The following is a 72,089-nucleotide window of genomic DNA, read 5'->3' on the forward strand; positions in this document are numbered from 1 at the left end:
TATCACCAAGAATCCGGTTTCTGTTGGTCAAATCGTTGAGCAGGGCTTGCAGGTCAGATTTAATCCTCATGGATGCTTTGTTGAGGATATGAAAAATAAAGGTCGCTTGATAGCAAAAGGAAAGAAGAAGGGCAGCATGTTTACGTTGGATGCAAACATGTCTGAATTGAGTGCAGCAATGTTTGCACATGGGACCGGTGTAGTTGTAGATATTGATATCTGGCATAAACGCATTGGTCATGTTAATGTACAGCGACTTAAATCAATGCAGGCCCAAAATATTGTTGCAGGATTGCCTAAATTCAAGGTTGCAGAAATGCATAAGGTATGTGAAGCCTGCCAATTTGGAAAACAGGCAAGGAAACCATTTCCTAGACATGTTCAAGAGAGTAAGAAGCCATTGGAATTAATCCACTCTGATGTGTGGACTACTAAAGCTGCATCTCTTGGAGGCTATCATTATTTTGTCACTTTTATTGATGACTATAGCAGAAAAGTTTGGGTGTATTTTATGAAAAAGAAAAGTGAAGTTTTTGGGCATTTCAAAACTCTTAAAGCTATGGTTGAAAAAAAAACAGGCCTGCAAATAAAATGCCTAAGGTCAGATGGAGGGGGAGAGTACCTCTCAAATGAGTTTGCAAGGTTCTTGCAGGAGCATGGCATAAAGCAGCAATATTCATGCAGTCATACCCCACAACAAAATGGAATTGCAGAAAGAAAAAACAGGCATATTGGAGAGGTATCTCGTGCCATGCTCAATGAAAAAGGCCTGCCAGATTTTTATTGGGCTGAAGTAGTTGCTACAGCAGTCTACATAATGAACAGGACTCCCACTGCAGCAATACATGGAATGACTCCAGAGGAGAGGTATGCTGGTAGGAAACCAGATATTTCTCATTTGAAAATTTTTGGTTGCATTGCCTATGTACATGTGCTAGATGAGTTGAGATCCAAGTTGGATCCAAAAGCTGAGAAGTGCATCTTTATTGGTTATTCTCTGCAGCAAAAAGGGTATAGATGCTATAACCCTTCTACTCGTAAGTTTACAGTGAGCAGAGATGTTGTTTTTGATGAGATGAGTAGCTGGTATAAACCAGTAAATGTGATTGATAATATAGATGCATAAAATGGTAATGTTGCACAGAATTCATAGCAGCAGTCACAAGATATTAGTGGACCTGGAGCGTCCTCTAGCAGTGGTTCACATTCTTCGCCATGGACAGGCAGATTGAGATCAGGAGAATCTTCTAAAGGCAGTGCAAATAGTGGTATGCAGGTATCACGAAAAGGAAAAGAGAAGGTAGATCAGCCCATGTTTGATGTGAATGCAGGTCACTCTTATGTGGATGGTGAATCCAATGGCTCAGAACAGAGCATTGATGATGAGTTGGATATTCCTTCTATTGTTACACCTGGAGTAAGGAAGACCAGGGATGTTTTGAGAGCACCTGGGAGTGAACCTACTTTGCGCAGGTCTACAAGAGCTAGGTATCCTGTGGATAGGCTGAAATATGATGGATTTACATCCATTTACTATGCATATATGATCAAAGTGATACAGGAACCAGAACCCACTTCTTTTGAGCAAGCCATGGGAAAAGAAAAATGGGAGAAAGCCATGGATGAAGAAATGGATGCCTTGGAAGCAAATGCTACATGGAAATTGGTACCTTTGCCTAAAGGTAAGAATGCAATTGGCTGTAAGTGGGTTTATAAGGTAAAGCACAATGCAGATGGTTCTATGAACAGATACAAGGCAAGATTAGTAGTCAAGGGGTATGCACAAACATATGGCATTGACTATGAAGAAACATTCAGTACGGTTACAAGGATGGCAACCGTAAGAGCAGTCATTGCTATGGCTGCATCAAAGGAATGGTCTTTACATCAGATGGATGTAAAGAATGCCTTCTTGCATGGTGATTTGCAAGAAGAGGTCTATATGGAGCAGCCACCAGGTTATGTGCATGTTGTTCATCCTGAGTTTGTTTGCAGGTTGAAGAAAGCCTTGTATGGCTTGAAGCAAGCACCTAGAGCATGGTCTGACAAGATAGAACAGTATCTTGTCACTATTGGCTTTCAAATTTCCAAGGCAAATTTCTCACTTTATGTGAGAAAAACAGAGAAAGGTATTATGCTACTTGTCATTTATGTTGATGATTTGATTATGACAGGTGACAGTGATGAAGATATCCTTCATGTGAAAATGCTATTGAAGCAGAAGTTTGAGATGAAGGATTTGGGAGAGCTGCGTTATTTCTTGGGCATTGAGGTGATTAGATCACCAAGTGGGATACAGCTCTTGCAGAGGCAGTATGGATTGGACATGCTGTCCAAATATGGAATGATAGGCTGTAAGCCTATTTCAGTTCCTTTGGAGCAGAATGTGAAGCTGAGCGCAGATGCAGGTGAGCTTCTGGAAGACCCTACTATGTACAGATGCATAGTAGGAAGCTTGATTTATATGACTATTACCAGGCCAGATTTGAGCTATGCTGTTGGATTGGTAAGTCAGTTTATGCAGGCTCCAAGGAAATCACATTTGGATGCAGCTAGACACATACTCAGGTATGTGAAGTCCACATTGTAGTATGGACTATTTTATGAGACTGGGGTTTAGATACAGCTGCATGGATACACTGATGGTGATTGGGCTGGTAGTATTTCTGATAGACGATCTACCAGTGGATATGTGTTCTCTTTTGGGAGTGCTGCAGTCACTTGGAGCAGCCAGAAACAGCCTACAGTTGCCTTGTCGAGCACAGAGGCCGAGTACAGGGGTGCAACAATGGCTGCATGTGAGGTAGCTTGGTTGCATAAGCTACTTTATGATATGCATCAGCCTACAGATGGGCCAGTTGTCATTTATTGTGACAACATGAGTAGTATACACTTGGCAAATAACCCAGTCTATCATGCTAGAACAAAGCACATTGATGTGCATTATCACTATGTGCGAGAGAGGGTTTTACTAGGTCTTATTGATCTAGTTTATGTCAGCACAGAGGATCAGGTAGCTGACATATTCACGAAGGCATTGGGCGCAGAGAAGCTGCGCAAGTTCAGAGACCTGCTTGGTGTGCAGGAATTGGGATTGAGCTCGAGGGGGAGTGTTGAGATATCGAGCTCCTCTCGTGATATGCCAGGGTGACCGTTGTGCATTTATGTCACCGACGTATCAGTTGTGCAGATGCGGTTGGTACACCACCCATGAATAATAGCTAGATGACAGCTATCCTTATCTATTCTAGTTCGTGGCTCAGTTAGTATGCCACTTTAGTTAGTTGAGTTTGGTTTGAGACCCATATATAGGGTTCTTCTATTCTATGTACTAGAGTTCTTTTTGGCTTACACAACTAAGAAGAGGAAAACTGTTTTCAGCCTCCACCTCTGTGTGCATTCCCCCATTGTGCAAGCAAGAAAGCTACAAGTGAGACTCCTTCCTTCTCTCCCACAATCTTGACAAAGTCTACTCAAGCCGTTTGTAGATTTTTACTTGAAGAAGTATTTTGCAGGTATGGCTATGTTGCCAAAGTAACTGCTGATAGAGGAGAATTGGATGCCGATGAGGCTCGCCATTTCTTTGCTCAATTGGGAATCAAACTATATCTTACATCAGCCTACAACCCTGAAGGCAATGGTAAAAGTGAAAGAGTTCATCAACCAATTCTTAAAGCATTGGCGAAATCTTGCAAAGGAAAGATGAGGGAATGGCCTAGAATGCTATCATTCACATTATGGGCTGATAGAACTACCCATAGTGCAGTAACAGGTTATATGCCGGCTGAACTAATATATGGACAGCCACCTATTATGCCTATTGAGGAGTCTATTGTCACATGGAGTATCTTGCCTTGGGATGAAGGCATGAATAGAGAAGAGTTGCTGACTTTGCGCATAAGGCAACTTGAAAGAAGGCCAGAAGATGTCAAGATAGCCATTGAAAGGCTGAAGGCAGCAAGATTTAAAAATAAGAAGAGGTTTGACAAGCATCATCGACTCCGTCCGAGAGCTATTCAAGAGAATGATTGGGTACTTGTCTATGATAACAGCCTGGACAATCAATATAGTGCTCATAGGAAGCTAGCCAAGGATGGTTTGGTCCATATGTAGTGAAAGTATTACATGATAATGCTACTTATACTTTGGCTGAAATGGATGGAACCATGGTAAAAGTACCAATAGTCAGTAAACGTATCAAGCTCTTCAAACGGAGAGAATCTTCAACTTATGAGCTTGATGACTTGGATATGAGTCATGTACTTGAAGACAAGCAAGAAGAAGAAGACTTAGAGGATGAAGAGGAAGATATGTCAGAAGAAGACCCTCCTTAAACCTGTGATCTTGTGAAATGGCACATGCCGGAGGATGTGCAGGTTAGGAGGGGGTGAATGTCAAAGAGTTTATTGTTCATAATATAAATCATGGGATTCTTATGAACACAGAAGAACTTTACTAGGATTTATATGAGGAATTTTCATACATAACTCAGTCATTGTTAATCAACAACCAACCTAGATATCACTTAGTTACATAAGTTCTTTTGTATTTGGCATATAATTTTTACTTGTACCATGTATATTGATAATTAAAAAAAAGTCTATGGGAACCTACAACTTGATCAGCTGGAAGTAATTGACAGTTTGCAGGATAAACCACATTGATTCAAGTGGAAAATATGGTTAGAACTCAAGAAAAATGCCAAAAGTCCACTAGGTTCATGGGGGACTTGAAATAATGAACTTAAGTGACCTGTAAGTGACCTAAGTAGGTCAAAAAGATAAGTGGGAGCTGACAGGATGTAGCTCGCATTTTTCGGCGCAAAAAGGGGGACCTGCATACCTGTAGCAACTGGAGAAGAACTGTGAGCTATGGTGCATGCTCCAAAGCATGCAAACTGAGGCAAACTGGAGCTGAAGAAGGAGATACAAACAAGAAAGGTGAGAGCTCCTCTTAGCCGTCCATTTGGTATGACGAAAATGAATGGTATGACAGTCTATAAAAGGGGGAAACCTGAGAGAAAAGTATTCAGCCTGCTCTTATGTACGTCTTTTCTCATTTTTTTAACACTATTCATGGTCCAATGAAGCCCGTCTTGTACCCAAGTACTTGAGTGAGTTTGGGGCAAGCAAAGGGGGAGGATTTTGAAGGTGTATGGGTTGTTATGGGCTGAAAAAACTAGTTATAAACAACGCAGCCCACTGTTCTTATCCATTTTGATGAGCAAACAAGTGATCTATGTGGTTGTAATAGAGGAAATTGATCTCTTAACATCAGGGCTTTACTTATGAATGATTAGAGGAGCTTGTTCTTGAGTTTATGTACACTTTTGGAGCTTGATTATGGGCTGGAAATTTCTATTTTAAAACAAGGCTGAAGTTAAATTTAAGCTCAAACAATGCATTTCATGAGCTATTGATCTATGTCTTGAATGTACTTGAGTCTACCATCCAAATACTTGTTTCTTGGAGTTGTAATCCGTCCATGCACATGAAATAAAAACCATTTGAGCTTGCATTTGGTATATGCATTTGGATTAAATCTAAGATTATCCCTTATGTAATGGCTTATTTTTCCCAAATGCATTTGATGTGATCAAGACAAAGTCATTCATCCCATTCATGTATGCTAAATACACAAAAAAAGCTTGATATCTTCTTCTTCAACTAAGTCATTTCTAAAACCCGAATCTTGTCAAACCCCATTCTTTTCCCCTTCTCCAAACCTTGAATCCCACACTCTTCTTCTGCTCTAAGCCCCGGTGGTAGACCTTCAACCCCTAACACGACGACACCGTGCTTCTTAGTCATAGTAGTTCAAGAAGCTTGTGGACATTCGTATGAAGGAAGGCACCCCTATCTCTACTCATGTGAATGAGTTTCACTCTATTTGAAATTAGCTTATATCACATATGATCATATTTGATGATAACATTAAAGTATATGTTTTTGCTTGTCACTCTTCTTGAGTTATGGAATACACTTTGTAGTACCATTAGCGCTAATGCTCTTAAGGATGGTTTCAAATGCCCATATGTAGAGGGAGATTCACTCACTGAGGAAGTGAATAGGAAGAATGTTGATGTTGCCTCCCATTCTCTTACACTTAGGGATAGGAATGAAATTAGAGGTAGTTATCATCGTCATATTAGAGACCCATAATAGAATAGATCTAAGTTTAGATCTTATGGGTAGGGTTACAGCGAATCTCACAGCCCTAAGTCTTCTCTTACTTATCACTATTGTATCCAGTAGGGACATATACAACCACCACAATGCCATAAGATGCACTAGGATATGCATAAGAAAGGCAAAGGGAAAGTGCAAGATAATGCTATGGTATTTGATGATCAACGCATTGTTAAGTCCACTATTAAGATTGAACAGATTAATGCATTGAAGTATAGTTCAAATGACTATATTTTGGCTTCTTCTTCACTTGGTACCACACACTTGGCTGATGGTCAATCTTCATTCTCTTAGTACTAGTTACTTGATTCAAGGGCTCCCTCTCATATGACCTCTATCACAATTGGTTCTATACTTAGTGTACCATTTTTGGTTTAGTACGCTTGGGAGATGATCATGTATGTGATATTGGTGGCATTGGTGAACATATATTTGTAGTTCCTACTAGTACTTCTTTTGTTCTCCGTGATATATGTAATGTCCCGACTTTGATCAAAAGCCTTATCTCTACTTGTTGATTAATGATGTTGGTTATCATGTCTTTTTTGGTGATTTTGCATGGATAATCACTCGTGGTAACCTCCATTTTCGGTAGAGGTTCCAAATTTGATAGCCTTTATTCTTTGCTTATTTTTTATCCACTAATTGTGTATTGGTTGTTAATAACCTTTCTCATGTATCTTTGTGGCATCGTAACCCTAGGCACATATCACTCAAAGAAATGAAAGTTTTGACTTCCTTATAATATCTCTTACCCTTGGACTATTCATGTTTTGATTCTTGTGATCATTGTTTATATGGCAAGCAAACATGTAATACTCATTAGAAATCAGGTTCTATGCACATGGATAAGCCCTTGGCTCTTACTCAGTTGGATGTTTGTGGTCCCATGCCCTATTGGTCTTTGGGTGGTGCTAATTATTTTATCACTTTTATTGATGTGTTTTCATGTAATTTTTGGGCCTACCTATAAAACAAAAGTTAGAGGTTTAAACAAGATGACATGTGCATCCTCGCGCATGAATAACAGTAAATTAACACACACTTATGTGGACCACAAAAATCCAACACCACTTGTGCCACATGAATAGGAGCAATTAACCCACACTTATGTGGACCACAAAAAATGCTGCTTTGGTTGAGAACCAATCTAGGATAGGCTAAAATGTCTAAGATTTGATCATTGGGGGGAGTATGTCTCACGTGCTTTTAAGTAGTTTTGTGATGATTGAGGCATTAAGCATCAATTGACCACCCCTTATACCCCACCCTAGAATGGTGTTGTAGAGTGCATAAGAGGATTGATCAAAGGAGGGCGGTTTGGAAACACATTTACAGGAATTACGCCAACCACACTATGGCTTGGAACACCCACACTTTGGCTCGAAAAGTACATAAAGTCATTATTGCATATTGCATCCTAAGACACGAATTGATGAAACTCCTCAATGGAAGTGCTCTCTTGAGAATCCATTGAGCTCCACCTTACACATGAAAATTGATCCATCATTTACAATACATGGATGGACAAAAATGTTTATTGTTTAATAACTTTATTATATCTACAACTTTATTGTTCTTTACGTGGCTTTATGAGATAGTTTGTGTATGCATGATTGTTGAATATATAACTTTATGAGACAATGTCTTTATATGCACAACAAGTGCACACATAACTCTATGGGATAGTATATATACATAATCATTATATAGTTAGGGCCATTACACACTCGAATGTGGCCGCCCAAGTCCACCAACATGGGCCATCTACTTCTATTGCTTATGTCAAACAATTGTACCTAACTACTAAACTATGAACTATAAAGTTAAAATAACTTTAATGAAAACTAACTACAATATGTCAAAACTTGTTAAGCAACTAAAATCTACTTAGATTTTTACAAAAACGTAATTTACTTTGCAAATATGTAATATGAGCTTGGCTACCATGATGCCACCTATTTAATATTCTTGCATAACTTTACGAGACACATATTCTTGAAACAACTATGTACACATGCCTAAAGTTTCATCTATTGCTTATGTACCCAGATACAGAAAATTCAGCATAGGGATAGGACAGGTCTATCATGATTCAAAAAATTCTATGCATTATGCTTTATGCACATTCCATGCTGAAGTTTACATGTTATAGAGAGACCATTGATGCATGATGCATGTGCATGTGAGAGAGAGAGAGAGAGAGAGAGAGAGAGAGAGAGAGAGAGAGAGAGAGAGAGAGAGAGAGAGAGAGAGAGAGAGAGAGAGAGAGACATTGATGCATAGAATTATGATTATGACACGATTATTGTCACTTAGAGTCATCATTCGAAAAGGTTTCTCGTGGGTGCCATTTCCCTTAACCCATTATTTCCACCAAGGTTGCACCTCATGTGTGCTCACACACAAACACATGCTTAAATCACTTGGGTCACAACAATTTGTGTATCTTCATAGCATCCCCTTCAAATGCAAGTTTTTGATTTCTATTATCACTAGTAGAGTCTAGAGCAATCTTTAATGCATGCACTTAACGATTTAGATTTAGATTCCTAAGGGACATAATAGCACCTCTTTGCTTGACATATATGCCATGTTGTGCAATGCCTTCTAAAACATCTTTTATGTATAAAAGATAAGATTATTTATATTGCTTGACCTCAATTTAGAGCACTTACATAATGGCTAATGTTTTGAAACATCAATTTTTGCCTAGTTTAAATTCAAAACAAGAGCCAATGTTGTCATAGGCCCCACCAAAAAAGACTTCATGAAGTTGGAGTGGGTTCCTTTAATTAAGTAGAAGAAGACAATGATGTTGTGGCATGCGATACAATTTTGTATAGTGGTAGCAATGCTTAATCCTACAAAAATATGTTATTGTGATTGCCAATGTGTACCAACAAATTGAACTGTAAGTGATAATAAGTTCTATTGTGAGCTTCATGCACCAAATAATCATACATGGCTTAATGAGCTAACAACATTCTCATGAAAACCTTTCAAATAGGTTAAAGTTATAGAGTGGCATTGTATCAAGATCCAAAAACCCTTGATAGGTTACATTCCATTGATGAATGATGCATGATGCATTGCTCTCTTGTGCAAAAAAGAGAGAGAGACACCACTAATGCATGATGCATATTTCACAATTATGGCACGAGCAATGCATGTTTAATCATTCCAAAAATTCAAATGATCATCATTCCAGAATTTCAGAATATGATACATCATTCCAGAAATACAATCATGGCATGATTATCACGATGCATCATGGTGCAATTTTAATTGTTCCAGAAATTCAGAAGTTTACATATTACAAAGATTTAGAACATCATGCTCCTTATCATGATGCATCACGGTGCAGGTTTATAGGTTGCAGAAATTCATTCAGATTTATAGGTTACATTCCATTGATGAATGATGCATTGCTCTCTTGTGTAGAGAGAGAGAGAGAGAGAGAGAGAGAGAGAGAGAGAGAGAGAGAGAGAGAGAGAGAGAGAGAGAGACCATTGATGCATGATGCATATTTCATGATTATGGCGCAAGCAATACAGGTTTAATCATTCCTGAAATTCAAAACATGATGCATCATTCCAGAAATACAATTGTGGCATGATTATCATGATGCATCATGGTGCAAGTTTAATCGTTCTAGAAATTTAGAAGTTTACAGGTTACAGAGATTCAGAACATCATGCTCCTTATCATGATGCATCATGGTGCAGGTTTACAGGTTACATTCCATTGATGAATGATGCATGATGCATTGCTCTCTTGTGCAGAAGAGAGAGAGAGAGAGAGAGAGAGAGAGAGAGAGAGAGAGATACCATTGATACATGATGCATGATGCATGTGCAGGGGAGTCATACCTATGATCTCGCAGCAGGATGTCCATTCACAAACATGCATGGTGATCAACATTTATACATCAACCGCAGAGAGATCAACATCAGCCATCAACAACGGCTCTTGCAAGTTGCAACGGGTAAGAGAAGGACCAACGGCTCGTGTAGCATGATTGGTGAGCGCAGAGATGGAGGAGCCCACCATTTCACCTGCGGATGGGATCGGACGAGGGAGCTCCCCCGCCATATGGAACGCTGAAACAGGGCATGGGGAGCATTCAATACCCCCTGCGACTGCTGCTACAGGGTGCCCCCAATGTGTAAGGGGGGGTGCCCTTTTTTGCGTTTGGGCCCTTCCCATTGGCCATTTTGCGAAGCGTTCAGGTGTGTAACGGGCCTTAAAGCTCTCTAACTTTGCCTTCGTACGAGTGGGTACCCTCACGTTATTTGAATTTGTCACAAAGGCGAGGCTCCCAGCTCAAAGGCTCAGGTAATGGCATGCCATTCGAATATGCACAGAAAAGCTTGAAATCTGATCCTCATCATCAGGGGAGATGAATTTCGACGATGATGAAGATTGGGACATCGAGCTCCTGGACGACCTCGTCAGGAAAGAGGAGGAAGCCATTGCCGCCAAGCGAGCATCTCAACAACAGCAGCAGCAGGCCGCGCCCTCTCTTGCACCTCCAGGTCCTTCCATCCTCTCATTCGCAGGCCATTCCGTCTGCAGCAATGCAGCATCGGCGCTCTCACTCCCCCTTCCCCCCCGCAAGCCGCCACATTTCCATCAGAAGGCCTCATCTTCTGCCGCTGACTATTACCAATTTGTTTCTACCTGGAAGAACGACGATAACATCTCCAAATGCAAAGGTCAAGGAGAGGAAGAGGTCTCCGTTATCTCCCTGCCCTATCCGCCGCAGGATCTCACATCCGTGGTCACCCCCGACGTGCTGCCTGTGACTCAGACATTGGCAAACGATAAAGCCATAAGCCAATCCTTGCCCCGTCACAGTGGCGCTTCTTACGCTGGACAGCCACCACAAGCCAACAGACATCTTGTCAAGGATCACTCTCCACTTTCAAGGCCTCTCGAGGAGGGATTAGGTTTGGAGAATAATGGCAAAGGCGACAGGCCAACACGTGTAGGACGTCTAATGACAAGTGATCATGTGGATAGTGCCAAGCAAAGAGGTTTAGGGGCACCAGAGCAAAGGGAATACTCTATACAATCTCGAGCATGTCAGGTCTTGCATTTCTTTATGCTTATCTGATTGCTCGATGTCAAAATCTTTGTCTCTTTTTGTAGTGCAGTTACAAGCATTGCAATTTATTGTTGATAGGTTTCCCATACGTTTGGGCTTCATTTGGCTCCTTTGTTTGTCACATGCTTAATGGGTGTACCTAAGTGACAAGCTAAAGTTTCTCTGTGTGAAAGGCTTGAAGAGATTGAACACCTCAAAAACACATTTTGCTGATGTCCTGGAGTTGAGATTGTCAAGACATAGTTGAGTACTCCCTTCAAAGGCTGTGGCAATCACACTGGTCTCAACAACTTACCCTTTCCGAATGGACTTTTGACTCACCAGAATCCTTGTTTATAATGTCTTAAGACTTCACGTGTTAGCTCTATTTCTCAAGTTCAAATGTATTGATGACAAGGAACAAACATGCAGGTAAAGAAAATGCACCGTGTTGCAAGTTGTTTGGGCCAATTTGGATCCATTCATGCATGTTTGCAAACATTATATTGCAATTACATGTATGCGTATTTGTCTTGGCGCTATTCACAGTTTCTTATTTGTCAAAAGCTTAGGGTACAAGAGTTAATGGGTAAGCCAAATCTCTTCTATTAAACCTCAACTTTTTTGTGGTGCAAGTGGTTTGGCTTGAACATGAAGTATGGCAACAATTAGCAAGCCAAGGTTCTATGTTTTGCTGTTGTCCAGCCTACCTGACCTGCCTGGAATCATGCCCAAACTATTGGTGACTGCGAAACTGTTGCCTGACCTGCTCATGAACATGGTACAGCCCTAATCTGCCTTGTACATGCTTGTGCCTGTCCTAGAGGTGACCAAATCTCTAATAATAGCTTGGTCATTGACTATCCTTTTTCCCCTATCTTGATTATGACTCTCAAATTGATGCTATATCATTAGTATATTATGTGCATTTACCCTAAAATATCAACTCTATACCTACCCTAAAATGTAAACTCCAAAGATAGATACACAAAAGGCAGACAATTGTGAATAATGCTTTGAATTCTTCATATGTTTAAAAATTGAAACTTACATCCCTTTTGTTGTAGATACACTCAAATTACTCTCTTTTTATAGAGATAAAGAAGATTGCCATCTTGGACCATGACAAGGATAGAGGCTAATCAAGTATACATTGATTACTCAAAGTATGCATTGATTACCCAAAGTATGGATACAAGTGTATATATGTAATAACGGTTGATGAGTCCATCAAAAGATGATTGGAATCACTGATAGAAAAAGCAAGCTTGCTTTCTAATGTAGATGCAAAAAGCAAACCATAATTTTTTTCCATAAAGCTCCTCAAGGGATCTTGAGAAACTACCAGAGTCCCCTTTCAACCCCGATTAGGAAGGGTCTAACTCCAAATCTAAAAATTTGTTAGTGGATCTTTAGTGGAGCTTTCATTAGCCAATGATCATTTCTCTTTTCAGCAAAAGGGGCGGATAATCTAGTTGTGATGAGCTACGTGGGAGCAATGTTTACTCAATGTGAACATGTTTAGTTAGGATGCCACAATTTATGGTTTTGCCATTACTTGATGCCTTATGGCAGTTTTTAGGACTAGTTGCAAGTTGGTGGATTTGGGATGGAGGCAATAATGGCATGGTTTGATATAAGAAGGTAGTCCCTTTTTACCTACTTGGAGTTTTGGCACATAGTTATAAGTGGCAGTATTTTTTGGACTAGAGGGTTGCAAGGATGATAGCTTCTTTTCATTCCACGTCTCATTCCATGTGACTATATAGCCACAATTGACAAGAATTCCTCCTCGTCCCTTGTCACTTCTCGTTTTGCATCGCTTGTACATGTGTTTGTTGTTAGAATTTGCCAATTCCATGGGCAGTGCTCAATGCTTTAGTCTTTAGTTATTTTTTAGTTCTTAGTGTGAACTCAACTAAAGTTATAAGTTGTGTTATCACTATTAGAGAGTTAGAGTTAGTTAACTCTAGTTGAGGTAGAGCTAGGTCTATTTTAGATCTATCTTATGCCTTTCATTCTCATTCTTTCAGTTCAGCAAGTACACTCTACTCTTTTGCTTTAGCACACTCACATTGTCTCTCTTTTCTCTCCTCCATAGTTGGGTGTCATTTTCCAACATTTGGTATCAAAGCTGGTTCTACGTGCAGATTTAGCTCAGCCATCGTCAACTGGTGCTGCCCTGCCTAAGGTCTTGTTGCTGTTAGCTAACTCTTTGCTCAAGGAAGAGAATAATGAGTTGCTATTGTTTTCAGCTTGTTTGCAGCCCCATGCACAATCCTATGTGCAGTTCCGTACGTATCCTATACGTAGTCCGAGGAGCTATTGTTTTGGAGGAGTTGCTGGTGCTTTCATCTCTACTCCTTATTTTCTCACCTCTCCTTGTTATATTCTCAACCTTGTGTGCGATTTTCTGTAAACTCTAAAAACTGTAGAAGTCTTAATTTTCAGATTCGGGTTTTTTTTTGAAAATTTTGCAATTTCCTACCTATTTTGGTTGTCTCTTTTTGAATCTCAGCTTGTGCCACCCAAAATTTGGGGCTTTTGTCAAATTTCAATCCCAGAGTTCAAATCGATAGCCAATTCAAAGAAATTTTACAATTTCTTTAATATTCCTACTAGAAATTTTGGGGCTTTTGCTCGATTTGCAGTCCATGTATGAATCTTCATTAGAAATGCTGACGTTGGACAATTTCATCGACATTTGTGTAAGAAATTTTGGGGCTTTTAGTCTTAGAGGCTTTGGCATGCATTATAAGGCAGATTCTAGTTGTTATTCGCTGTTGGCATGCACTTGGAGGTGACATTATTGCAGAAATTCAAGTTGTAAGGTACAAATTTTTTCAATTTCTTTGAAATTTTAGAAAGAAATTGGGGCTTTTGCTTGATACGCATTTCAAGGAAGCAAATAAGTGGTACAATAGCATTTAATTGCTATTGCAATCAAATTGAGTAGAAAATTTTGGGAAAGTTTAGTAAATTTTGGTAAGAATTGGCATTAAGTTGTTGTAATTTGTACCTTTGAGAGCATGTATTACGAGACCACACATTACGAGGCAAGTGTGATACAATAGTGCATTGCTATTATTTCTTGACTGAGTGCTGATTTGGGTTAAATTGGGTACACTTTGGCATTTGTGTGATAGTTTGGTACTTGTTGCATAATCATGAGGGGATTTTTAGTACTCTGAGGAGTACAATCTATACTTCAGTAGAGAAGTATTGGCTATAGATTTTTGTTCATTATTGATAGCATGGCATGTCAAGGGACCAATGATCAGAGCAACATCCTTGGTGTTCTCACTCAGGACAAACTTGATGGATCAAGAACCCAAGGTGAATCTCTAGTTTTTGATGGATCAAGAACCAAAGGCGAATCTCTAGTACTTGTTGGATAATGAATTCTAAGATCAGAGATCCCTCTTAGGAATTGCAAAATCCTTATAACAGCCTTCCAATGTACCATCTTGGATTTACTCATAAACCTGATTAACAAACTTGCAAGAAAGCACCAATCAATTAGAGTATTAAGAAGCCAAATCAAGGTCCCAATCAATTGCATGTAGCAGGAAGTATGCTTTATTGGTGTATTTGTATGGGCCCTAGCCTTCCCGTTTGGATCCATAGGAGTAGAAATAGCCTTACATCCTTCCATCTCAAAGTTGGCCAAAAGCTCCTACTTGTTGTTAGAAGATGAAAATCCCTCTCGGAGTCTAATAAATCTCATGGTCCAAAAACAATTGGAGACGGCCCATATCCATAACCTTGAACACCTCGTGTAGTGCCTCCTTCGTCTCCTTGATCTTCTGGTCATGGGCAATTGTGAAAATAAGATCATCCACATAAAGCACGAATAACACGTGCTGTCTAGTTGAGGTGTGGACGTATAAGTGGGGATTGAAATAAGAATGCCGATACCCCAGCTTTCCTTGGAGAAACGAGTTTATTTTCTTGTTTCAAGTACGTGAAGCTTGTTCGGTTTTGTAAAGAGCTTAACTTGTACACATGTCCATTAGATGAGGAAAGGGCAAGAGGTCGCTCAACATAGATCTCCTTCTTCAAATCACCATTTAGGAAGGTAGACTTCTCATTAAGTTGATAAACCGGCCATCTTCTATGGTTGGCTAAGGTAAGAACGGCTCTCAGGTGCAAAGGTGTCATGGAAATCCACCCTTGGCCGTTGTGCGAACCCCTTTGCAATGAGGCACGCCTTGTGCTTACCTAGAGTACCATTTTTGTGGTATTTGGTTTTAAAGACCCATTTTACACCAATCACCTTTCTATAAACTTGCCTAGGCATAGATCCCAAGTGTCATTCTACTCAATAACATTTAACTCTTGCTACATAGCCTTCTTCCAAAATGCAATGACTACAAAGTCTCCTTCATAGAAGCAAGCTTCTTATCTTGCATGGCACCGGTCATCAAATAATAGTTAGTACAAACAAGCTTGGTGGTACTTGCCTGATTCCTTTGAGACCGTTGTAGATCATCATATGGCTGCCACTCCTTAGGGATTCCCTCAATCCTTGAATCATGGAGTGTGTTTTGAGCCCAACGAGGAGGTCGATACTCTCCTCGCCGCTCTCCATTTGCCAATGTCATTGAGAATAGAACCATGCACACCATCAAATGTCAAGTTGGGGTTATTGCTCAATGACACAACCAATGGTTCCTATGAATCGGGCAAGGTCATGAGCAAGAAGATAGCCCTTAATTTAGGATCAAAAGTTGGCAGACCTGCATCCTGTATAACTGACTCAAAATACCAGTGAAAGCATTCAAATGCTTTGAGGCAGCCTTGGACTCATCAAGCTTCAAGTTGACAAACTTTCGCATGAGATGTACTTGATTGACAGGAGTTGTATTCTCATAAGTAGCCTTGAGTTTCTCCCTAACTACATAGGCAGTATCAAGCCCCTTTATGTCAACCAAGATATCATCTGTGACGGCCATTTTAATATAAGTAATGGCCTTTTTATTCATTTTAGCCCAATCCTCATTTGACAAAGCAACAAGCTTATGTTTTGCTAAAGCATCATCACAATCCTTTAGAAAGAGTATACCTTGCATACGATCTTTCCAAAGATCAAAACCATTGCGATCAAATTTATGAATCTCAAAGAGATTCTTTGTGTCAGATGTAGATGCATTGCCAGCCATCTTTAGCAATACACAACTGCAATAAAGGGCTGAATGCTTTCAGCCAATGGCAAGGTTGCTGAATTATAACAGCAAGTACACACTCTTGTACTGTCAAGGTGTCCAAGAAGCAGATATTTAGCTGCAATTTCAGTCTCAAGTACTGATTATAGCATATACATGAATCAAAACTGATACATTTGCATTAAAGACAATGCCCACTTTAGTAATACATCACCAAAATTCCCAAATGCAATGACCCAAATCTTTACACCCAATAGGAGGCATCATGGGCTGTAGGACAATCTATAGCCTCGGTCATGTGTTCCACCAAACCATGAGACTCGAAGATGGCAAGCATCATTATGTGTTGAATGTAGTAATTCTCCCCATCAAGCTTTTAATCTGAAGGAAAAGCGAGCAACACAGAGACCTCATCGTTAAAATTTGCCAATTTTATGGCAGTGCCCAATGTTTTAGTCAGTCGGTTTGTAGTGTGAACACAGCTACATTAATAAGTTGTATCACAACTTTTAGAGTTAGTTCTAGAGTTAAATAAACTCTAGTTGAGTTAGGGATAGGTCTAACTTACTTAAGACCTATTGTACTTTCATTCTATCATTCTAGCACTTGCATCTTTTGAGTGTGAAACTGTAGACATTGTCCTATCTCCTTGATTTTTTGCCATGTTAGATGTATTATTTTCTGCATTTTTAATGCAATTGTAGTTGGCCAGCTGACAGCTGTTCGCTCAGCATTAGGTTGGCTAGTTTTGGTCATTCCTGTTGCAGGTTGCTCCTCTGACTGTAGTCACACACCTGTGTATTCGTTGTTGCTGTTGCCGTCATCATTTCGGGCCAAATCTGGTGCTCTTATTGGCATCTTGGGTTGTGTGTAGGGATTGATAAGTCCATTTGTTTGTATTCAGCATTTATTTCAGTCAATGCAGATTTCTTCCTTCTTTCATCTTCTCGTTGTCTTCTTTCTTTGTGTTCGAGTTCCTTCTTTTGTTGCGCACTCTCATATGGTATCATCGCCAGACGAGATCACTGAGGAGCTTTTCATTGTGGAGACCACCTCGAATTGCTTGGCACACTTCCCCGGATTTGCATTTGCTGCAAACATAAGCTTCTAGGGTTAGGTGATTGCTCTTCCTTGCTTCTAGACCACTCTGCTGTTCAAGCAATTGCCCTCCAAGACAGGCAACATCATCTGGCAGCAAAACGTAGATTTTTTAATCCTTTTGCCTTTGTGGTGATTGCTCCTGATTGTAGGCGATTGCTCTTGGACACAAGTGACACCATTTGGACACAGGCGGCACCATTTGGGTGTAGGCGATAGTTGACTTTTCCTGTTTTCTTGCTAGTTGCTCGTCAAATGCAGCTTTCGGGGTGCTTGTAGGTTCTTGAAGATGTCTCAACATGAGTTTTTCGGCTTTATTGACTTAGAGGACGTGGTTTCTTATCATTCTTATGAGTGACGATGAGATTATTGGAGGTTTGAGTCCCCTGTGTGGACTTCGTATTCAGAGCATCCCTCTCCTCCTCCCTTCCTTCATGTTTCCCATAAGGCATGTTCTATCGGTTTGAAGATGCCTTATATAGCACTTGCAGTATAGGTGCTTGAGCTTCCTTCTTTGCCCAAAGAAGGCAAGTTGGATGGTTTCAACTATTCTCTGTGGTCACTTAAGGTGGAGTGTATTCAAACCTTTGATCTTTGGGAGTTTATTTCTCTTCTTGTTTCCTAGCCTGTGGAGGCCGTTACCCATGGGTCATCGATGGGTCGTGCAACCCTTTGGGATTGGCTCAACTCCAGAGCCCAATCCTTTCTCTTTATGAGTTCATAGGATTGTGTCTTGGTTCATGCTCGTAGATTGAAGATTGCAACAGAGGTATGGAAGAAGCTTATGTCTCTTTACTATTAGAAGATGTTTGCCCATAGGAACTCTTGGAGAAGAAGCTTTTGAGTTGCTTGGTGTTGATGACTCTCCTTTCATGAAGTATCGCATCAACAAACTGCAAGATATGCTGGATGAGCTTGCATCCCTCGAGAGGATGATATCTTCGGATGATATGGCTATAATTCTATTAACAGCTACCATCTCTTAAGTATGATGTCTTCTATACCAGCTTTTTGACTTTAAGGATCCGAGATACTCTTCTTTGGGAGGAGCTTTAACTGCTTGTCTTGGAGCATGATGAGTGTCTTAGAGAGGTGGGGACTAGTGCATCCGGCTCCACGAAGACCTTTACTGCAAGTATTGGGGTAGGAAGAAGAAGGGAAAGCCTTAGGCTAAGAAACATGAGGATAAGAAGAATGATTCCTAGGATGAGAAGAAGAAGATGCCAGAGTGGAGTAGTGTGGAAGCGTATGACCAAGACAAAGAGTCAATAGAGAGAGAGAAAGAGACAGTGGAACACGAAAAATTTGCAGTGAAGAATGTTGTTTAAGGATGCATATATATACATAGTTGCAAAGAGAATGCAGTGAGGAACATAGTGAAGATTTGCACCTGCATGTGTAGGGAATGCCAATCTCTAAGATCCCCTCCCAGATGTTGGACACGATAGAATGCTAAGGGATCTAGAGTGCTGTCGATGTAAAGCTTGAGGAAGTGCCTTTGTAAACAAGTCTACAAGATTGTCCTCTATCTTGCAGTAGACTAGGGCAATAGTCTCATCCAGAATCTTCTTCCCAATGAAATGGTATTGGATCTTGATATGCTTCGTCCGAGCATGAAACAAGGGGTTCTTGGCGAAGGCAATACAACTCTCATTGTCGCATTGAAGAACAATAGGACTTGTCTGCGGGCAACCAAGCTCATCCAAGAGCTTGTGAAGCCACACTGTCTCACATGTGGTAGAAGACGTTGCCCGATACTCCATCTCAAACGAAGATAGGGAAATTGTGGGTTGCTTCTTATTGCTTCATGAAACAACACTGGTACCCAAGGTAAAGCAATAACTTGTCGTGGACCTCTTATGATCCACATCACCAGCCCAATCTGAATCACTCCATCCTGTAAGGACGAAGCTTGTAGCACTTGTACCTCCTGGATAATAGATCCCAAGATCGGGGGTCCCCCAAAGGAAACTCAAAATCCGTTGAGCAGCTTGCGAATGCACCATCTTGGATTCACTCATGAACTCGGCCATCACACCTACAACATAACATAAGTCAACATGAGTATTGAGAAGCCAGATCAAGGAGCCAACCAACTACCTATAACGGGTAGCATTCGCCAAAGGAGAATTGGAATGAGTTGTAGCCTTCCGATTCAAGTCCATAGGAGTCGTAAGAGACTTGTATTCGTCCATCTCACACGTAGTCTAGAGTTTCTATACATACCATTGTTGGGAAATAAATATCCCTCTTGGAGTTTGAATCCTGATGGATCTCATGATCTAGAAAGAAGTGAAGAAGTCCCATATTCGTCATCTTAAACTTCTCATGAAGTGTTGCCTTCGTCTGCTCGACCATGAGTATGGTCAACTGTCATAATTAAGTCATTCATATAAAGGACAAACAACGCACAACCTCCACTTGAGGTGTGAACATAAAGCTGGGGGTTGGCCTTGGAACGTTGATACCCCAATTTCTCTTGGAGGAACGAGTCAATCTTCTCATTACAAGCACAGGGAGCCTGCTTAAGGCCATAGAGAGCCTTCCTCAAACTATACACCTTACCATCAAAAGAATTGAAGCCTGGAGGTTGCTCAACATAGATCTCCTCCTTCAACTCTCCATTTAAGAAGGCAGACTTTACATCCAACTCATAGATCAACTATCTCCTATGACTAGCCAAGGTAAGAACTGTGCGAATAGTAGCCGTCCGAGCTGTAGGGGCAAAAGTATCATGGAAATCAATGCTTAGGCATTGTACAAAACCTTTAGTAACAAGGTGGGCCTTGTGCTTGTCCAATGTACCAAGTGCCATTCCTCTCATGAGGAGGCTTTGACACAAGGTACCAAGTGCCATTCCTCTTAATCGACTGCAGCTCATGCTCCATCGTTTGCCACCAATGATCATGCTGTAAGTCTCCTTGATGGAGGTGGGCTCTTGATCTTGCATGATGAGTCATCAAACAATAATTAGTATACACAAGCCTGGTGAGGTGTGTCTGGTTTCTCCAAGAACACCACGGGCCATCTTGTGATTGCCACTCCTCAGGGATCCCTTCAATCCCTGCATCATGAAGAGTGTCATGAGCTCAATGAGGAGGAGGCTGGATGTCGCCTTGTCGCTCACCATCTGTTGAAGTTTTGGGAAGGTCCACTGACGGCCAAGGTGCAATTGGTGAGTTCTGAGGTTGAGAATTGAACTCCTCATCCGAAGAAGAGTCCTCAAGAGGCATAGGCTCTTGAGGAATAATTGTTGGCGCCCAACTATCACTAGGATCTTCAAGAACAGGATGTTTCTCAACCCCCTTTAAAGCTAGAACTTTCATGAATTGAACATCACGTCTTGTGTAGATAACGGGATCATACAATTGGTAACCTTGAGACAGCGAGTTGTAGCCCACAAACACCTGTCTTTTGGAAGTTGCTTCAAATTTGTCACATTGTGTTTTCAAGATGTGAATATAGGTATTGCACCCAAAAACCCTGAAATAAGAAACATCTGGCTTAGATCCAAAGTATGCCCCATAAGGGGTCATATCAATAATAGCGGAAGTAGGGGATTGATTACGAATGTGAATTGCAGTAGCCACAGCCTCAACCCATAGACACTGAGGTGTCTAACAATGCTCCATTATGATACGGGCCATCTCAATCACATTGCAATTTTTCCGCTCGAATATGCCATTCTCTTGAGGGGTGTTTGTGTTGGCAAACTCTTGGTGGATACCACAATCTGCACCAAAATGAGCAAGCTCATTTGAAATAAATTCTTTGCCCTTATTCGATCGTAAGGCTTTTAGTTTTTGGCTCGATTGATTCACCTCAAAGAGCAACCAATCCGCAAAGTTGGAGAAAGCTTCCGACTTCAGCTTTAAAAAATAAGCCCATGTTATCTTGTTATAATCATTCACAATTAGCATGAAATACAAGCTCCCACAAAGGGACTCCGTCCTCATCGGTCCACAAAGATCGGTAGAAACAAGCTCCAAGGGTGTTAAAAACTACCTTGAAGCCTTGCTGGGAATAACATCATGAGTTTGCTTTCCACGAATACAGGATACACAAGGCTGTTGGCTCACCATAGTATACAATAAACCTCGAACAAGTTGTCCTTTAAACGCCTTCTGAAGGTAATCACAGTTGAGGTGGCCAAACCCAACATGCCAAAGCTCGGACTGAGTTTGAGAGGTAAGAAGAAGAGAAGTCAAAGCAGAAGAAGGCCACAACTTATAGGCTCCATTCTCCTCAACTTGAAGGAAGTACCTGTCTCGATCCACGATTAACAATCTAAAAAAAATCCACATCGAATTTGACCAAGAGGTCGAGGGTACAAATCTTGTGCGTCGCAAGTAGATGGTATCCCAAGGCCGGCACATAAAGCACCTCGGATGCATGGGCACCACCTTGCACATCTGGAATAAGATGCATGTCACCCTGTCCTTGAATAGGGATAGAAGAACTATCACCAATGAGAATTTGGCCATGCGAAGCTGCAAATGAGCAACACTTGCTGAAGGAGTCATGTGCCGTAAGGCATCATTGTCAACAATCCACTCCCGAGTATATGGGGCTGTCAATGCAACATCAGAAGCCTTCAAGGTCAATTCCTCAACCACCTCCAAGTAGAGGAAAGCAGCTGATGAGGGAGTAGCCACTGCTTAGGAATCCTTTGAAGATTTCTCCTCATCATTTTTCTTTCTCTCCTTGTCAGGGCAATCCTTCTTCTAGTGACTTGTCTTCCCATAGATGTGACAAGTAGACTCCTTTTCCTTGTTCTTTGATTTGCACTTCTTCTTTTCTTCTTTTGGTCCTTCCCCTTCTTCTAAGAAGACTAACCAACCAAGGCCTCAATTTTAGAAGCATTGGTCCCTTTCAACTGCTCCTCTTAGTCCAAGACCATAGGAACCAACTCCTCCCATTGAAGAGTCTTGGACCACTTGGAAGCAATCAAGGCGGAATAAAAGCCATTGAAACGGGGCGATAACTGTGAAAGAAGAGTTATCGCCATGTCTTTAGAAGTGATCACCTTCCTTGCATTTTGGACTTGCATTTGAAGCTACCTCAGCTTGTTAATATGCTCTTGTATAGAAGATGACTTGTTGACACTCATGATCCTCATTTGTACTTTCAAAGAAACTCATTTCATGATAGTCATACAATTATACATTTGATCAAGCTCTAGCTATATCTCCTAGGCCAACGTCAAACGCTCGATATGAGAGAACAACTGTGGTGCATGAGAGAAATAAAAACGAGTGGATGTGAGCATTGAGTTTATCCCAATGTGCTTGAGCCTTTGCCGACTCCAACTTATCATTGGAAGAGAGTCTGGACTTGTCTCACGAAGAAGCATGATGAATAGCCTTCGTAACAAGCTCTGCCAAATCATAGGACTCCAAAATGGCAAGCATCATAACCCGCCAGATGCGGTAGTTCTTGCCATGGAGCTTTCGATCTGATGGAAGAGTTGGTAACACGAGCACCTTCTGGTCCATGATCGCTTGAAATTTTGTCTTGGCCTCAAAAGACATCACCTACAATGCTTGCATAAAACACAAAAAGCAACCCCCTCTAACTTTGTGAATGCATTGTGCTAGGGCTCTTTGCCGCTCGTCTCGCTCCTTCTTTATCCGCTGGAGGCGATGAAAAGGTAAAACTTGCACTTGAAGGCCTAAACGCAGCCTTCTTCCTTCTCTAACAGCAGAAATTAGCAACAGCTTCAGTATATTTGCTCCTTTCTTGCACGCCCACTCTCGCCTTAGCCTTATTCTAATGTGCAGCTCTCTTGCTCGCCCTCTGCGCGAAAATCTCCTCTTCAGGTAGGTCCAGAATGAAGCAGTGTGGAAGCGTATGACCAAGACAAAGAGTCAATAGAGAAGAGAGAAAGAGACAATGGAATGCGGAAAATTTGCAGTGAAGAATGCTGTTTAAGGATGCAGATATATACATGGGTGCAGAGAGAATGTTTGTGTATGTCAGATTTTGACCTAGACTAATTTATTAGCAACTAATGTCAGTGGTGACATTAGAGACTACGCATTATTTAATTAGCTAATGCTAGTCCAAGGGTCAATAAGTGCTCATGGATACTTGGAAGACGAATTGGCTTGGCCAATTTAATTATTGGTTGGTGAAATTAATTTTTAGAGCACTAGAATAATTATTAAATTAATTTTTTGAATTAATATTCTAAAAAGCAATTTAATAAGTTGGATAATACTGAAAAATAAAATTGGAAGGCTACCACTTTGCAAAACTTACCCATGCAAGTGGGAAAAACATTTTAGGGGTTGATGGAAGTCTATTCCAACCATTATGAGAGAAAATGAGGCTGCTAGAGAGCAAGGTGTTGATGTGATTTGCAGCCACCAAGGATCAATCCTATAGCATGCGACAGTAATTTGGAGCCCTCCAAGAGCAGGTGACAATAGCCCAGGGTCCTTCTAGTGCAAGTGGCGGCAAATAAGAGGGGGCAACAATCTTTCTAGTGGTCCTAAGTTGTAGGTGACAACCTCCATGGTTGTTTGAGCAATGCAGTAGTAACTCCAAAATTTCTCTCTCTACAACATTCTCTCTATCTCCTAGCCATTTCTCAAGTTATCTCAACATTTTCCAGTAGTTTGAGTCATTAGACGAAGAGATTTCGGTCATTTTTTGTTGTAAACTCCAATTTACAACAAAAACAAGGATTTTGACAGTCGCCTCGAGATGCGTGCAAAAAAGGGGACCTAGGACTTGAATTTTAATAGTTGAAATTGAGGAATTTCAAGAAGATTCAAGAGGCCAGGCAACCAATATCAGATTTGGGACTAAATTTGTCTTTCAACGAGCAGGGTGGAGGCCAATCCCCAAGCAAACCAAGGGGCAAATTGGTTTTGAGGCTTGCTATTCAATTTTGACAGCAAGAGGTACTTGGATTAGTGGAGGAGATTACCGGATCTTAGTTGTAGTCATTCTATTTGTAATATAAGATAAATAAATATCGCAAGAAGCGCCAATTTTGGGACCAATTGAGTGTCCAATGTCCAAGATTAAAGTGGTAAAGTGTGCATTTTCAGTTTATGTAAATTATATGCTTGTTGTAATCAATCAGGTTATTTATCACCCTATCTAAAGAGGAAGGCTTGTTTTAGGGGATTTGTCACCATTGGTGACAATTCTTCAGTTCCCATGCGTGGAGTGGAGATCTTTCCTTTGTTGCTTGATGGATGTTTTTCTTTAGTCAAAGTTCTCTATATATCGGATTTGGGCTTTAACCTCTGTCAGTCTACGGTCTTACACATCTAGGTATTGGAGTCATCTTTACGTAGGATGTAGTTATGGTGGAGGATTCTTCTTCAAGGGCTGCTCTTTGGACAGGTACATAGGAGGGTGGACTCTACACACTCACATCCCTTGGTGCGCAATCTTTACACGAGCTTGGGCTACTTTGGTATGCTTGTTATGGGCATTTGAATCTTGATGCTATTTGGTGGGCCTCAAGGAAGAAGATGTTTGAGAGACTTTCAAGATTTTTCTCTTGTTCACACATTGTGCCCCAGTTACCTAAGGGGCAAGTAGCATAGGTGGCCACATGCACAGGTTGCTACTTGGAGGGCTTCTACACTCTTTAATTGGTTCACACTGACCTTTGCGAACTTATGGACACGCCTTCCTTGGGAAAGGCAATTACTTTATGTTGATTGTTGATGACTTTAGTTGTTATGCCTAGCTCTATTTCTTGGAGTACAAGAGCAAGGTGTACTTTCTTTTTTGAGAGTGGAAGGTATTTGCAGAGAATCAAACCTCCTTTAAAGTTTGCGACGTTCGAGCTGATCATGGCGGCGAACTTTTTTTCACTTGGTTAGCTTATTGCTAGAAGAATAGCAAACAAAGAAGAATAGTGATGCAGATATGGTAGCTTCTCAAAAAGCTTTGGTGGCAAAGCAAGAAGGTAAGGGCAATCAGCCCAAGAATGCTTCGCAGAGTTCTGGAAGTTCTAGAACTTCACAAAACAACAAGAAGCAGGGGGCAAACAAGCCAAGAAGGGCAAGTACCATTATTGTAAAAAGCCAGGTCATCTACCACATGACACCTCTAAAGGCACATCAAACTCCCAAGCTCATACGTCCATAACGGGCATGCCAAAGCTCCACCTTCTCCATAGTGCGTGTAAGACTAGTGACTCCCAGAGCATAATGAGATTGTCAGTCATAAGTGTCTAGCAAGAATAAAGCATTGTGCAACGTGCCGGACAGCCTAAGTGCATAGTCCATATCTCTATCTCAAATAACACATTTGTCATCCTCAAAGATGACCTGAACGCCGTGCTTATTAAAGGTAGAAATAGACAACAAGTTCTCTGTAATGCCAGGCACATACAATACATCTAGAAGCATTAAGCCTGAACCATCTACAACACGGAGCAAAAGTTTCCAGCCAAATATCTCGATACTGAAGTATAGTGTGTTCTGATGGGAATATTTCACCCAAATGCCCTGATCCTTGCAAAACTCAAAAAATAGGTTGACTATGGGCTACAACACAACACTTTGCAGAATAGAATATGAAGTGCAAAGTACAAAGTACAACCCTTAGACTTTAGGGTTGTGAAAATGACTTAAAGTGTGTTCACACACATATGTGTGTATTGTGCGATAAGTGACCAAAATGTGTAATGTAAATACACAAATAAAAGTAAAAGTGATTGGGGGGAAAAACCTCTCTTATGGAGAGTAAAAAGTGCCCCAGTGTTCTACATGCGGATCACTGACACTCCTATGTGAGTGTAGGCATGAGTAAAATCCAACAAGATGATGATGAGCCTACTTCCTTGGATGAAGCTCAACAAGATGTACATTGGACGCAGACCATGCAGGAGGAGTTAGACTCCATTCCCACGAACTCTACATGGGATCTTGTGGATCCACCACTTGGAAAGAAGGCCATTGATACAAAATGGGATTTTAAACTCAAACGCAAGGCTGATGGTACAATTGATAGGTACAAAGAACGGTTGGTAGCAAAAGGCTATGCATAGAAGAAGGGCATAGATTACGAAGAAACTTTTGCTTCTACGTCTCATATGAGTACGGTGAGATATGTGATTGCGATGGTTACAAATTATGGTTGGAAAGTACATTAGTTCGACATTAAAACAACATTCTTGAATGGGGATCTGTACAAGAATGTTTTATGTGCCACAACCTCCAAGGTTTGTGATTAAAAGAGAAAGAGCACAGGGCATGCAAGTTGCATAAAGCTCTTTATGATCTTAAACTGCTCTGTATGATAATAAAAAACTAATCTATATTTGGTCAACAAAGGTCAAAAATAGTTTAACTGCTCCTACTCCATACATTAAGAATAAAGGGGGGAACTTACTGATTATCATTCTTCATGTGGATGATATGTTACTTATTGGACCTACAAAGGAAAAAATTGCAGTTTTTAAGGCTAAATTACATCATGCATTTGCTATGTCAAACTTGGGCAGTCTACACTATTATTTGGGGATTCAATTCACCCAAAATTAGCATGGTATCATCATGTCACAATCATAGTATGTGGATAAGTTGTTTCAAAAGTTTAATATTCAAGATTGCAAACCTATGTGCACTCCTATGGAGCTAGGCTTAAAGTTGTCTATGCATGATGGTGAGGAGATGCATGATGTTGCAATTTTCATCAAGGCATTTGGTTGTCTCATTTACCTTTGCAACACACGTCTTGACATTTAGTAAGCACTTAGGTAAGCAGATATATGTTAGTCTACAAACTATACATTAGTAAGTTGTTAAGCAAATCTTTAGATACTTGCAAGGTACTCAATCACATGTATTATTATCTTCTAGGGGGAGATTTGCATTTACAAGCTTATAGTAATTTAGATTGGGCTGGTGATACAGACACTAGGCAGTCTACTAGTGGGCATTATTTCTTTTTAGGCCGCTCATACAGTTCATAGCTAAGCAAGAAACAGCCTATAGTGGCTACCTCATCTTGTGAGGTTGAGTATAGAACAGCCTTCACGGCAATAATGGAATGTGTATGGCTGCATAGATCGTTGGCTGATCTACAGATGTCTTTGGAGGGTCCTACACCCATTGTTTTTGATAGTCAGAGTGGCATTGCAGTGGCATGGAATCTTGTGTTTCATGCTCACACAAAACACATTGAGGTACATTATCTTTATGTCACAACGAGATGCTATGTAGGAGAGATTAGTTTGATGTATGTCTCTACACAGGAGAATGTTGCAGACATTTTCACCAAAGCATTTCCTCGTGAGAAGTTTGAGGCTTTTCGAAAGTCCTTAAACTTGCTACCCTTTGATGATTGATCTTCTTGTGCTTCTACCACATTGGCACTGCAAGGGGGTGTTAGAATTTGCCGATTCTATAGACGATGGCCGATGTTTTAGTTAGTTGGTTTGTAGTGTGAACACAGCTACATTAATAAGTTGTGTCACCACTTTTAGAGTTAATTTTAGAGTTGAATGAACTCTAGTTGAGTTAGGGATAGGTCTAACTTACTTAAGACTTGTTGTACTTTCATTCTATCATTCTAGCACTTGCATCTTTTGAGTGTGGAACTGTTTGCTACTCTTGCTCATTGTCTTGTGTTCACTCACACACACACGGACACACACACACACACTCTCTCTCTCTCTCTCTCTCTCTCTCTCTCTCCATTTCCAATAGATGGTCCATAATAGTTTGAAACAGTACGTCAATTTCAGTTGACATTGTAAATGGAAACACCTGCACAAAAACAAGGGTAGCCCCCTTTGGCTTTGTGCACAGTGGCAATGCTTGCTAGGGTTTCCTCTACTTGTCTTGAATGAGTTTCACCCGCTGGAGGCAATGAAACCTCAAAATCTGCTGCAAAAGGTTGAAAATGCAGCCTTTCCTCTTGCACAAACAGCAAATTCTTGCAAGAAACAGCAACTTCGCTCCTTCTCCACATTGCACCTGTTCACTTGAGCGTCCATAGGTTGTAAATGCAAACTTTTGTTGTGAAGAATCCTCCTGATTAGGTTGGCTCACCACCAATCAGCCCTTCTACATTGCTTTGATACCATGAGTGTAGTGAATGCGGAAGTGTATGGACAAGGCTGAAAGACAATGAACTTGAAACAAAGGGAGAGAAAAGAGACAGAAGAACATGAGAGAAAGGGAGAGAAAAGAGATAGAAGAACAAGAAATCTGCTGTCAACAAATGCTGAAATGAACAGGGCAGATGTACAAGGGCTGTCAAATTTCTCCCACCAACACTTAAAAACCAAGTGAGGAGGGCAGGCTGCAAAATGCCTATAAATAGCACAAAAAGGAGCAAAAAATATGCAGGTCCACTTGCAAAACTGGCCGACCAGTAGTAGGCAACCACAATAAATGCAGCCGATTGGCTGCACGCAGCCCCAAAAAACTGCGATATGGCCATAGCCTCTCCGTGGCACTGCTTTCGCCCGTAATCCAATGTCCATACATTGCGACTATTGGAAATGCTCAAATAATTGACAAGAAATGCGTAAGCCCCTCTGAGAGAACTGACTGCACCAGTTATATCTTGAAAAATGCTAGTGCAGGGGATGACTAATCCCTGACATTTACAAGAAATGACAATAGAGAGATGGTAGCAAACAAGGGCAGCAGATGTTTTGGGTGGATGTTTCGACATCAGCAAATGCAAAGCAGGCAAACCATAAAACAAACTTTTCTTGGGTGGTTGGGTTTTCACCCTGATTAGAAATGTGTTGCATGGTTTTAGAAAAACCTAGAAGTGCAAGCACTCTTTTCCAAGCTTGTTTCTTTATTCAATAAATTGGGTGTGATTATAAGGATTAATAAGTTGTCATACCATCCTTTGCAAGGAACACAAATCATGACTTTTTCGATTTCTAAAGTAGATGATTTTCTTTTGTGTCTCGATATTTAAAGTCAAATTAAAAAGCTGTTAATACTGAATGCAAGTTGAATGCAGGAGTTTCCAATAATCATAATTTTGTAGATGATGCTTTTGTTGATCTTTGACATTTTTTAATGCTTCGGTATATCATTGTTATTTGTGGTAGTGGCTTAGCCTTGCTATCATGTCCTACATCAGATATAGTATGTGATTCTTGTTTTTGATTGTGGATGCCATTGTTAGGCAGATCTAGAGCTGGGTGAGTTGCAGAGAAAATCGTCGCACTTGAGTAAAGATTTGAACTTGCAAAAGGTACCTGTATCATGTTGAAAATCTTGATGCTTACACTCTTGATGATATACAAAAGAGCAAATAGATACTGAATCATCCTTTTCATGATACTCTAGGAGATAGAGAGGCTGCGATCACAGATTATGTTCAAGGTTTGTTCCCCTATGCCATTTGGTCAATTTTCATTTGCTTAATCTATTTGGAACTACAAGCTATGTGTAAGCAAGGTTTATTCTTTCTCACTCATAAAGCGTTATTAATCCAGTACTTATAAAAGGGGAAAGGTTGTATGTAGCAATGTGATTCTATTCGCTTTACATAGACAACACATTATTGCAACTATTATGCCAACATGTGATTGTGACTATTATGCCAAGAACTCTAACATGTGGAACTTTTTAGTTTGTGGGACTCTTGGATTATTTGGTCATCATCCCGTGAATTCTCATGAATGTTCATTTCATATTTTTGTAATTTAATGGCAAATTAAGTATTTATTACGAGTGCACATATGTGTTGCAGTGCTTCATACTTCTGACATATTGCCGATGTTTACAAATAGAAGGCTCCAAATAATAAGAGACCTTATTGAATGCCATATTTGATAGCGCTGTACTACCCTCCTATAAATACTTTAACCACAAACTTGAACTGGGTTGTAAAACCTAGTAAAGCAAGTTTCAGTCTGACATTTTAAATGTTATTTCTAAAGCAGTTGGTAGATAGATAAGCCTTCACTGCAAAATAAAGTTTCTGGCCTATTAAGACCTGCTTAATCCCAGGCAGCTTTTTTGTCTTGCATGTTGACTTGGTTAGAAAAAGCTTATGTTGTTGATCCACTTTTGACAGGATCAGGAGATTCACGAGGCAAGAAGGTCATATACTGTGGTCTCAGAACAACTGAAAAGGGTCTCAGAGCAAGTTGATTTTCTACAAAAAGAAGTGGAGCAAAAGCGCACAAGGTGAAACTTATCTTTTGGTTGATTCAGAATATGATGGCAAGAGGCAAATATATAATGGCCTTAGGTTTGGCCTACCATTTTTTGGAAATAGTTTGCACTACTTGTGGGGAACCTCAATGCATGTCAAAGCCCCAGCACGGAAGATACTGAAGTAAAAAGTTGTAAGTCTGGGTGTCATAGAAAGGAAGTGAAGGGGAAAACACACGTTTTTTTCTGGTTGAAACTGCTATTCATAATCATGTCAATGTACAAAGATCCAATGCAGTTTTAGTAATGGACGTTGTTAATGCAGAAGAGAAAAGCATTTTAACAATCTAAGAATTTACTGAACTGAAAGGATGGAAAGCTTGCTTGTGCTAATATATTGAAAGATGATCAGATAAGAGTCTCAAGTATGGACATGTCCATAAGATATGACAAAATATCTCATAAGATGCTTATGTCTAGGACAAGATGAACAAGCATTTCTTTTGGTGCCAGAATGCTGCTTTCCAGGAGGATGCTGACCAAATCAAGGCCATATGAAAGGTCTTTACTCGAAGGGCAGTTTTGGTGTATGATCTTTCATGGTTCTTAGAGCCGAGAATATAATACGGAAATAAATATGTCAGTTTGGGCTTTGTTTGCATGAGCATTGGGATTGCCTATTGATACTCAAAAATTAGTCTTCATTAGCTGCACAACATAGAGGACTTGGCTGAGTTGGGATGGGAGGCAAGTTTGTTCTTAAAGGAATGGTTGCTTCACATTTGGGTTACATCATTCGGCTGTATGTGGTACCTAGGGGTTTGTTGGATTGGATGTCTAGTTGTTAATGGGATAGATTACTAATGTGTTGGCAACCTTGTAAGTGGCCGTTTCACAATCCTTTCAATGTGGCACGACCATTGCTGCCTTAGATCTAGAAATCTTTTCATGGAGTGGTGCAGCCGATTGAATTCATGTTTTAGAAGAAACAAAGAAATTGCCTAGGTTAGACTTGGGTGTCTTGTTTGCATCAACTTTCAAGGAGACCCTCTTCATAGGTGCCATCCTACTGTATTGTTGATCAAAATGCAGCCATATCTAATGGGCATTGGTCATGTGCTTGATGTGAGCAATGATGGCTGGTGTACACGAGAGGAATAAGAATGAGCAAATGTGAGCATTCAGCTCGTCCCAATGTGCATGGACCTTCTTCAACTGCGTTTTGTCGGGTTGAGAAAGGGTTGAAGACTTTTTGATTGTCAGATACTCAATGGCCTTAGTTATGAGTTCCACCAAATAATATGACTTAAAGATGGCCTCCATATCATCATTCGCTAGATTATGAGTTCGACCAGATCATATGACTTCAAGATGGCCTCCATCATCACTTGCTAGATGTTGTAGTTTTCTACATTGAGCTTTTAATCCTAGGGAAGAATTGGAAGGATTGGGACCTCATAGTCCATGATGGCTTGGAATTCCATGTCTACCTCCAAAGACATCCTATTCCACTTGTGAATGACTTTGCACATGCTAGGTAGCTCCCCTTTGGTTCCAATAAGGCAACTGGTTAGGACTTCCTTTGCCCGGTCATTGAAGGACTTTACTATTGGAGGTTGCTTCGAAAGGCTCAAAATGCAGCCTCTTCCATGCTTTGACAATTGTTCTTGCATAGACAAACAACTAACAAGTCTCTGTTCATATGGGTCTTTACTTGCTCCAGCTATGTGTTTATGTGTGCCCTCTCGCTTGCACCCGTATGTTGAAAACACAGCCTTTGTATCATGTTGAATCCTCCTCCTCAAGTTCGTCCATGCTTGATCATCCCCTAACATTGCCTTGATGCCATGTTAGAGTGTAGTGATGCGGAAGCATATGCACGGATTGCTTGTAGATGATGAACACGGAGAGAAGAGAGAATGAGAAAGAGACAAGAGGAGGATTTTTTTGATCCTTGGAGGATATAGGGATTTGTGGGACCAGCTTTTGATCGCACTGCGGCTTAGAGAGCCCTTCCTTGCCCTTGATTTTGATCGTCCATGGCAAGATTGGGACCTTGCAAGTCAACTCCACTTGGAAAATGCTTCAGCAAATCAAGTATATCACCTTATGATTAAAGACCACTATTGGCTGGCCACCAAGGCTAATATTGTTTGGGGCTTGTATAAATCTTGGGATTGGTGAAAAATGACCATCATGGAGGGTTGGGTCAGCAAGATTCCATACAAATGCAAAGTCTTCCTTTGGCATGTCATGGTTGGGGGGACTTTCTCTTGTTGTGGCACTCGCAAAATGCAGAATTTTCAATGGCAACTGCTTTTTTTGCCTCACTAGTGTGGAATCTTCTTGCCATTGCTTTCTTTCATGCCCCTTGGTGCCAAAAATCTAGAGTCTCTTGTCTGACATTTGGAGGGTTGTGGCTGGCAAGTCATTGCGCCCCTTTGACTAGGTCTTTGCTTGACCTAAATACCCAAGTTTGGCACAATCATTAATGAAGATTCTATTTCATTTTCTCCGTTTCTAGGGCTGTTGGCATACTTAGACAACTTGGAATGCGTTTGTTTTTTGATTCCGCGTCTGGGGTGCAAAGACACCTTGTAAATCTGAAATGTCTCTTGCATTGGTAGTTGGATCTCATCCAACACACTGATCTTCTACCTGGGGAAGACTTGGTTACTGGGCATATTGCAATTTCTGCTGCTTCTTTGCCATGTCTTTTGTACTCTTTCAATCATCTAGCTTGTGACTTTTTGTACTCTTGTAGTTATTTAGTAGAATATAAATTACTTGAGAAAAAGAGAAAGAGACAGAAGAACATTGAGAATGCTGAACATTGAAGGCAAATAAATCAGTGCAAGATGTGTATAGCAGAATATGTATAGAAAGCTGAGTGTGTATGTTGACAGCTGGAACCTCACATGTCCAAATTGGTCCAACTAGGGCAGGTTGGTGAGATTGCCACGTGGTAGTCCGACCTGCCTTGTTGCCCACGCTCTGCTTGTTGCTTACTGATATGCTGCCCGAAATTGGTTTCTGCCTTGCCCATGCTCCATGTCTAGCCTGGCCACCTATCCAAGAGGTGTCAATCCTCTAAGAGAGGCCCATTAGCCTCCCTCACAAGAGGAGCAGCCATATATTATTTCCTTGTGGTTTTAGCTTTTGATGGAGGAGTTTGGGGTTACTTCCTTCCTTGAGACATTGGAGGGCCCTTGTCGATTAGCTAGGATATAGTAGAGGAGTGGACATTCACTATGTGTGAACTATGCCCTTATGATTAGGATATTGAATGATTGTGAGCTTACCACTCTTGAGGAGGCTCTTTCATAGAAGACTTTGTGTCGTGCCAATGTAGGATGAGCTATAATCCATCAGGTGGAATAAGACATGGGAGTTAGTTCTACATCCAATTAGGTGGTATGTATTGGTGTGAAGTGGGTCTACAAGACCAAATACTTGTTTGATGGCAACTTGGACAAACATAAGGCAAGGCTTGTTGCCAAGGGTTTTGCACAAAAAGGTTGGCTTGGATTACTCGTAGACTTTTGCTTTGACTTCTTGAATGTCAATTTAGGCTGTGTTAGCTCTTGCCATAGTCACATGGAATGGCCATTTTTGCGTCCGGTTCCCGTTTTGTGTTCCCATTTCCCGTTTCATGCCTATTGCATGTGACTATATAGCCACATGGAATGACAATTCGTGGCCATCCCCGTTCCCATTCCTTGTTCCCATTTTCCATTCCATGTGTTTGGCCTATGTATAAGATGGATGTGAACTTTACCTTTGCTCAACAATGTCTTATAGGAGGATTTTAGCATTTTGCCTCCCATCTTTAGTACGCTGTTCAGTTTTGGAGCTGCTGGCTATTTATATCTACCCCCCTCAACCTGATTTTTCATTCAACATTCCACACCTCCACTCTGTTGCATTCAGCCTGCTTTCTCAGTATCCTACTACCCACTCCGGCGTTCTTAGTGACTCACACCAGTAGCGTGCAAGGTCTGCTCAGTGCAGTCTTGTATTCTATGTTCTTTCATCTTGTCTCGCTTCTTCCTTCTCCTTCAGTGTTTGGTGATCTTCTCCCATTGTGCACTCTCACAATCACATCACCCTTTAATTTTTAGAATGATGTTTTAAAGTCCTTTCTAAAGCTTTATGCATGGTTTACATGACTTTTGCATGTTGGCTAGACGGCTGATTGTACACGCAACTATTCTTTGTATAACGACTTTTTACAGAAAAAACATTTCTTATGTCATTGAACAAGATTAGGAGTGCTTTGCAAAAAGATAAACAAGGTTGTGAATGTGGTAAAGGCAAAGGGGAAGGAGAAGAAAAAAAAGATCTGTATTTATAAGAGCATCGATTGGGAAGATGGTGAAAAGGCAATATAGTACGTGTGCATATAAGGGGAGTAAATGAAAAGAGGAATGATCGCATTGGCACTCTTGAATAGAAGGCAAAAATAACAAAATAAGTTAGTTGAAAAGTTCAAAGGACTACCATAGCCAGATGTGATATAGAAAGTCCTTAAAACTTGCATCATACTCATCTGCAAAAGCATCAATCGGGAAGATGGTGAAAAGGACAATGTAGTAAAAGCATCAATTGGGAAGATGGTGAAAAGGATGATATAATACTTGTGCATGTAAGAGGAGTAAATGCAAAGAGAAATGATTGCATTGGCCCTCTTGAATAGATGGAAAAAATAACAAGATAAGCCTTTTGAAAAGCTGAAAGGACTACCATAGCCAGATGTGGTACAGAAAGTCCTTAAAACTTACATCATATTCATCTATAAAGGCTCATGCTAATTGACCTTTTTAGTGTATCGACTAGGAAATAAAAGACTCATTGTTCACATTTCCTAAGGCTGATGGGCTTCTTTGAGAGTACCCAACTTTGTAATATGGACAACTTGAACTAATGTTTTGCATGCACAACTTAGTAAATATAAGAGGACCCTGGACCCAAAGTGGAAGAGATCCTTAAAATCTAATGCTACAATAGTAATATGGATGTGTACAAGGTATTACGTGTTGATAACACTTTTGTGTTGTGCTTCGGCTTTGTGCACTATCAAATACACTTCTATACTTTGAATTTGCAGAGCGTGTCCTTGCCCAATAGATGATAATTCCTCGATCGGTCATGATTGGTCTTTGCTCGATCTCACACATCCATGAACACCTTGCTCACACTCCTTGATGCATGTGCTCATGCTTATTTTATTTGATACTTGTAATCTTGTTGGCAATTGTAGTCTTGCCAAGGGAAGACCATGATAATGATGATCTGTAATACAGTCGAAGGCTTTACCTCAGATGATCATGAATGCAGCCACACCATGACTTCATTCAACTCCCATGTTTACAACTACTGGCCACATTAAAAGGGCGGCATTTGAAATAAACCAACTAACTTTCAATATTTTGATTAAATTTTTTGCCACGTTACTAAGATAGTGACTAAAAGCATGATTTGTTTTACCCCTTTGCAAACATGCACGACTTGTTATTGCATACAAGTCTAGCTTCATGTGCCCACTCATCATGTGCAAACCTAGTGCTAGCCAGTATACCACATCATGCTAACCATGCTATCAAGTGCATTAAATTATTTAAGAATTTGCTACTATTTTCCTACAGATGGCTATAAGGATCTAGCCCATGGAAATCATACCTAAACATCTTAATGTTGCTCTCTCCCTTGAAGTGCCTTGTATGTAGCTGCCATGGCAGTGTCTAGTCATCCAAGTAAGCAACTCCTATGCTTGCATTCGTCAAAGTGACTAGAGAATGTGAGAACTCTATCCTTCTGACATCAATAACCAGTTGTGACAAAGAATCCTTTGAACAACCAATTGGAAATTGCCCAATTGGCAAGTCAATTTTGCATCCTATTGAGGCCTACTTTGGATAGCTGTTTGCAATTGTGGTTTAGAGAATTCAACCTCCCAAGCATACACATTGTCCTCATATTGACACTCCTCCACAGTTGGCACAACCAAATCTTGGTGGACTTTGCCAATAGGACTTAGCATGCCTTGTGAAGAGCCATCACCCACCTATACCCTTGAAAGAGAGAAAACTCCACATGTTTGTCTCAATGGATATCATAGTCCTCTTTGAGCAATATCATTACTATCATAGCAAGAGGGGATGTAGGGGACAAGGTTTTGGGACACAACCCTTTGCGTCCCTATTCCCCAAACTTCCATCCCTTGCATCCTCAATTGGTTTGGCCCATTTTGATTGGTTGACACAAAGGGACATGCCTTAGGATGTTAGGGGACAGGGAGGGGGGATGTGGGATGTCAAAGGGAGATGCCATGTGGTAGGGGTATGTTGGACCCAATGCACCTATTTAGGTCATATGGCATTGTACCTTTCTACATATGTTGCATTGCTCTTGGTAGTGATGTGTCACGTCTCCATGCTCTATGCAACTATGGACTCACCATCGCTGCCCATCTATAGCCTCTCGGACTTTGCACCCACTCGGCAACTTTGCCTAAGGCCCACTAACTAGTTTCCTACCATCTGTGCCCACTTCCAACTTCCAAGCTCTTTGGATTGCAGGTTGTCTCCACCCAAACTCCAATCCCTGGGACTTTGTGGCGTGCCATCTCTGCCAAGCTCCTTGGGGTTTGTCTTCTCCGCCCATGTCAAGAAAACATGTAATTATTTTGCTCCCTATCCCAGCCATGTCCCTTGTCCCCTACTTTTCCTCTTTCCCTCCCCCCCTTTCCCATTCTCGTCCCTCATTCCTCATTTCATGTTGCTGTAATTACCACCCAAGAAATCCATCTCAAGGGCAATCCTTGTTGGAGAAGAGCCATGCTACAACATCTCTAGTCCTATGTCATCAATGTTGCACTCGTTGTTTCTCATAACAAGTAGATGCCTCCTTGGAAGAGTCCCTACTGACTTGTTCTTCTATTTGGCCTTTGTAGGAGCACATTTGGTTAGGTGTTTGAGCCTTCCTACACTTGTTATGCCTCTCTAAGGTGGTAGTCAACGTTATGGCCCAATCCAAGTAATCTAAACACCTTGCTTTCATATCAATTGAAATGGTGGTTTGCAAGCTGTCCATAGACTTATCAACCTTCAACATTGTCTGGAGAGAGAGGATACATGAGTAGGAATTTGGTGAAGCATGTGAAATACATGTCCACATCCTTTTTGTTTTTGTTGAAAGAGAACTCTTTTCTTGCAACTTCCAATTCTTGGAGTAAAACAATGAAGTGTGGTCGAACACACCTCAATCCAAGTGTTCATTGCATGATGCCACTTGGGGTATAACGTGCACCAAAGAGCCATATCATTAGTAAAATTCTTTTGACTCAAATCTCTCCACCTGCCAAATGGAGGTAAGTGCATTATCTACCCCTGCTACCCATGTGTAGACAAGCTTCCCATCCTACTTGAGATTGGATTTGAGAATGGTAATTTTTTTTCCTATTACTGTTTGCTTCTCCCCTCCGAGGGAGTGCCGGAGACCTACGTAAATTGTACGGTGTTGCCTAACAAGGGGCACAATATGAGAGTAGTCCCCCCCAGCAGTCACACCTCCATCCACCCACCTACACGCCACTCTTGCACACCCACTGCCACACAACACCCCACTACCCAACCACAGAAACCAAACCCGCACATCCATTCCAACCAACCCCCCCCAACCAAAAGCCAAACACACACACACAAGGCCCCTAAGGGGGGGATGAAATATGTGAAGGAGTTGGCGAGTGCTCCTACTTTGATGCTCCCTACACACTACAAAGAGAGGAACCCACTCAAACCGTGCTAGGCTCTACAGCGGCTCTAGCTGTCCTCTCGTCACTTAATGTCCTTGTGTCAATGTTTACGGAAATGCCCTTGGCACTAAACACTTTGTCCGCCAGACTTGGGTAAGAATTTAATTTGCTTTGTAGAAGAGTGCGTGCTTGACAAAGCACTACTGCCTTTGTGTGCATCACCTACGCCTCCATATATGCTGACTCCACAAGCAACAGAAGCTCTTGATGTGAAGCCTTCATGGTAGAAGAAACCTTGAACTAGTGCTGTGAAGAAGCAAAGGAAATTGTGGAATCCTCAGAGTCTAATTGCTTTTTGCTCAGATGCCGGGATGGCCCCAAAGCTAACTGTTAAGACACCAATGCAAAGTGCACAAGTTGATGAAGATAATGGAGCCTGAAGCCTGAAGTAATCCTCAAAATCTTATAATACAGCAGTACCATGGATGCGTACAAGGTATCAGCTATTGAGAGTGCATCCCTGCTATGCTGCAGCTCCCTGCACAATCCAACGCACTCCCATAAACTGTTTCTGCAAAGCAGTCCTGCCCCATCCGGGAGAGCTCCTTGATTGGTCAGGATAAGACTTTGTTCAATCTAGCGCAGGCATGAATGCTCCTGGTCGTGCTTCTTGAACCACCTGCTCACACTTGCGCTGTAGACTTGCCAGTAGAAGACCATGATTAGTCCAAGGATCTCTGCTGCAATCTGAAAGCTTGACCATCATGATCATGAATGCAGCCACACAATGAATTTGATTTGCTTGTGCATTCAAATACTGCTGATCATAATAAAAGTGTCACTTCATAAATAAACCAACTGTTTTTTGATGGTTTTTTGCCATGTCAGCAAAAAGACGACCAGAAAAGTATGACCTGGCAATTCAGCAAACCTGCATGACTTCCTGTTGTCTGGATATTTGCCTTTGCATAATGACTCATCTGTGCAAACCTTATCCTGACCCGTGTGGCATGCCATAGGTGCTTGAACAACCACACCATTACATGCACCACGGCTGTATATAAAAATGGATTATTATTTCATGTTGTGTAGGATTTTGTGTTCACAAAAAGTAGAAGATATGTGTACACTTTGTGCAGTCATAAGAGTTTTGTGTGGAGGCTTCTTGTTTCTTTGGTGTCTCATACATTCACTCAGACTTTGTAGCTAGTATCATTTCTGATATTTTTGATATTCACAGGAGCTCAGAGGGCTCTGCTGAGGTGAATCGAAGAGAAGACAAGAGGGAACTTCATTTGCCAAGAATTCAGAGTGCCAGCCCTTTAGATGTGGCTGGAAACCAAGCTGCACAGAATCAGGACCTTTGGCATGTGCCTTGGGCACCTGAAAGAGTGTCAAAAACTGGCTTGTCAAAAATGAAAATCACATCTACACCTGGCATCCAACATCCGCAAAACAAAGTTGTAGAAACAGATGGCAAGTCAGCAGCTGAGTTGAAATGTAGGACACTTGATGATGGTAAGTCTTTTGTTTTGTTGTGCATCGTTAAGGCAAGTAGTTGTTTCTGGGATCTGAATGTAACAGTCTGTCTTCTTCTAAATAATATTTTTAATTGAAAACTCAATGGATTGCTTGTTTGACTGGCAATTCCAAATCTTTTTATCTTAACCTATTTGAACATATGACAACCAAAACTTTTATCTTAACTTATTTGAATATATGACAACAGCTATATAGTGTCATGAAGGCAATATGGTTTTTATAAGTCAAAGGTCTGCAGGTTTGATTGATGTCATGCTCGTTTTTGCAGGCTGCACTTCCAGCAGTCAGAATGAAACCATAAACTGCCAAGTAAAAGCACTTACCACTGTTTTTCGGATTTTTACAGCCTTTGAAATATGTAATGTGGTTATAGTCATTCATTATGTGTCTATCACTAGCATTTTGCTTTAGTTTACCTTTTCTTTGTGTAGTGTGGCTAATTAGGGCAGATGGTTTGTGTTCTGCATGCAGCCTCTGCAGGAAGTTGCTTTAAGTGATTCCATTAGACCTTTATCTGGCACCAAGAAAAACCTTGATACTGCTGTGCTCGGACATGGTAATGAAGGTCCAAGTTGGAAGCATGATAGTAGTGGTCGACAAAAACTTCTCAAAATATGGAACTCAGGCAACACAAGAAAAGATTGCACAAGACTCTTACTGAAGCTTTTTACACGTTGCCAAGCAGACATTCATGTGCTGCTATCAGTTGGTATAGAGGGTGTTTACTGTGGTGGTAAAACAGATAAAGACTTACCTTTTGGTCAAGGTGAGGAGACAGAAACAGACAATTTGGGTACACGAGGACTGCATTCTGTTCTAGGCAAGGTCTGTCCCCATTTCACCATCAACATGTAAATTCAAGCTTGCTCAATCATATACATTTGTGCAATCGTCCTTTAGGATTAAAAGTAGGAGCTCTGCTCGAATATTGAATGTTGTGTGGCATGTATTCTCCTTGCTCATTACTCATTACTACTTTATGACTAGGATCAATTTTCAGCCCATAAGTTAGTTTGTGTATGCATCCGGCAGCATGTGCTTTTCTTGCATTGTAGCAATCAATGGCCTTGTCTTTCTAGAGTACTAGATTACATATTTCAGTTTACATCACTGAGTACCTTCCCACATATGCTAGAGTGCAAGCAATGATCGTGCAAAACAATCTGTGACTGACATGAGTTAAGTTGTAGACAATCAGAGCAAGGCTAGCTATTACATAGGGCGAAGATAGGCAGGAAACCAATGGGGAAAATTACTGTAAGACTGCATCAGGTTCAGCCATGTGCTGTGAAGGGCTTATTATTTACACCAATCAATGAAAAGGACTGGCAATATAGCATCTGACGCATGCTGGTGAATAACCACAGGAGCTGCTAACATAACACTACCAAGGAGCACCCTAGCGAGACACACAGGAAACTCACTGCTTCAATGTTATTCCAGAGTCTGAACTGCATCAGGGCCAGCCATATGCTGTGAAGGCCTAATATCTGCCTAGGAAATGAACAGCTGCCATGTCATGCTGTCTGACACAGCTCCGCCAGCACCACAAAACTCGATGGAAAGAAGCTTCATGAGTTCAATAACTTGTCAAGAAGCCTTGTTGGGAATCGAGTTACATTGGTGTTTGCTCCAAATACAAGATACATAAGGGGGATGGGCCAATGGCTCACCTCAATGTCTATATATGAACTAGCTGGTTTGAGCACTACCTTGCCCATTTGGAACAAGCTGCATATAACCTTTACCTTGGATAGGAACCAAAGAGCTGTTTACCAACCGGAATATACCCATGCTTTAGATGCATATGGGCAATACATTACATCTAGATAAGGAGTCATATCGTGGAAAGCGCCATTGTTCACAATCCACTTTGGAGTTTGAGGGGCCATCAATGCTGCATCAGTAGCATTTGGTGTAGAAGGCTTGATCACTTCTAGATGAAAGAATGCTACTGCTGGAGTAGCTATTGCTTTTGAGTCCTTTGCAGTTTCTCCTTCTTGGTGCCCTTGTTCTCGTTGAGGCAATCTTTCTTCCAATGACTTGTCTTACCACATATCTTCTCCTCCTCCTCCTCCTTCTGCTGTTGTGGTGGTGGTGGTGCTGCGGCCGCAGCAGCTGCAGCTGTTGGGGGGGCTGCGGCTGCGGCTGCGGCTGCTACGGCTGGCTGGTGTTGCCGCTGTTGCTGCTGCTGCTGCTCCTCCTCCTTCTTCTCCTTCTCCTTCTCCTTCCACTTTTGCTTCTCCTCCTGCTCCTTCTCCGTCTTTGTCTTCGTCTTCTTCTTCGTCTTCCTTTGCTCTTCGTCTTTCTCTTCGTATGCTTCTTCTTCTTGCTCTTGCATGGAAGCAAACTTGTTTAGATTCAAAGTCTACATCTGAGCCTCCAAAAAAATGCTCCATCACAATTATCCACATGTAAAGTTGGTCCAACTTTGGCCATATCTTGTGTATACTTGTCAAATGCTTGATGTGAGTAATCATGGCCGATCTGCAAGAGAGAAATAGGAGCAAGCGAATGTAGGCATTCAATGTGATCCAATGTGCATGGGTCTTCTCCAACTATGTGAGAAAGTATAGAAGGTCCTTTAACTACAGGATGGTCTATGTGTCACCAGGTGGTGATACTTTTTGCAGTTGCTTTTCTTATTTTCTTATATAAATATTTTAATTTTCTTTTCTTTACTTGCTATTGTTTTTTTAAACCCCAGAGTTCTCTTGGATTAAGATGGGATCTTTGCATGGCTAGAAGGGGCAGCCATTGGGACAAATTGGTCTAATGGTTTGTCTGAGCCTTGGGATTGGATTGAATGGGCATTGAAGAATAGAATATTAATGGTTTGGGACTGTGTGCTTAGCCATTGGAGATGGTGCAGGACAATGAGCCTGGTCAAGACAGAAGATGCACATGTGAGAATGCATAAAAATCACCGTAACTGAGCCACATTATGCTTTTTGATGTGGTTGTAATGATAAAAGTTGCTCAAAACAACTTGAGGAATGCAGGGGTTACTATCCCTAAAATTTAGGGAGTTACTATTTTTGGACCCCAGATTCTGTTCATGTTATTATCTTCGTTTTTGCACGAGGATTAATTCTTTGGTCTATACCAAGGTGAAATTTTGCACCGATCATGGAGAATTTTAGATCGGAAGGTTTAAACGGGAAAATTGTTACGTGTATGCCATGTGTCACAATTTGGGCACAAATTCCCAAAAGAGAGAGAGAGCAACAATGTTAAATGCAAGAGGGGCAGATCTGAGCGTGAGGGCAGATTGTTGCAAGTACATCAGCTATGGAGAGTACTTCTTCGTCTTTGACTCATGTACGGAGGTAGAGCTTGCTTCCTCTTGTCAACTCTCTCTCTATTCTCAGAGGAAATGCTTTGCATGATGGGCTGATTCAATCGAATGTATAGTTTTGTGTTTTCTTTGCTCTTTTGCTGAGGCAAGAGCCTGACTCTCTAGGTTCAGGAGCATTTGATTGCTTCTCCAATGCAGGAACTAAAGAAAGTGATGACCATGCCACACAAGAATAGGGTTTTCAGCTCTGATTTAGTGTTGTTTGTGGGATTGTTTTACTGCTGGAATGATGCCAGGGTCAAAGGGTTTGTAGTCCAATTAGTATGGAATAGATCTGAAATGGCATAAGGCTGAGAATGGGTCAAAAAACAGGTGAAAAATAGTAAATACAGAGTTGTGCAGATTGCAATTCTACACTTAAATTATTGAGTTATGGTCACAAAAAGTGTTTTTCTACTTGGGATGTTGTTCTGGATATGCTGTACTGTCCTTAAGCAGCTAGAGGTCTTCTCACCTGTTGTAAAGATGACCACTCTACATGTGCTTTTTGCTCTCATTGCTATATTGGATTTAGAGCTGTACCAAATGGATGTGAAAATAGCTTTTTTGCATGGTGACATTGATAAGGAAATCTACATGAAACAGCCCAAGGGCTTTATAGTTTTTGGAAAGGAGCTGTTGGTGTGTAAACTAAAATACAACTTGTATGGGCTGAAGCAAGCACCACACAGTGGTACAAAAAGTTTGACACTTTTATGCTTTCTCATGGGTTTACACGCAACCATGCAGATCATTGTTTGTACATGAAAAAGGATACCGATGGCGTTTTGTATGTGGATGATATGTTGCTAGGTGGGAAAAGAAAGACTAGCTTGGATGCTCTCAAAGATCAATTGAAATCAGCTTTCTCCATGAAAGATTTGGGGAATGCAGGGTATATATTGGGCATGAGGATCCGCAGGGATAGAATGCAAAAATTGTTGTTCTTATCTCAAGAGAAGTACATTGAAAAGGTACTAGATAAATTTAACATGGCTGAAGCTAAGCCTCTTGATGTACCCTTACCTCCATTTCTTGAGCTTAGTAAAGTCAACATTCCAAAAGATGACATGGAAGCCAATACTAAGAAGGGAGTCCTTTATGCATCAGCTTGTGGCTCTCTTATGTATGCTATGGTTGCTACTCGTCCAAACATTGCTCATGCAGTGGGAGTTGTTAGTATGTTTATGTCAAATCTTGGAAAAGCACATTGGGAGGCTGTCAAGTGTATTCTTCAATATCGTAAGGGTACACAAAGAAAAAGTATTTGACACAAAGAAAAGTATTTGCAATGGGCATGCTGCACTTAGTTTGCAAGGTTATTGTGATGCAGACATGGCAGGTGACTTGGACACTCGTCGGTTCATCGGCGGGTATGTCTTCATAGTTGCTGGTGGAGTTGTTTCTTGGTGTTCCAAGTTGCAAAACATCGTTGCATTGAGTACCATTGAAGTTGAATACATATCAGCTACTGAAGCTTCTAAGGAAGCTATATGGTCGAGCAGACTTGGAGAAGATCTCGGCATGTCTATGGGTACTGCAGTTTTGGGATGTGATAGCCAGAGTGTTGTGTATCTAGCTAAGAATATCATGTATCATTCACGTACAAAACATATAGATGTGAGATATTACTTTATCAGATAGATTTTGGAAGATGGTCTAATCACATTGACCAAGATCAAAACACAGGAAAACCCTGCAGATGTTCTCACTAAAAGTCTAAGCAAGGCTCAGCATGAGCATTCAATACGACTAGTGGGAGTTGGTTAAAGGTTCACTTCGGACCTTTAAGTGGGAAGTTGTTGGGATGTAAAAGTTTTTTATTCACCTCTGTGTATTATTATATTGTACATGTGAATGCACCCTTACATGCCTTGAGTATAAATACATTTTATTATGTGTGTACCAACATTGTCACGGGTACGTGAAATTTTGAGATGCTTTAATCTTGCTAGTAACATTTGATTAAGTTACTAATCAAATGTGCAAGGTTGTTTAGCACATGTGATACACATGGAAGTTATTTCATGGGAACGGGCCAAGGACCCCGAGGATGCAGTGGGTGTTAAAGGCAAAAGTTGTGTTAAGCTATGTCAACTTGGTTTTGGTGGTCAGTTGGTGCCAGGTTGGACACTAGGACAATTATTTGGCCATTAAGTGTCAGTGGTGACACCAGGGACTAGCATTAAGTGTCAGTGGTGACACCAAGGAACCACTCTAAGTTGCAAATGGCCTAGCCAATTTCATTAAAAGATGGACATGTTTAATTTTGGGCAGGGTCAAAAGGGCTGAAATTAATTTTCAGAATTAATTAAATCTGAAAAATTAATTTAATGCTTGAAAATGCATTAGGAAGGCTGCCACTTGGCAAAACTTGGGAGAAGGCTGTTGGAGGGTGGTGGAAGCTGAATGGCAGCCATTCGGAGCTTGGTGGAGGGAGAGGAGGTGATCAGATTTGGCTCTGAGAGGTGACGACGACTGGTCGCGCGCCGTGACAGGACAGGGGGCAGCATGTTTTCTCTTTCGCCTCAAGAGAGGAGGGCTCGCTAGCCGAGCTGGTGTTTTACCCCCCTTTTGAAGATGTTGGTGCCATCAGATTTGTCACCAGAGCTACGAATCAGAAGATACATTTCAGCTGATTTTCTCTCTTTCTACAGCATTCTCTCATCTCCTCCAATCTATGCTCAAGTATTCTCAACAATTCTCAGTCATGGGTAGCAGAGTACAGCCAAATTTGGTGGACAGCAGAGAGTTTACTGCTGTAAACCCTAAATTTCAGCAGTAATTAGGGTTTAGCAGCCACCTTGGGACCAGTGCCATCAGTCAAATGCATTGTACACTGAAATCAGCATCGGAAATTCGTGGAATTGTGAGGATTTCAGATGCCAGCCCATCTATTGTGAATTTGGGGCTGTATTTGACCAGTTGGGGTTCCATTAGAGCAAGTCTTGGGTGAAAATCAAGGGGTAATTTGCTCGAATGCTTTGCTGATTATTGGAACAGCAAGGGGCTTTTGAGTCAGCCAAGGAGATTGTGAAATCTCGGCTTGTAATTTATCCATCAACAATTAAAATTAAAGAAATACAGAAAGGGGCGCCAGTTTTGGGGCCAACAGGGTGTCCACTATCCAAGTTTATGAAGGTAAAGTGAGCATTTCAGTTTATGTTCATTTGCTAATTGCTGTAATTAAGTGCTCAATCAGGTTAAACCACCCTATCCGAGAAGGAAGGCTGGTTTCCAGGTTCCATTGCCAGGATAATCACTCAATCTCTTGATTTGGTGAGCTCGAGGCATTTAATTACAAGCCAAAGCTTTGTGCTAGTGCTGATTTTTGTGCAAGTCTCAGCAGGATAAGGCATACAGAATGGACAACAAGCTGATTGTGTTCTTTTAGACCAAAATGTGGGTCCTTCTAGGCCTTTAGAAGTTGATGATTTGCAAGAGAAAGAGGAATTTGATGATAGTTCAAAGATCAATTGAGGAAAGTAGCTGAAATGTTGATGTAATTGACAAAGGATCCTCATCATCTGATTTTCAAATGCTTGAAAGAAGGACAATAAGCACAATAAGAAGTCGTCATCTTCTACACCTTCGGGATAATAAGGTGCATTGAAGGTAATGCCAGAACCTTTACTAGAAGTGCCCAAAGAGACCAATGAGGCAAAATAGTTGGTACCTACGAGGCAAGGAATGCAAATGCAAGGTAGAGCACTGTCAACATGGATACAATTTAAGCAAATGTTTGCATCAAATTGGTTGACAAGTACATTTGAGGTGGACATCATGATAGCTTGGAATAAGTTGGATACCAAGGAATGTAAGAGTTTGGAGCAATATAATAAAAAGCTTTGGAATGCATTGTTGCTTATCACTTTTTATCGCTGTGTAGTCTTTCATGACGAAATGGAAAAATATGTTTGTGGGATGCCCAAAGGAATTATGGATTTTTGCATTAAATCCATAGTACGGGGGAGTTTCAAAAATGGGAGAAATGAAAATCGGAAAATTCGGAGTTTCGGCCAAATTTTTGAAACGAGAAAACAACGTTTCAGATTGTATACTAAAATAAATACGATATTATGTGGATATGTAAATATATGAATACCTACAATGACATGTATTCAAATTTCATACAGAACTTTGAGTCTTCATGTCATATGATTGGAATTATGATTCATTATACATGTCACAACTCACGAGTGAAGATTCAGGAGTCAAGACTCAATGGTTGAAACTTAAGACAACTGAACACAATTACTACTTAGTTTTTAAAATTTAAGGCAATAAAATTAATTATAATTTATGACTCATAAATCATCTATGATGTGAAGAGTAGTGAAGACTGAGATCAAGAAATGTGGAGATTGACATGAAGAATAGTGGAACAAGATGAATAATAAGTGAAATCAAGATCTTAATCTTCTCTCTCATTCTCATTGTTTTTGTGTTTCTCTCTCCCTCTCTCTCCCTCTCTATTTTTTTCTCTCTATCTCTCTTTCTCCCTCTCTATCTTCTTTTCACTCTCCTTTTGTTTACCTTACCCTTCTTTTCTAGCTCCTCTTCCTTCCCTCTCACTCTCTCTATTTCTCTCCCCCTCTCTTTCTCTCTCTATTTCCCTTTCTTTGTTTCTTCTCTCTTTGTTTCTCCCTAATCTCTCTCTCGTTGTTTCTCTCACTCATCCTCCTCTCTCCCTCCCTTCATCTCTCATTTTTGTCTCTCTTTCTCTTTGTTTCCTTTCTTCCCTTTCTCTCCCTCTTTCTCTCTTCGTCTCCCTTTCTTCTTCTCCCTTCCTCTCTTTGTATGCATCTCTGTACAAAGAAAAACAAAAAAAGAGAACACAAAAATAAAGCAAGAATAGGCAATGTACTTACCACAAAGATCTGAAGATGAAACCCTTTGTACCTTCTCTTTGCAGCTTCTCTCCCTTTTCGCTTGTACACTTCTCTTTCTTCACCGTGTATAGCAGTGACGACGGTGACAGTGGTGATGAGCTCCCCCCCTCTCTCTCTCTCTCCGTCTTTCTCTCTCAAATCTTTAATCTCTCTTGTTCTCTATTTCATTCTTTCTCGTAAATGTTTTCTCGGTAAATGTCATGCTTCGGTTTTTGAAAAATTTTCAGACTCTAGTAACTATTGAGTAATAAGTGTTAACATCAATGAACAATTCACAACTATAGTTAATACTACTGAGTAATAAGTATTAATATCATTGCGTGTACCATCTCCTCATCCAACTGAGAGGACCCTAATTGAGAAGTTGATGAAGCCGTCTCAGCCTTCTCAGCCTTAGACTTTGGCTTTAACTCTACCTGTGATGTACGAGTACGTGTGGCCCTTACTCTAGTGGCTCTAGCTCTCCTTTGTGCATGAGTCTCATGTACTAGTGCCGATAGCTCCTCATAGAGCATGGAGTAGATATCTTGCTCCTGTGGTTTCTCCTGGATGTCACACATCTTGTGTTGGGGAACGAGCACAGTTGAGTGAGATGGAAGTCGAGCAGGAGGGAGGGAGAGAGTGTGACAGCTGGAGAGCAAGAGTGAGAACAGAGTCAAGTACGATTCGGTTAGAGTATACCAACAATGTGTTGGTACACAACGAATAAAATGTATTTATACTTAGAGCACGTAAAGGGTGCATTCACATATACACTGTGCGTATACTATACACGGGGGTTTAAACTGGGCCTTTATCCCAACAATCTCCCACTTAAAGGTCCGATGTGAACCTCTAGCTAACCAACTCCCCCTAGTCGTATGCAATGCTCGTGTTGAGCTTTGCTTAGACTTTTAGTGAGAACATCTGCAGTGTTGTCTTGTGTTTTAATCTTGGTCAATGTGAGTTGACTATTTTCCGGAATCTGTCTGATGAGATGATATCGCACATCTATATGCTTTGTGCGTGAATGATACATGGCATTCTTAGCCAGATACATAGTACTCTGGCTATCACATCCCAAAACTGCAGTATCCATAGACATGTCGAGATCTTCTCCAAGTCTGCTCAACCATATAGCTTCCTTAGAAGCTTCATTAGCTGATATGTATTCAGCTTCAATGGTACTCAATGCAACAATGTTCTGCAACTTGGAACACCAAGAAACAGCTCCACCAGCAACTGTGAAGACATACCCGCTGGTGGACCTACGAGTGTCCAAGTCGCCTGCCATGTTTGCATCACAGTAACCTTACAAACTAAGTGCACCTTGCCCATAGCAAATACTTTTTCTTTGTGTACCTTTAAGGTATTGAAGAATACACTTGACAGCCTCCCAATGTGATTTTCTACGATTTGACATAAACCTACTAACAACTCCCATTGCATGAGCAATGTCCAGACGAGTAGAAACCATAGCATACATAAGAGAGCCACAAGCTGATGCATAAGGGACTCCCTTCATTACATTTGCTTCCACGTCATCTTTCGGGCTGTTGGCTTTGCTAACCTTGAGATAAGGAGGTAAGGGTATCCCAAAAAGACTTAGCTTCAGCCATGTTAAATCTGTCCAATACCTTTTCAATGTACTTTTCTTGAGATAAAAACATCAATTTATGCATTCTATCTCTACGAATCCTCATGCCCAAAATATGCTATGGATTTCCCAAATCTTTCATCGAGAAAGCTGATTTCAACTGATTTTTGAGAGCATCCAAGCTAGTCTTTCTTTTCCCAGCTAGCAACATATCATCCACATACAAAACAAGTATGATGGGGCTGCCATCTGTATCCTTTTTCATCTACAAGCAAAGATCTATATGGCTGCATGTAAACTCATGAGATAGCATAAAAGTGTCAAGATTTTGGTACCACTACCGTGGTGCTTGCTTCAGCCTATACAAGCTGTGTTTTAGCTTACACACCATCTGCTCTTTTCTAAGAACTACAAAGCCCTCGGGCTATTTCATGTAGATTTCCGCAAGAAAGCTGTTTTTACATCCATTTGATACAGCTCTAAGTCCAATACATTAGTAAGAGTAAAAAGCACATGTAGAGTAGTCATCTTCACAATAGGTGAGAAGACCTCTTGGAAGTAAATCCCTTCCTTCTGTGCATATCCTTTGGCAACCAGTCTTATATTGTACTTGGGTTTCCCATCAACTTTTTTTTACTTTGTACACCCATTTATTTGGAAGTGGCTTCCTTTCCTTGTGCAAAGACACAAGATCCCAAGTATCATTTGCATATAGAGATTTAATCTCTTCCTGCATAGCAAGCTCCGAGTTACTGCTGAATTCACATGACTTGGCCTCTTGGTATGTAAGAGGCTCACCCTCATCTGTAAGTATCACATAATGCAAGGAAGGATCCAACCTATGTGGTTGCCTTCTTACGCGTGTAGACTTGCATACCCAATGATCAACATTTTCAAGAATTGGGTCTACATGTGGAGGTATATTATTTTTAGCATTTATTGGCTGGTATAAGCCATTTTTAGCATGCTGTTCATGCTGTACAACACCTTCATTTTCATTACCAGCACTTGCATTTTCATAATCAGCAAGCCTATCTTGCTGTCCATGACCTCCTTGTGCTCCTATTTGCTGTCCATCATCATCTGGCTCAAAAATAACAGGCCGATCATTAGTTTCAGCCTGTGGTATGGCACCATGAGACTCATTTTCTGAAATAATAGGTGGTTACAAACTTTGAAATTTCACCTTTTTCATATCTTCATTTGAGGCTTAAGTACCTTTCAGCACATTTGCCTCATTAAACATAACATTACGACTACGAATAATTTTCTTGGATTGAGGTAACCACACTCTGTAGCCAAATTCACTCTCATCACCATAGCCCATGAAAATGCCTTTGGTGGATTTTGGGTCAAGTTTATTCCTCAGCTTATCCCTAACATGCATAAAAGCATCATAACCAAATATGCGTAAATGGTCATATGAGGCTGATTTACTAGACCAAACCTCCTTAGGGATGCCATTATTCAAGGACTTGTTTGGAGAGAAGTTGCAAATGTGAACCGTGGTTTTGAGTGCCTCTCCCCAAAATTCATGAGGGGGATTAGGAGTGGATAGCATGCACCACACTCTTTCACATAAAGTCCTGTTATATCTTTCAGCCACTCCACTTGAAGAAGTGCTGTAAGGGGCTGTAAGTCCCTCTTAATACCATGCAAGTCACAAAAGGACTTGAATTTAGTCGATGTGAACTCACCTCTATTATCAGTTCTCAAGCATTTCAGCTTTCTACCTGTCTAAGTGGTCACAAATGCATGAAAAGTTTTAAAAACAGCAAACACTTCACTTTTCTTTTTCAGCTAATATACCCAAATCTTCTTGGAATAGTCAGTAATAAAGGAGAAAAAATATGCAGCACCACCCAATGATTTCACGGGCATACTACATACATCAGAATGCACTAAGTTCAAGACATTGGACTTACGAGAGACACCAGAGTAAAATGAATTTTTTATTTGCTTTCCAAATTGACACTCATTATAAAAGTCAAGTTTAGAGTCTTTTCCATCAACTCTCTTCAAAGAGGTAAGAACATCAAGTCCTTTTTGGCTCATATGGCCTAATCTCTTATGCCATAGCTCCAAGTGGCTGAAAATTTCAGCAACTACAAGAAACTTGTCATTTAAGGCTTTACAATTCAAAGAGTACAAAGTGCTTATCGTATCTATATTATCCCCTATAAGGTGTCTCATATACTCTATGAAGCTCTCCTCTAACTCCTCGCTAGTGTATTGCTCGTTGCACCAAAGGGGATGCAAGATATGTGTGACAACATGGATTGGTTTATAGAACCAATTCCATTGTGTATTCCATAATGCACGAATCTCATCAACTCTTGAGAGCAAAGGATGATGGATCATAGATAAAATAAGTTAAAAACTTAGAAGTTAGAATAATGATCAATCATCAATGAGTCGTTAACACTCAATAATTACATGTGTAAAAGTTAAACAATAACTTACTTGTCTTGGGGCAAAAAGTTGTTGCGAAGCAAGGCCTCGTCAATTTTATCCATATGCTCATGTAGAAGGTTCAAAGTACTCCCCTTCATGTCAGTGATACGTAATGCAGTGTGAATAGGAGTTTGACTTTTCACCAATAGCTTTGTCTCAACCCACCAACTCTCATTTAAAATATCATCCCTAAAAGCAAGAGCCTTTGGAGACTCTATCTCACTCCATGTAAGCCATTCTTGGCATACAATGGTACGTATCAAATTTGGACAGACCCATATTAATCTCTCTAATACAATAAACATATGAGAAAATCTAGTGGCAGAGGGATTTAATAGCTCAAGTGTGCTCATCCACGCAAGATATTTTTCCAACATCTTCAATAAGCAAGTCAAGGCAATGGGATGCACATGGAGTCCATACTATACTAGGAAACTCTTTCTCAAGCATAAGTCCCATAGACACACAATTGCTTCCATTATCTGTCACCACTTGTACCACATTTTAGACTCCTACATCCATGATGACGTGCCGCATGTGCTCCTAAATGAAAGCTCTTGTGACGGTAAGACCTGAGGCAAAGGAATCGATGGCCTTAATGAACATGGTGTCTTTGCATGAAGATACCAAAACATTGTAAACATTCCTTCAGTGCATATTCGACCATCCATCGCATAATATTGTGTATCTATATTTCACCCATGTCTCCTTCAAGGGTTCCAATTGAGCCTCTGGATGCTTTTTCCTTTCAAAGCTCCCGTGTGCGTAATCATCCGTGGATGGGCCTTCCCACTCACACCCTATGTAGCTCAGTGTCCTCATGTGTGTAAAGGTATTGTACTCATGTCTATACCCAATTTCAAAAAGTACATACCTAGACTTTGGGTAGGGGTTGGGCATCCATTGCTTAGTGTGTAACCACACTTATTATAATTTAGGAACTTTAGGTAAATTTTATCATGTATTTCTATAAATTAAGGAGCAGAAAGGCACCTTGCATAAGATATTAGAATCTAAATACAAAAATGAGATCCTTAATTAAATATTTTATTAAAGACATTCTCTTTCCAAAGATAGGATGAATAGATGATGATCAAGTTGAAAGGTATATAAGCGGTTGGTTCCTTGCACACTTTCTGGTGCTATATCCAATAGAGACTTTAAATTCCATGCTTTAGTTACCAAAAGAAAAGTTCAAGAACGGCTTTGGTAATAAAAAACAATAGGTAGGATAGCATGTGGACACAAACATGCTAGTAAATGGGTGCATTCAGCCTACCTTGTAACTGTTGCATTTCATCTGTATGTGTCCATGATTATAGAAGGAAAACGAATCTTTAAGGTGGGGTGGTCCTCAGACTCCTAATCTTAAAAGGCTTACACTATCTCCTATGTTTCTCTTGTACTAGGCTTTACTAAAGGCTTGTTTATAACTCGGCATGAATCAGGTTGTGGCACAATGAGGTCACCTCTATTTCATATTCTCTTGTGCTGAAGTTTGTTGATGCTTAAGGCTGATCTTTTCATTCTTTATTCATTGTTTTTCTTGTGAAGATGGCAAATGGACTTGCTTCGACTTGGATATTCTTTATTACAGTGTTGGAAATGTGCAAACTCGAAAGTGTGAGTCTATCTTGTCAGCTCAAATCTAATGTTTGCAAAGAAGTTGGCCGCACACACGTCACGGTTTGCAGGACTTACTGCATTTAATCTCTACTGCTCAAGCCTATTTCGGAAAGTGTATTTTGCACAGAAATTGACTAGTCTCTTCAGGTTATTGATAATTATTGTGATGGAATCATCCTTAATGAACTCAATCTGAAGTATGTATTTGTGTTTTTTTTTTTTTTTTTTGGTTTCAGATACAAGTTGTTGAAAGTGCACTGCGTGTTTTGCACTGTGTATTGATACATGATCAATACTGCCAAAGACGGGTCTTTGGAAGGTAATGAGTTCTCGCTGGTTCACTTTATTATTTGCTAGGTTTTATGTGGTCACTGGTGGACAGGGTGCAATTTCTTAGGCCTGTTTATTTACTCTTGTTATGAGCTCTTGTCTTTGTATCTATTATTTTCTTGTGGATCACTAGTTTGTTTGTGTTACTACAGAAGTGTTTCGCAGCTTCCTAAGAAAGCTGAATGTCACAAACCAGAGTCATTAGCTAAATGTCCTCAGGATGTCCAAAATAGTGTGGTTGGCAATGATTTTGGGAGTTTTCAAGATGATTTGGGTTCTTCCATTGAAGTGGTGAAACCATTCATCTCTTCATCAAGGATATACTTCAAGATTGGCTCAACAGATATTCTACCTTTGAAGCGATCTGACACAAATGTACTTAGACCAGAACATGCCAAAGTAGAAGAGAGCTTATTCACATCGTCCATCGAAGGCGAAAAAGATACTTTGTTTGCAGCTCTTTTTACCAACTTTCTGTCCATGGCATTGGAAGGAGTTTCACAGTGTATTAAGATTGAGGCCCTATCAATTTTGAATCTGCTTGTAAATAGCTCAGAGCCAATAGTGGAAAGAAAACAGTAAGTTTTTGGCAGCTGTTTTTGGCATTAAAGCTCACTACTTTACTCAGTCCAATATTTGGGATTTTCATCTTCACAGTTTTGGCTCTATATTGTTTGATGGAAGTATAGCGAGGCTTTTGAAAAAGACTACGAATGTTGATGTGAGATTGCAAGCAATTCGGCTTGTTCATGCAGTCTTACATTGTAAACCTCTTACCTTATAGACTTGCCCTATAGTTTGTCTAAATTTTTTGTGCTTATACATAGTTGAATGAATATTTAGCTTGGTGTTTTAGTGATCATGTCTTGATTATGTTTAGGTCCAACTGTCTTGGAAAGATTTTGCCTTCCAGAAGGTATAGAGGAAAGATCAGAAAGAAGTTTACAGACTGATAATCATCTAACGGAAAGGGGAGATTCAAAACCAGAGGCTAGGGGCACTGTTGAAATTCTGAATGGACTCGTTTCTTGCCTATTCTATTCTTTAGGGAGTTTTCAGGTATAACAGGTTAGCTGCTGTAGTAGCCAGTCTTACAGAATATCCATGCCATGGTAATGAATCACTGTACTTGACAATTGTTTGTAGGAATACACTCTTCGACGCAATGCGCTGCGTGTTTTGACATTTATTGCTACTTCAGGGCATAAGGGTGCAGCTATTCTTGTGGATTTCAAATCAATTTTCTGTAAAGATGACTATGAGAAGGAGGTGAAAGCAGAAGAGATGAAAGGGCAAAAACCCTTTCCTGCATTTGCAGGGACCTTACCTGTACACTTGGTTGCAATGTTGGATCAGGAGCTAAACCTTGAAGAGGAAGAGGACTTCTCTTCAAGAGTTACAGAAGGAGAAGAAAGGTAGATGGTTGGTGTTCACCATTTGCTAACTGGTCTTGGGTCCACACCATTCCATTATCCCTTCTATTGACTTTGGACTTAGAAGATTTGTTAATTCACTGTCAAGAGCTAACATCAGACTCCACTGGATTTAAGCACATGTAGGCCAATGCAGTAAATTCTAGTGCATCCTATCACATGTGCATTCTTAAATGCTTTTGTCATAGCTGATTTAGTGGTTTTGTGGATGTATTCTTCTATGTGTCTCTCACACTATGCATCTGTAAATGATGCAGAGACACAAAGATAATTGTCTGAATTTGTTGCCTATGTAGTTTGCTTTCAGTAACATAGTCATAATACATAACCTGATGTAAATACTAATCTTCTTGCTCTTCTTCCCTCTTCTCTTTTTCCAATATCTTTTTAAGACAGTTCATTTTTATGCATTAGAATCAGCTGCACTCGTTTACCATTTAGTTTTCTCTGCCTTTGCAACTTCTCAATTCTTGTTTTCGTACTTTTCAGGGAATGCTTGATTCGAGAAAGTTTGACACTGCTATGCCGACTTGCATCTCACCCAGTCATGTCGACAGCTACACTGGCAGCTCTAACTGTTGACAAAGTTACAGCAACATTGAGTGCATGTGTTAGCAGTAGATTGATAAGTAGGGGTCTCTTATTTGAGACATCAAAGATTGCCGACAGATGTACAGTGTCTCCAGCAGATATGATAGAACTTGCTAGGGGGCTGAGGAGAAGGATATTGTCATGTAAAGTTTACCAGTAAAGATTGTCAAGTAATCTTATGCCAGTAATCTTTGTTTAGCTGATGCCTTCAAATTTCCAGCTATGTTCAATCAGGCTGGCATGCATGTGTTTCCCTTCAACATATTATGCAAATGATTTGTAGAATCCCTACATTGTACACTTCCAGATGGGGTGCCTTGCTTGTTATTGTGCATGACGCTTCGCCTACAAACTTTGTAAAATTTTGTTTTTATTATTGTTGGTGAAAACTCATGTTAACCTTAGTATTTTGTGTTGTAAACTGTCCTTCGTAGTACGGGACATATAACCGACAGCAGAGCATCCCAACGATTTATGGCCTATCATCTCACACCCTCTAAGGGGACTCTAAAGTAAATGTACTTTTTGTCTTGAGAGAAGACAGGCCGTGTTGCATTATGTACACATGTATGCATATGTCCAGGATTTACAACATGAATGTCTTTGCTCAGCACATCATATTTAACAGTTCACAGTATAATGCATTAGGGATAGTTGATATATCAAAACATTGTATGGGCTGTCTGATTAATGAATAGGAGGGAAGATGGTGAGAAATAATAAAAGTTGAGTGTTTTAAGGTCAAAGAGCCCTGTGAACATTCATGGTATGGGCTGACCGATTGATGAATAGCAGGGAAGATGGTGAGAAATAATAAAAGTTGAGTGTTTCATGTGTCCATAGGAAGGTAAAATATCTTACATATTTGATACAGATTTAGTGTTCAATAATTGGTTTGAACCAAGACTCATTGAAAGTACGAGTAAGGTGACAGTAGTCTGATACAGAATCTTTGGCCCCCAGAAGTTTTACACTTTGAACTAAGAGTCATTGAAAGTATGAGTATGTGGACAATCATATGATGCTGTCATAGGTCCCCTAGAAGCTTTACATTTTTGGGCTTTTCTCACTAGCACGGAACTTCTGAATTTCTGAGCTTATTTTCATGAACACAGAAGTTCCAACCAGGAGGAGGTTAAGGGAGCCAAGTCGTGTGGCACAGAACTGGCCCCCTTTTTTAGGAGATTGGGGGGGTTTCAATTTTGACATTTGGCATCTTGGCTGGGCTTGTCATGTCTTTACATCACGCACAAAGTTTGAGCTCCAGATGGGTCCCACCTCTCCAAAATGCAAGATAATATGACATGTTTTTGGCTGTTTGAAGTGTCACAGGGCCTCCCAACTGCAAATATATGTCCACCTGAGAGCTGGAATTAGGGAATGCCAGTGTTGTCGACTGCCAGTATAGTCACAAGTGGTGGTTACTTTTGGGCTTTGAAGATTGTGGAGATGGCAGTTTAATTCTGTCCCATGTTCCATTCCATGTGACTATATAGTCACAAGTGACTGCAATTCCTCCCCATCCCCCGTCCCTATGACTGCCATCTCCTTTGTGTGGAGGGACTCTCTCTCTCTCTCATGTGCCGCCCTGGTGATGATATTGTGTAGGTACTCTCGCCATCCCCTATCCCATCCCAAGCCACCACACCAAAACCAGCTGCTGCCCACAAACCGCCACCCCCCCCCCCCCCCCCATGCGTAAGGGCTATGTAGGTTTACCATGGCATTGCCTACAAATGCGCCTATATAGGGAGTAGTAGTGATTCTGGGCCATGCTTGGTTTCCACTCTATGTATGATTCCCCATACCTAGTGGTGAACCCTCACTTGTGTGGCATCACAAGGATGTAGTCATGGGGTCTACCTATGTTGTACCATTTTTTTCATTAAATAATATAAGAGTATACCTTGCTCTCACATATCATGTTATCTTTCTTTGCCGTGCTAAGTGAGTGATTGAGTGTAGCATTACACATGGTATCAGAGTGATTCCTACTCGGAGTCTAAGAGTGCTCATGAAAATAGGAGAGAAGATCTAGTGTCCCAAAATCGTATCGTGACAACCCATGTCACGATGACTCTAGCATGACGTACCATCTGAAGGTGAGATGCGGCTTTTGTGCAATGCAATTATCACCTAAAGGTGAAACATGGCTTCCTCACGACAATAACCTCGAAGTTGAGGTAGAGCTCCTCCGTGACCTACTTCCAACAACCTAGAGATGAGGGCTGGGTTTCAACAATACCATGGGGGACAATACAAGGAATGCATTCAACCTACTTGTGGTCCTTGAAAACAAGAAGAGGAGTCGAGGTTAAGAAGAGGTGGTCGCTATATTAGAGAGGTAGTTAGAAGGCATATTAGGTGTGTTGGATTCCATTTGGAGGAGGGTGCAACAGAAGGAAGAAGAGGAGAAAATGATAAGAAAGATTGAAGAAGAGCAAGGGTTTGAATGGATGAAACAATAGTGTGGAGTTGAAGAAGATAATCTTATATAAAGTGCATGATGGAAAACTTGGAGGTCACAAATGACAAAGCAAGATCCTAGAGGCCTTGAGGAGACAGTTCTTTTGGCCAGACATGAAGGAAGAGGTTATTGATTATGTGAAAACATGCCCAACCTACCAACTAGTGAAAGCTCCCCACACAAAGGCGGCTGGCCATGAAATGTCATAAGCATGGACTTCATTATGGTACTCCTTGAATCCCACGGATATATCATCTTTGTAGTGGTGGACTATTTTCCAAAGCAAGTATACTTCATACTAGTTAAGCCACCATTGAATGACAAGGAGATAGCCCATCTTTTTTTCACTCATGTCTTCAAGTTACATGGATTACCCTTAGCCATTGTATAAGATTGGGATGGTCGCTTCATGAGCGACATGTGGAATGAACTCTTTGAAGACTTTGGAGACAACTTAGATCTTGCATGCCCTTCCACTGAGACATAGATGGGTAAATAGAATGAGTGAACTAGGGAATTGAAGACTATCTTAAAAGCTATGCTTGGGTGGACCAAAAGGAGTGGGCCATGTACCTTGATGTGCTCTAGTTCCACTACAATAGCTCAATTGCAAAAGGTTGCATTCCCTTTGAGTTAGCCATAGGAAAAGAGGTTATCACCTCTTTGGCCTTAGCCTTTGGGGACACCAAAGTAGAGGATCATGATCTAGAAAATTTCTTAAGGAAATGGAGAGAGAGAAATGGAGCAACTAAGCTGAGTGTAGAAAAGAGAAAAATCACCATGATTGAACAAGCCAACAAGAAGTGCATTTAAGTCCTCTTCACTAAGGGAGACATGGTTCTTATCAACTCCAAGCATATATTCTTATCCAAAAACGTGGGTCCAAAGTTCAATCATTGATATTATGGACTATATTGAACGACTCAAGTTTTGAATAAGGTCACCTACAAATTGAACCTACCAGAGAGCATTTGTGTACACAATGCCTTTCATGCATGCCTTCTGTGCAGGTTCTACTGAGATACCCAATGGGGGCGGCATACTCTACTACATTCCAATGGCCCCTTGAAAGTTGAGGTAATTCTTTGGCCTTGGGAGCACAAGGGTTACTTGAAGTACCTGACCAAGTGGAAATAGCGCCCTCTTAAAGAAGCTACTTGGATTTCATAAGTGGAGGCTTATGAATGTGGCAAAGAGGCCTTTGCCACTTGGCTCAAGGAAAATCCCGCTAGTACTTTCAATATATCTTTCAACAAAGCCTTGTTGCCCATTAGAAGATTGGGGATGCGTGTCCATGTAGCTTTGAGTGGGGACTAAATTATTAGCATGTGCTGTGTTAAGGCCTCGGAACGAGTCAAAATAACTACCCTTAGATTGTTGAGGATAGCAATCCATTTGGTAGGGTGAGTCTAAGGGCTTTGTAGGTATACCATGGTGTTGCCTACCAATGCATCTATATAGGGACTAGTAGTAACTTCGAGCTTTGCTTGGTTTCCACTCTACATGTGTTCCTATACTCGGTGGTGACCCCTCATTTGTGTGGCATTATGAGGTTGTAGTTTTGGGATGTGCCTATGTTGTATTGTTTCTTTTATTGAATGATATAATAGTATACCTTGCTCTCACATATTATGTTATCTTTTTGTGCTGTGTCAAGTGAGTGATTTAGTGCTAGTGCATTACACCCCAACAATCCCATCCCACCCCTCGTGGGCCATCGTTGTTGAGCTAAAAATTCATTACTTTTTGATTCGCTCTGTAAAACAACAGTCCCAAAACAATGAATTACCAAAAGTTTCATTAAATGGAGAGTGGTTCTAGAGAGTTTTTGTGTCCCACATGCAAAATCCTAATTGGGGAGGATCCTTCCATATCTATGAATAGACGGGTGGCCCACCATTTGACCCTATCCTTGTCTTGCAGATTTCAGCCATCAGACCTCTTTCACTAGTTGTCCGGTCCCCAGTGAGTATTGCTACGTGATCTACAACTGTTGCCGAGTCTCCCATTGCTGCTGGTGATAAGCTTCCATTATCTACATCAAGTCATTTTTGTGTTTTCAGCACTTTTCTTCATCAACTTTGCTTCAACTAGTGGTTGCTGTACTCGGGAGCCGTCTTTGGTGGACGATACACATTGACACCTCTCTTAGCTTGCTCCCACGAGAGCCACCAGTTGTTGGATCGTCTACCCTTAAGCATTCTATGCATTCTCTCATCCATTTACAGCATTGATTCATTCACTCCAGAGTTCTCTTTCTTCTCCGTTTGTGTTTGCATTTTTGTGTTTTGCGTTTAGGGTTTGAGTTTTGTATGCCACTATCTGTTTTTTTGGTGTTTTAGTCATGGTCGTTCTTTCTGTGTTTCCTTAGTGCCCATCGTTGAGAAACCACTTATTTAGTTTACACACTTCATTCATGGTTTCACACTAACAATCCCAAAAAGGGTTGGTATCCACATTTTGGCAACTTTTTCAGTGGGCATCGACATAGTGGTGTGCCACCCTAGACAGCTTATGCCTATGAATAGGTAGTCACTTCATTCATTCCTACCACTCCACCACTCTTCAATCATTCTTCACTCCTCTTTCTCCGTCACATCAGACACCCTCCACTTTTCTCACTAGTCCCTTCCACTGCCCCCACACCCCTTTAGGAGGGCATTGTGGTTTGTGGCTCGTGGTTTCCTTCACTATTCGTCTTTTTCTTAAGGTGCCTTGTTCTAGCTTCAGGCCTTGCGTTTGGAGCATCTTTCACCTGGCATCACCATTATCTACTTGGCGTCAGCACCCTTCTCCTTCAGGCTCCACCTTCACTTACGTTTTTTAGTGTGGAAATCTTCTCCTTGCGTAGCGTCCTCATCTCCAAGTTGGTGTTAACATCCTAGCATTTGGCGATAGTCTCCATCATTGAGCGTTAGTGATTTCATCACTCGTTTATCACAGGGGCTGCTGGGACTTGCGTTTTTGTAGCCTAGTTTCTCCTATATTACTTGGTGTTACTCGTCTGTCATAGAGATTGCTAGGACCTACATTTTTGCAGCCCGGCTCATCTTCCATCATCTTGTGTCATCATTATCCACCTGGCATCAACATTTGGGCTGCTCTCTATGTGTTTGACAGCTCCAACACTCTAGGATTTGCATCTGTAGCATTAGAGGATTGCGGTTTGCTCCCTCAATAGTTGGTGATCATCTTCCACATCTTTGATTGTGGTCTGCTCCCTCGAGAGCTGTCTTTCACCTTCCAATGATTACTTCGATAGCCCACTGCTTGGAGGATTGCGTTTCACTCCCTTCACTGTGCACATTTCCCACAGGTGCTGCTGCTCGATTCAGACGTGACAGTGTAGTTATCTTTTGAGATTCAGGTCCGCTGTATCAGCTTTTCTTCTCATAGCAGGATTCAGTGCATCATCACCGTGTTCTTGCATTTTTGATTTCCTTTTCTCTCTCTGTGTTTGCCGTACACACTCTGTGTAGTTATCTTTTGAGATTTGGCTCCGTTGTATCAACTTTTCTTCTCATAGCATGATTCAGTGCATCATCACCGTGTTCTTGCATTTTTGATTTCCTTTTCTCTCTCTGTGTTTGCCGTACACACTCTGTGTTACTTCCCACAAAACCTATTGTCTCTCTGCATTGTCACTTATTTTGACATGGTATCACAGCTTACCTATTATTTTTGACACCCACCATTTAGCCCTATCCTTGTCTTGCAAGTTTCAGCCATCAATCCTCTTCCACTAGTTGTCCGGCCCCGGCCCCTAGCGAGTGCTGCTACATGATCTACAGCTGTTGCCTAGCTTCGCATTGCTGCTGGTGATCAGGTTCCATCATCTACATCAAGTCGTTTTCGTGTTCTCAGCAGTTCTCTTCATCAGCTTTGCTCCAACTAGTGGTTGCTGCACTCGGGATCCGTCTCTGGTGGATGGTACAGATTGACACCTCCCTCAACTTGCTCCCACGAGAGCCACCAGCTGTTGGACAGGATTCTATACATTCTCTCATCCATTTATAGCATTGATTCATTCACTCCAGAGTTCTCTTTCTTCCACGTTTGTGTTTGTGTTTTTGTGTTTTGTGTTTAGGGTTTGAGTTTTGCATGCCACTGTGTGAGTCTCTGTATTTCAGTCATGGTCATTCTTTTATTACGATGTTGGAGAATAGTTGCAGCATCATCTACCTGGTCACAGAGTGTAGCTGTCGTAGTTTTTCGTCATGAACATGTGTAAAACAGATGTGCATGTTTTTTCTAATGTCCAAGGTAATGAAATTCTGTGTTTGGCACTGTGCCAGCAGTCAAGAAATGTTTACAGTAGTGGTGAGCATACAGGTATATCCGTCTAATCAGGTCTGTAGTTGCATGTGTTCAGAGAAAAGGAAATATGCAAGCTGATTTGATTATAAAAATTGCGTGCACACAGGTAAATCCATCTCAAATCATGCTTCTCCTGTAAAGGTAACATGGTTGAAACAATTGGGTGCTATTCTTACTGTTTTGACATCCTTGATCATTTGATAGTTCTGTATGGAGCTGTATTTTATGCAATATTCTCATGGCATACATGATACTAATTTCAGGGCTGCATTGATATATTTGCAGCAAACTGAAAGCTATGCTACACAAGATAGTGAATGCCCAATGCCATAACACAATGGATTAGGACTGAACTCTTGGCGTCTCTACACTCTCTCACTGAAGTATAGACCCGATAAGAGTGCACATTTTGTGGATCAATGTGAATTTGTTGATGAGCAGGATGCTTGAGATGTTGGATGAGGCTTGTTCCGTGGGCTAAATTTTTTTTGCAGCAACACAGTTGTCTCAAACTGATGCTGCTACCTACTTGCTGATGGCAGACCAGAACTACAGGCAGGTTGATGATGCAAAGAAAATAGAGGAGCTGAGAAAACATGCTGGAGGAAACACTCTTAATGATGCTAACAAAAGTCTCATTATTTTACTGATAGTGTTAAGAAAAGCCAGCACATTCTAATACTAAAATTTATACATGAAGGATGAAAGATATGCGCCAAATCCAGATGTAATGGCACAACCCTTATGAATTGGGGACAGTTTGGTTGATGAGGTGAATCATAGATATAGATGCAAGCTGAAACGACAATTGTGGTGTGTCCATTAAGGCTGATCCTACCTGGGTGGTTTCCTCTAACTGTGACATCAGATTAGAGGTTCTCTAGAACTCCTGGAGAACAATCAGTTGTCTGCTAGAATGCTTCCATACTTTTGTAGGCTGTGGTTGTCTGCTAGAATGCTTCCATATTTTTGTAGGCTGTGGTTATGGAATAGTGACTCAACTGCAGCAATGATCCCATTGTAAGCCTAATTTGTGGATAACCAAATTGTTGTCTTGTGAAGGGTCCTGTTCAGGTCAATTCTATCTTCTGTCTGAAACAGCATAATTTTTCATTTCTTTTCAAAATCGATGTCCCATAACTAGTCATCAAGCTCTTTATGGATATTATGACTGATCAAGATGGCTTACACTGGTGCTTTACACATGCGCACACAATACCTCTCCCTCTCAGAGTCATCTCTTGCTATGCTGCTGTTAAATAATTTGTGTTGCTCAGGCTGTTGTTCCAGGACGCTCGAAGTTTTGTAACAGGACTTGTCAGGAAAGAGAAACCCTATGTTGAGTGAAAGTGAACAAATTATGCTTTTGATTGTAAACTATACTTACCAGCAGAGAATTTTATCATGCCTGTGTAACTACTTTAACCAATGACATTCAGGGCATCTGATGTGGCCCACGACTTCGGATCCATGACATCCAGTACTGCAGCCATTGTTTAATTTGTGGCCACATATATGCAATTAGGTTCAATGCTGTTACATCTTTTCACGGAGCGAGTTGCTTATAACCTATCTAGCCATGGATATACTACATAAGGCATGCAACAGCTCTATCTCTTCATTGAGGAGAATGAGGAAGCATTCAACTGACAGTGGACTGTTTAGCCCATTCCATTGAGTGAGACCTGGCCATGGATATACTACATAAAGCATGCAACACCTCTATCTATTCAACTGATGGCCTGTTTTTCCCATTGCATTGAGCTAGACCTTGCCATCAACAACATACGGCCATTCCTTGTACCTACATTAACTAACAACATCTGGGGTATCTGATGTGGCTGGGGTACCTACATTAACTAACAACATCTGGGGTATCTGCTTAGAATCCTTGGCATTATGGTTTGCAGCTACTTTTTCAGTTCTATGGCCGCGGATATCATATATGCAGCTTCTGTTTCAATTCTGTTGTCAGTACTTTTCACTGAGGGAATTGCTCATAATCTGTCTTGGCCATGGATAAAACTACATGGGGCATGCAACATCTCTATCTGTTCAACTGAGGATGATAGAGGAAGCAGTCAACCAACAATGGACTCTTTTGCCCATTCTGTTGAGCAAGTTCCTGCCACCACCAACATAGTGCCATTCTATTGTGCTAACAATGGACCGGTTTGCCCATTTAGGGGCCTTGTGGATGTTTCTGTCTATTGGGGGTGGAATGATGGTGTGAGAAGTTTCTGATTCTTCATGTCATACAGCAGTGGAGGTACACGCAGCTGGGAAGAGTCATCCCCTCACCTTGCTACTGCAAGATGATATGCGACCAATCAAACATTGCCCAAGAACCAAGTCATTGTAGTAGGTGGAAGGAGAGATTTAACCTATGAATTTGCACCCAAAATCTCAGGTGCCAGTCAATTGCCTTTTCTATACAAATAAACCAGGTGCAGGAAACAATATTTGCCCCTTTGTGAATCTACCATCTGATGAGAATATCTTGATTTCTGACAATTCCAAGTTCATCTTATTGGATTAGAAGGCCAATCAGGTGGTGAAGACCTTCCCAGGAACTGGTTGTGTCGTAGTAGGAATTACCCCTCTTCAAGTGCTTCATTGGTAATCCAGAAAGTAGAAATGATATGTGGGAGTTCCTCTCCCAAAGCCTTTCTAAGGTTTGCGATTGCCTGATATTCGTGATGCTCTAGACGTGCTGGGATCGTTACTACAGATCCAAATCCCACCTAGGCCATGGAGGACACGCCCTCAAGCAGAGTGATGGGTGATATGATCATACTGCCTAGAAGTGACACGCTAGTGTGTGTGTGTGTGTGAATGCAAGATTTACTATGAATGGGTTAGGCCCCTTGCGTGTGAGGCTTATCCCCAAAGTGTTAGTATAATACTCATGGACCATTAAAGTTAAATTGTGTCTAGGTAGGTTTGTGTGTTTTTCCCTATGGGTCCTTTAGTTCTATTGGGGTTTGGGATTCTTGGATCTAAAGGAGTTTTCTAATTCAAGCTAAACCCTATGGTCACTTTGAATGATTGGGAGTTTCCATAGTTAGTGGTTTTGTTAGAGCCTTTTAGTCTCTAGATTTTGATTTTAGGGTCTCTTTATTTTTGGTAAGTGAAGGTAGTTTCTTACCTTGTGTGATTGTCACAATTAAAATTTTCTTTCTTGCTTATTTAGCAATTTCTAATTGTTTGTACCAATCTAGACTTTAAAATGAAGCCCTTATTGTGTGATCTTAGATAAGGTATGACCTTTATGTTTGTTGCTAGTTATTATACTGTTTTACAACTTGCTAGTCATTTCCCTAGTTTTGTTAGTGCGTAGCTTCTCAAAGTGCGTATAGAGTATTAATTAGGTAGGTTGGTCTGAGACCTACTAGCCTAAGGTTACTTGTACAAGTAAGCAATATTTCCATTGTGTGATATTTTTAGAAATTTAAGTTCCTTTGGTAGTTCAAAATCTACAATTCTACATGTCCTTCCCTACTCCTTAGACATTTAACAAGGACAATGATTCTAACATAATTATTGTCCAAAGGATCCATTGAGTTCTCCTGGTCAATTTTGCTAGGGATTGAGTAATTTTAGAAACCTAATTTGTATGGTTTTTCTTAAGCTTATAATCTGTCACTACTATTGTTTTTCCAAGGCTTTGACGGATGACATCGAACCTATTTAATGTTTTATACTACGACTAGTTAAATTAGATTCAAGACGAATTTTTGATATTTCCTCATCATTGAGGGGGTATCATTAAATTGATCCAAATTGGATATGTGAAATATGCAAGGGTTCGTTGAGGTGCCATTGGCAATTGGTGATGGGCTAGCGACATCCACACATCTTATAGAGGGCCTTCTTGTACTTCATTAGACTTGGCTCCTTCCAAGATATTTGGTTTGCTACTAGCACTTCTTGCTTTTAACCCAAGTATGGAGTTTGTATGGATCTTTTCAAGCATTATGAAAATAAAGATAGAGAAGTAATGAGGCTCAAGCGAGTGGGAAATAAAGTTGGATACTTGGATGAGAACAAGGGCTATTGTGATTTTATGATGATGTGGAAAGCTAACTAATTTGTAGAAGGATTATGGGGTGTTTTTTTTTTTGGGGGGGGGCGGGGGGGGGGGGGGGGGGGGGAACACATATCTTGTGGAGAGGAGTGATAGGATGCAAACACAATGTTGGTTAGGTGGCGGTGAGGGTTGTTAACTTAGTAGAACATCTTGAATTGTTGATGCGGATGATAGGTTGTAGAAAGAGGAGTTCACAATTGAGATAGTAGGGGTAGTTAACATCGCAAGTGAGGTGGCCAATGCCACAAACAATAGTTGGAAGTTGTGGTAGTGGCAGGTTGGCTAACATGAGTAGCTTGGCTGTGTGATAGGGTGGCAACTTGTGTGTGTTTTCGTGTGTGAAATCTTTCAATCAATTAGAGCAAAGGAAAATGAAAGAAAACCTTGGGGGGGCGGGTGGGAGGTGGGGGAAAGAATGTTCATGATATTGAGGGGGGAGGGATTTCCTTATAAAGATACTCTAGTTCATTGATTACCTTTGCTCAGTTCAAATTTTTTGTCGTAACCTCCTTTAGGAGATTGCCATTTTTTGCCTTTTTGGTTGACAATTTATTTTTTTTTTGAATCTTGCAATTCACTTGTAGAAGCCTAAACCCTTTTCAAAAAAGTAAATGAATGTTCAAAATACTGAGGGGGGAGGGATTGGCCTATAAAGCTAATCTAGTTCGTTGAATCTCTTTGCTAAGTTCAATTTTTGTTGTAAATCTCCCTTATGAGCTTGTCATTTTTTGTCTTCTTGGTTAACAAGATCTTAGAGATTTTGAATCTTGCAGTTCACTTGCAGAAGCCTAAACCCCTTTTCAAAAAAGTAAAAATTTTAATATGATATTTTGTGAAAGCTTAAAATCTTTCCTAAAAATCTAGGAATATAAAACCCTTCCCAAGCTCCAATGACTCCATCGATGCATGCTACCACAAGTACCGCAGTTCTCGCTTTGCCATGAAAGGGAAGTGGAACCCAGTAGGAAGAAGCTTGGCAGTGAGAGTTATGGCAGATGGAGAGCAAGAGCCAAGAGAGAGAGACTCAAAAGTGGGAACTCCAACAACCACAATGTGTGGCTGAGCCTTCCTTTATTCAAATTGTCACTAAAAGAATAAAGAATAAGTGACTGTGACGAGCGTCTGCCACTTGTAGTGTGCAGTGGTAGGTACTATCAGTGTAGTAATATACGGGCGGCTAGGCAGAGGCACCTTTACCCCCAACAACCTCCCACTTAAAGGCGAATCTGTCCTAGTGAGAGAAAAAAGAAAAGACAGTACAACATGTACACATGTACAACATGATGAAAAAAAGGATGTTATCTAATCCAATGTCCATCAATCTCTTGAGGAAGGCAAAGTGCTTAGTAGTGAGGCTCTTCGTGAGCAAGTTTGCAGGATTCTACTCAGTCGGAATCTTGACAAGGTCAACAGACCTGTCCTCAACAATCTCGCGAATGAAGTGATACCTCACCTCAATATGTTTCGTCTTCGCATGGAAGACCAGACGGATTCTTGGCCAATTGAATGGCACTTATGGAATGCGAATGTAGTGTAGGCATAGCATCTGTCATACCAAGGTCAGTAATCAAATGGCATAACCAGATAGTCTCCTTGCAAGTCTCTGTGGTTGCAATATACTCGGCCTCTGTGGTAGAAATGATCGTACACTGCTGTGCCTTGGACATCCAAGAGATAGTCCCTCCAGCATAAGTGAATACATAGGCAAAGGTGGACTTCCTACTATCTGCATGTCCTGCATAATCAAAGTCAGTGTACCCCACGACTCCTGTATCTTGGCTGCCATAACAAAGACACATATTTGCTATGCCCTTTAGGTATCTCATGATACCCTTCACGGCATTCCAATGTTTCTTGCCAAGTGTAGCCATATAACGTTCCACAACCCCAGTTGCAAAAGCAATGTCTGGACAGGTGGCTATCATGGCATACATAAGACTGCCTACAGCTGGTGCATAGGGAATCTTGGCCATCTCGGCCCTCTGCTCATCTGTCTGCGGACAATCGGTCTGTGAAACCTTCACATCAGAAGGTAATGGACAGTCAATAAGCTTAACATCATGAATGTAGAAGCGCTCAAGGACTTTATGAATGTACTCCCTTTGTGAGATAGACAGAGTAGTCCCTAAGATCGATCGCTCGTAATGTGCATACCAAGTATATGAGAGGCCTATCCTAGATCTTTCATGTCAAAGCTCTTCTTGAGCTGAGCCTTAAGAGCATCTAGCTCCTCATGAGTTGTCCTTGCTAAAAGCATGCCATCCACATAGAGTAGCAAAATCAGTAAAGAACCGTCACGAGCTTTCTTCGTGTACAAGCACATATCCATAGCACTGCGGCTGTAGCCCTATGACTGCATGAATGTATCAAACTTATGGTACCATTCGCTAGGTGCTTGCTTCAAGCCATATAGACTCTTCTTTAGCTTGTACACTAGGTGTTTCCTGCCAGGGTCTGCAAAGCCCTTAGGTTGCTCCATATAAATCTCATCATGCAAGTCTCCATGTAAAAAAGCCGTCTTGACATCCATCTGGTATAAGTTTAGGTCAAGTTGTGGAACCAAGACCAAGACTAAGCGTAGGGTGGTCATCTTGACCATAGGAGAAAAGACTTCATCAAAGTCAACACCATGCTTATGCTTAAAACCCTTAGCAACCAATCGAGCCTTGTATGCTAGCTTGGGGTGTCCAGGGGTACTTTTCAGTTTGTACATCCACTTGCATGGCAAAGCCTTTTTACCTTGAGACAAGGAAACCAAATCCCAAGTCTGATTCTTATATAATGAGTCAAGCTCAGATTGCATAGCCCTCTCCCAAGAGTGACAATCACCCCTGCACATAGCCTCATCATAAGTGAGAGGCTCTCCTACATTTGTAACCAGTATATAATCCATAGAGGGCACAAAACGATCAGGAGGTCATCTATCTCTAATAGAACACTTCAATCCAGGATTTGCTGCCTGACCGACATCCTGTCTAACATCATCATGTCTAGCATATGGGCCATGAGCATCAGGTGATGCTGCATACTGTCTAGCTGGCCGTGGAGTGGGCTGAATGGGAGCAGGTGGCTCCTCCTGAAAGATAACTCTGCGTACCTCAACCACTTTCTCAGGCTGCATATGCGTTTTGTTCTCATAAAAGATGACATCATGGCTACAGATCACTTTCCGCGCCTATGGATCTCATAGACGGTAACCCATCTCTCCTATATCTCCATAGCCAATGAAATGTATTTGACACTTTTAGGATCCAGCTTGTTGTGTTTGTTCTTGGGCGCATGGCAGAATGCCTCACATCCAAAGACATGCAAATGATCATAAGAGGGGGGTTTGCTTGCCCATACCTCCTTTGTAACTTGAAAGTCAATGCCACTGCTAGGTGACCTGTTAATGAGATGCATTGCAGTAGTAACTGCCTTAGCCCAAAAGTGCTGTTGTAAGCCAGCTTGGCTAAGCATGCTACGGATCCTTTCCTGAATGGTCCTATTCATGCGTTCAGCCATACCATTCTGGGGTGGGGTGTAAGGGGCGGTCAACTGACGCTTAATACCCCGTTCATCACAAAACTGCTCAAAAGCACGTGATACATACTCACTCCCATTATCTGACCTTATGCATTTGAGCCTTTTCCCAGACTGGGTCTCTATCAGTGCAAGCCAACACTAAAATGTATCTAAGACATCGGATTTTCTCTTTATGGGATAAGCCCAAACCTTATGTGAGTAATCATCTATGAAAGTAACAAAGTACTTTGTCCCACCAAGTGACTGACAAGGCATGGGCCCACATACATCTGAGTATACAAGAGCCAACGGCTCAGCCATGCGTTTCTTACCAGACTTTTTATGTGTATTTCTAGTGTGCCTGCCATACAAACAATGATCACAAGAATCAAAATGCGAAGAGTCAAAAGGCAGAAGATACTGCAAAGCACAGAGCATTTTCATTCCTTTAAGAGACACATGTTCCAAACGAGCATGCCAAAGGGATACATGGAGAATAGAACCCACAGATAAAAAATGAAATAATGTAGCTCCAGATTAAAGTAAGGGATAGAGGCTGTCAGATTTGGCACCTATTGCAAGTACAAGCCTCCCACGAGTAATCTTCCATACAGAGTCTCCAAAAGACACAAAATACATTGCATCATCAAGCTGTCCAGCTGACATAAGGCTGTGAGTCAACGTAGGTACATGGTGTACATTATGCAAAACAAAAGAGCTGCCAAAACGAAACTTCAGCCTAATATCTCCAATGCCCAAAATATCAAGAGACTTGTCATTACCAAGACGCACAAAACCGGACATGGTATGATAGGTATGAAACCAATCTCTACAGGAGGATGTCACATGAAAGGACGCACCCGAATCCAAGAGCCAGCACTGTGCATACATAGAATGTATCTCAGAAGTCTGTAAGGCATCGCATGAAAAAGTTGCAATCATCATATGAATCAGTGGCATGCATGACATTAATCTCTTCTAACTTCACACTGGACTTTGCGGGTACAATACTGCGCTCAAAAGACTTTTCTTGCAGTTTTTCTTTTCACTTTTCCTTGCGCTTATCATCACACATTTTATGGCACTGCGGCCTAATATGTCATGCTTTCCCACAATAATGACATGTAAGATCAGACTTTCGTCCACGGGACTTACTACGACCACGTGACTTGGACCTAGACTTCTGAGAGTCCCTGCTCTTATGATCATTGTCATGCCTGCTATGTCTGCCATCTCTAGCGGGCAATGGATGTGAAGAGCGGGAAGCATAATTGTTTCTCTTGTTGATTTCCTTAGTCAATAAAGCACTCTCAACATCTTTGATTTTTAGCCCATCAAGCTTGTTCATGTAGATGGTAGTATGCAATACATCCCATGATTTAGGCAAGGTGCCAAGCAGAAACAACGGGTGAAAGTTATCTTTGAACTCAATGCCCTGTGACTACAGACTCTTCATGATAGTATGAAACTGACTAAAATGAGATGAAAGGGAGGTCCTCTCCATGCGAAGATTCATTTACTGCTTCAGCCA

The 72,089-nt window shown here is 41.0% G+C and overlaps 1 protein-coding gene across 3 annotated transcripts; it reads left to right on the forward strand.

Annotated features, from left to right (window-relative positions):
• Nucleotides 1–10,202: 10,202 nt before the first annotated feature.
• SUV2 (protein dimerization) lies at nucleotides 10,203–56,622 on the forward strand. 3 transcript variants are annotated; one of them, XM_087666288.1, is made up of 14 exons: nucleotides 10,221–11,280; nucleotides 29,670–29,738; nucleotides 29,834–29,869; nucleotides 30,567–30,679; nucleotides 39,640–39,917; nucleotides 40,210–40,250; nucleotides 40,413–40,766; nucleotides 53,755–53,823; nucleotides 54,063–54,145; nucleotides 54,309–54,734; nucleotides 54,814–54,920; nucleotides 55,037–55,215; nucleotides 55,303–55,571; nucleotides 56,079–56,622. In XM_087666288.1, exons 1-14 carry the CDS (start codon nucleotides 10,591–10,593, stop codon nucleotides 56,338–56,340), a joined length of 2,976 nt encoding a protein of 991 aa, XP_087522414.1. In that variant the 5' UTR covers nucleotides 10,221–10,590; the 3' UTR covers nucleotides 56,341–56,622. The 3 variants fall into 3 exon arrangements, with proteins under 3 accessions (XP_087522416.1, XP_087522414.1, XP_087522415.1); XM_087666289.1 differs by having other exon boundaries at nucleotides 11,143–11,280; nucleotides 29,674–29,738; nucleotides 56,079–56,621; XM_087666290.1 differs by lacking the exons at nucleotides 55,037–55,215; nucleotides 55,303–55,571 and having other exon boundaries at nucleotides 10,203–11,280; nucleotides 56,079–56,221.
• The last annotated feature ends 15,467 nt before the right edge of the window (nucleotides 56,623–72,089 follow it).

This window comes from Lygodium microphyllum, chromosome 25 (assembly GCF_053477565.2).
Source record: "Lygodium microphyllum isolate KBCC chromosome 25, Lygodium_microphyllum_v1.1.10, whole genome shotgun sequence".
Taxonomy (NCBI): Eukaryota; Viridiplantae; Streptophyta; class Polypodiopsida; order Schizaeales; family Lygodiaceae; genus Lygodium; species Lygodium microphyllum.

Bases quoted from the DNA above. Each gene is read 5' to 3' on its own strand.
- SUV2 (XM_087666288.1), top strand. From the start codon at position 10,591: ATGAATTTCGACGATGATGAAGATTGGGACATCGAGCTCCTGGACGAC. The intron at 39,918-40,209 runs GTAAGTCTTTTG...TCGTTTTTGCAG, and splicing joins ATGTAGGACACTTGATGATG to GCTGCACTTCCAGCAGTCAG. The intron at 53,824-54,062 runs GTGAGTCTATCT...TTTTGGTTTCAG, and splicing joins AAATGTGCAAACTCGAAAGT to ATACAAGTTGTTGAAAGTGC.